Genomic DNA, 72,089 nt, shown 5'->3' on the forward strand with positions numbered 1-72,089 from the left:
GAACCTGGTTCTTATGGGGGACTTCAACTACTCAGATATTTGTTGGAAGAACAATACAGAAGGTCACACATTATCCATCAAGTTCCTGGAATGCACAGAGGACTGCTTCCTCATACAAATGTTAGATGTGCCAACCAGGAATGAGGCACTGTTGGACTTACTACTCACAAACCAAGAAAATCTGCTTTGTAATATCTTGGTTAGCAATAGCCTTGGCTGTAGTGATGACGATATTGTGAGTTTGGGATCCTGATGAGCATGCTGATGGTTAGTACTAAGACAAAGGTTTTAGATTTGAGAAGACCAAACTTCAGCTAGTTTAGAGCTCAGCTGGGAGGGATTCCATGGGAAGCTTCCATGGAGGATAAAGGACCCAGCAAGATCTGAGAGTTTTTCAAAAATGCTCTCCTGGAAGCACAAAAAGAGTTCATCCTCTTTAAAGGTAAAGGAAGTAGGTGGAGCAAGAGACCCTCTGGCTTAACTGTGAACTTCTGAGTCTGCTCAAAACCAGAAGAGAAGCATACTAGAGATGGAAAAACAGACGAATACCCACTGAGAACTACAAAGGCATTACCAGGGCATGCAGTTAGAAAAGCAAAAGTTCAGCTTAAATTGAAATTGGCCAGAGATGTCAAGAACTACAAGAAAGGGTTCTTCAGGCACATAAACAACAAGCAGAAACAGAAGGAAAATACCGGCCAGCTGTTAAACGGGAGAGGTGAATTAGTCACCAACAACGCTGAAAAGGCAGAGGTTCTCAACACTTTATTCACCTTTGTCTTTACCAGTACTCTTGGGCCCCAGGCCTTGGGAACAAAAACCCAGGTCGATACAAACACAGACCCACCATCAGTGAAGGAAGAGTTGGAATGTGAGCTGTTACAGGAGCTTGATCCCTACAAATCAATGGGCCCTGATGTTGTCCAACCAAGGGTGTTGAGAATGCTGGCTGACATCATTACAAGGCCATGCTCCATAATCTTTGAAAAGTTGTGGAGATCAGGGGACATCCCAGAAGACTGGAAGAAGGCTAATGTCACCCCTACCTACAAGAAGGGCTTAAAGGAGATTCCAGGATATTATAAGCCCATCAGTTTTATTTTAGTCGCTGGGGAAGTTATGGAATGAATCCTCCTGGGGGCTACCACAAGTCAAATGAAGCACGTGATTGGGAAAAGCCAGCATGCATCCACCAAGCATAAATTGTGCTTACAAACCTGACACCTTCTACAACAAAGTAACCTGCTCAGTTGATGTGGGACGAGCAGTGGACATTGCCTGGATTTCTCCAAGTCTTTCAATACAGTTCCCCACAGTCTCCTCGTAGACAAGCTGATGTATTACAGTCTAGACAAGTGGTCTGTGCAGTGGGTGGGGAGCTGGCAGACAGGCTGCACCCAGAGCATGGTGGGAAATAGCTTTTACCAACTGGTAACCTGTCACAAGTGGTGTCCCCCAGGGATTGATATTGGGCCCAACGCTGTTTAATCTCTTCATAAGTGACCTGGATCATGGGATCACATGTACCCTGATGAAGTTTGCTGATGATACCAAACTGAGTGGGGAGGTGGACACTGCGGAAGGGAGAGGCACCCTGCAGGAAGACCAGGATAGGCTGGAAGAGGGGGATAACAAGAACCTTATTAAGTTCAACAAGGACATGTGTAAAGTCTTGCACCGGGAATACATAATCCAGAAACACAGCACAGGCTGGGATCTACCCAGCTGGGGAGCAGCTCTGTGAAAAGGACCTGGGGGACAACAAGCTCAATATGAGAGAACAATGTGCTGCTGCAGCAAATAAAGCCAATGGGATGCTGGGCTGCACCAAGAAGGGCATCCCCAGCAGTGATAAAGAAGTCATTGTCCCACTCTATTCAGCGCTCGTCAGGCCACACCTGGAATCCTGTGTTCAGTTTTGGTCCCCACTATACAAAAAAGATGTGGATGGGCTGGAGAGGGCCCAGAGAAGTGCCACAAAGATGATCAAGGGACTGGGCAGCCATGGGAGGAAAGGCTGAGAGAACTGGGTTTGTTCAGCCTTGAGAGGAGAAGGCTTAGGGAGACCTTATCACCATGTTCCAGTATTTAAAGGGTGGCTACAAAGAAGATGGAGACTCCCTTTGTGCAGGGAGTCACATGGAAAAGACGAGGGGTAATGGGTACAGGTTACTCCTGGGGAGATTCTGACTGGACACAAGAGGGAAATTTTTCACAATGAGAACAGTCAACTAGAATAATCTACGCAGGGAAGTGGTGGATTCCCCAACACTGGACACTTTTCAGATTCAGCTGGACAGGGTGCTGGGCTGCCTTGTCTAGGTTGTGCTTTTGCCAAGAAAGGTTGGACCAGATGATCCTTGAGGTCCCTTCCAACCTGGTGTTCTATGATTCTATGATTATTATACACAAGGTAGGGTGGACTATAGAACACCCATTAATCTAGATATAAATTATAGACACTAAAATCTGTTAGAGCTGGGATAGTTTTTCACTTAATTAAATGTGTTATTATTATTTGGTAGGGAAGTGATTTATTCTGTGATACCTAATTATTTCTTTGAAAAAGTTGTATGTTCATCTTTATAACTGTGAAATTAAAAAAAAAAAAAAGACCATAAAGTCTCACTTTGATTGAGATACTCTTCCAGAATACGGAAAGAAATATTAATTCAGTGCCTATTACGTGGATACACTAGCCTGGATACACTGGCTCTTCTGCAACCATATTTAATAAAGTGCAGTTTAAAAACTATTCCTTCTTGCCATAGGGACTAAGACATATTAGATGCTTGCAGTGCTCAAAAATTATCCCAATTCTTCATTTGAGTATGAAACTGGGCTGCACAAATTCAAAGTGGCTAATTTTATCATGACCCCAAAAATGAGTAGCAGTTGGAAAATTATTTCTACACAGCTATAAGGTCCATTGCCCTCATTCAATATCTTTTCTTTTCTGGTTAGATTGGAGATGGAGAGGACTTAAAATTGCTATTCATGATCCTGTCACTGAATCATTTTATAGCAGTGGGTAAGTTGCAGTGGTCAACATTCAAAATTTGGGTATTTCAGTTTATCAACTTAAGTCCTAATTCAGGCACGTTTTCTTTTTTCAAGGCTGCAAAAATGCTCACCAGCATCTATGAAAATCAGATCACTAGAATGAGTTCCTAAAATAGAAGTAAGAACTAGGTAGCTAATTTCAGGTGCCCTCATTTGGAGATGGTCTCACACTTTCAGCTACGTAGAACCAGTTCTAATTGCAGTTCAACAGGAGCTCCTGATTTTATAAGAGAACTGACACATCATAAATATATGGCTTAAAAAAACCTTCTTACCAATTTTTCTGACTTTTTTCTTCCCCCCGGATTTGTTTTAGTCTGACACCTTCCGCTTCATTTGAACTTTCACATTTTTTTTCCCGTCTCTGGCACTTTCTTTCTTGAGATCTCCAAAGCACAAGGAAAAGAAGTAAAAAACTGTCACGGTTGGACTTCCAAGCCTGTGTGGTATAAAGAGAGTCACAATTAGGCAAAACCAATTGAGGGTCTGGTGAATTGATGAATAAAACATGCTTTGATAAAAGAATCTACCTAAGTGCAAAGTATCATTATAACGTAGCTTGGGTGGAAAAACGTTTCTTTCCTCAGTCGAAATTTCTCAGAGCCAGAAGAGCACTTTCAGACTACTATTACTGAAATAACCATCAAGGTGTTCAGCAAAGTAGTTATCCACCTCAAAAATACAGGTTATCAAATAAAACTCCATTTTCAAGTATTTCAAACATGGAATTTTCTCAACTGCAAATTCAAAGGGAAGCGGATGCCTAGGAATCTTATTATCATTCGAGGAGTTATTAAAGAATAGAAATCATAAAGAGAGAGTATGATAGCAGATCAGGTTGAAAAGTACAAACCACTTTTTTTTTTTTCTTGATAAGTCAGGTATCAAAATAAATTCACTTCAGGCACATTCACATCAGTTTTCATCAGCTTTCTCGTAAGACTTTTATTGGCACAAATGATCACAGGAAGCAAACTTCACGCTGAAAGTGCTCTACCCACCTCTGAAGGGTAAGTTCATTAGGAAGGATTAATTGTGTGAAGGCATTACCTCCTTTGAGAGGTCTTTTTCATGTCAGCACTTAATAATGTTCACTCTATTCAAGCTAACTCGGGAGTGCAACTTTCCACTGTCATTCTGAATAGGCAAAACACCAGTCTCTCGTGTCAACTATTTTTATTTCCATTGTAATGAAACAACCACCCTTTACTCAATGATCAAAGGAAGATAGATGCCACAGTAAAGGACAGAAAATGAGGTACCGGAGGTTCAAAGGACACATTATATCTGCTGATGTGACCTCCTTTTGCTCAGTGAACTTATCGATGAGCATCTCGACTCAGACGTACAGGGTAGACTGCAGCCTTGTGCAATGCTTTGTGCCAGAGCCCTGCAGTAGCTGAGACCAACTTCTGCCGTTAACAAAGAGCTTTAGTCACTTTTTGGGCATTGTGAAAGCCCTGTGCACATTCATCACTGAATAATAGACTGCAGGAGAGATGCATTAAATCACATTTTTTATAAGCATCTAAAAGTATTGCCTCCTGTTGAAGTCATCTGACCATCTCTACTTAGGTCTGAGAAGATTTAAAGCATTTGCATTTGTTGTTAAAGGAAAAAGAAAAGAAAGCTTCCAACTCTTTAAAAAATGAAGGGTTTGATGCCAGTGCTGTATTTCTGCTTGTTGTGCAGTTGGTTCTATGAAATTCAGAATTTGCCAAGGGTTGGGTCTTAACATTTTTTACACGAATGACATTGCAAAATGCTTGTTTTGTATTTGTGCAAGAATTTCAAGCAGGATGGTTCTCCTGTACTGTGATGGCAGCATCAGCTAAGGTTTTGTAGATATTGTCATCTCCTTCTCTTTCAGATAAGATTTAACTGACATGCAAAATATTTTAGGAAGAAAATACAATAAAGAGCTCAGGATTTTCTATTGTTATTTAGCAGGCTGCATTTTATACATCTTTTAAGTTATATGATTGTAACAAGAGAAATCTGCCACCTTTAAGATTTTCTGATTGTTCCTATTCTAAATCTTGATTTTCTGTGTTTAAGAACTTTCCCCAGATTCTTATTTCTCCAGCTGAAAGGGGGCTACAGGGGTGGCTTCTGTGAGAAGCTGCTAGAAGCTCCCCCATGTGCGGTGGAGCCAAGGCCAGCCGGCTCCAAGAGGGACCCGCCGCTGGCCAAGGCCGAGCCCATCAGCGACGGTGGTAGCGCCTCTGGGATAACGGGTTTAAGAAGGAGAAAAGCTGCTGCACAACAGCAAGTGCAGCTGGAGAGAGGAGTGAGAATCTGTGAGAGCAACAACTGTGCAGAGCCCAGGGGCAGTGAAGCAGGAGGGGCAGGAGGTGCTCCAGGCCCGGAGCAGAGATTCCCCTGCAGCCGTGGGGCAGCCCATGGTGAGGCAGCTGTGCCCTGCACCCAGGGAGGCCCACGGGGGAGCAGAGACCCACCTGCAGCCCGGGGAGGACCCCACGCCAGAGCAGGGGGATGTGTCCGAAGGAGGCTGTGACCCTGTGGGAAGCCCACGTGGAGCGGGGGAAGAGTGTGAGGAGTCCTCCCCCTGAGGAGGAAGGAGCGGCAGAGACAGCGGGTGATGAACTGACCACAATCTCCATGTTATGGGCAGGTATTTCAGAAGAATCCCCAGGGGAATCAGTGTGGAAATCCTCCTTCAAATGTGCACCCTGGCAGATTGTTCTTGGGAAGACTTTCACTTCACTGAGCCGTAGTCACAGATGAAAGAGGGCTGAAACAAATGTTGGGGGAAAAATAGGAAGCAATTCTGAAAGCACACAAATAGGAAAGCTTACAGGATCACGCTGTTTCCTTCCACCTTTGAACCCCAGCTGGGTCATCTGAGACCCAATAGGAGTGACGGGGACTTGCACGGGTTTCTTGCTGGGTCAGTGCGCTGATGACATTTCATCTGAAGAAAAGCCATTTCTTTCCAAAGTGCAAAAATGTGAGCGAGAGAAAAACCTTTGGTCTGTTCTGCATTCAATCCCAGTCCACACACACTGCAAGTGCTTGAATTGCAATTAATAATGTCAGACCCTTTTACACTTTTACAGAAGTTATTTATTATTACTATTGTATTGGCATGACACCACCTCAGTAATAAAGCCTCTCACTTACAGTAATGGATCTAGCCTCATGACCTTCCTGCAAGGAAAGGAAGATTTTAAAGATGGAAAACTGGGGCCCAGCAAGATGAAGTAATTATGGCCAGACTGAGGAAGCCTGTGGCAGGGCCCCGTGCAAAATGCAGCTCTCCTGGGAACAGGGACAGCCCTTTATTACAAAAATCAACTTCCCTTTGCATGCTCAGATTTAAATGTTTCTCTGTTGAATAGCCAAGTGAGAAGTTTTTAACAGCAGATACTCTCTATGATTTCTAGCCTGATTTTGGAAGCAGAAGATGACAGACCATTTTGCAGTCGGCATGTACATGAATGTTAATGGCAAATTGAGGAGCAGAGTGTCACAACAGGAGGCACAGCCAGCCCTGACAAACTTGGCATATGGGCTTTCGAAGGAGGCACGGATCACCTAGCACAGAAGCAAAGTCCTGCCCAAACCCAGCCCACAAAAAAGTAGCATCCTGCACCACAATGCTAGTGCTCTGCCTTCAGAGCAACTTAAATCTGATAATAAAATTACGATACCCACTGGAAAAAAACGCTGTAAGAAGCCACTGACAGCCAACAGACAACCCACCAGTTCTGCTTTGCCAGCTGTTAACTGTCAGCTGGAAACATACTCGGTGTCACCGTGATGAGCTCATATGTTTCTCCCCAGGGAACTGAAGCATTTGATGGAAAAAATTTTCCTCCATCAATTCCCCTTGTAACGTTAGGGAGCATCTCCTGGCCAGCTCCTGGTGCCCACCTCATGTCTTCCAGGCCATGGGCACTGGGGCTTGTAAGGGTTGTTTCTCCTCCTTGCTGGTTTCCTTCTTCACCCTGCTCTTACTACTTCATGAGACCAAGGAGGTGGTGACTCTATGGTGAAGCAGATGCCATCCAGTCCGTAGCAGCCCTGAAATGAAGAGCAGAGCTGAGCTGTCATGTTTGTGGAGGCCAGATGGTCCTCACATTAGGGGAAATTTTTTTTGAAAAAGAGATGCCTTTCACCAAGATAAAAAGCAACTCTGGAGAGGCACTTGAAATGGATTTATTTGCTGTCCATCTTTGTAAAACATGTGGAAATAAATTAGGCAAATTAATGAGGAAAGACAAGGAGGAGGTATGATTGCCCGGATGCAGCCTTCAGTGCAGGAAATCCCCAATCAAAAGGCAGGGGAGGATTGGGGAAGAAAAAGAAAGGTGTCGTAAAAAATTAACTACTTTCTGTATTTCCTACTTTCCTTCCCTCCCTAGACAGGATGGGATTCTGGTCACAGTGGAGTTTTTATCTGAGTCTAAGTGAAATCTCATATATTCTTACAATTTTCAGGGACCATTGTGACACATAAATAAATAAGATTCCAGTACCAGTATAAATGCTAATTATGTTCAAAAGCAATTTGTTGCTGAGTGATGGAATTGGAAGTTTTCACAAGAGAGAATCTGGGGACTGTATTTGCTGGGGGTGTGTACACGGACCTGAAATACATCTCTCCCGTACAGAAGAGAAAGCAAGAAATTTACTTGCCCATTAATACCTCTACCTGGCTTTGTACTATAGGTTATATTAATGTCCTTCGTTTAAAATCTCAAAAGCATCAGAAATGTTAATAAACATTAAGCAGTGGTTCAGGTATAATTTATACAAAGTGCAGTGAAGGTATGCTCTGGCAGTGCTTGTTATTTTAAAGCGTTTGTAGTCGGGTGAGATGCTCCTTGTAAAACACCCAGACGAGCACCTGTTGTTTGTTTTGTGTCACGTTAGGCTCTGAAGCAAAAAATCTGCATTAACATTGGCAGGAATTGCAAGTGAGTCACTATGGAGGTTGACCAAGACCCCAGTTCCCCTAAGCACAGGAGGAAAAGTTTTCCTTAATTTAGCTGCCTTGAGATAAGGCCATGGAGGGCAGGATGCTCTGCTGGGGAAGGGAGCTGGGAAGTGTGAGACTTTGGAAGGCAAGCCGTAAGAACTAAATAAATTCAGGAAGGACATCTGGGCTGAAATTTGTACTTTTGTCATTGTTATTTTCAAGCATGTATAAAAACAAGTCCCAGCACGAGGGGTTAATTTTGGGTGAATAATTTTTAGACTGAAGGGTATTCACAGTTGAGTTGTTTGTTTCTCCAGCATTAATTACTTTTGCTTTGCATTGAATCATATGAGTCATGGGGATTTCTTTGCATCCCAAAGTAGATAACCAATATGTAAAATTGGAGAATAACTTGATAGTAAATAATGGAGAATGTCTATGAGTTAAATGTATTAAATCTGCAGAACTTTTATCAAAACTTCCTCGAATATCGTCCCCTTTTCCCAAATAACAAATGAGATGATTTGCACAAGCATGACAAACCAAAGTCAACATTTATCTACATGAAAACATCTGCAAATCAAGATCTGATGAACTGTTTGTTCAGCACTGAAAATATATTAGCCCTTCTTCCAGATATAATAAATTCAAAACATTCACCTTCTGGATGATCATTTAGATACCTTATAAAGTAAAACCAATTTGAGTAGGGAAAGCATTGCAAACTGTTTATAAGAGCAAGGGGTTCCGTCTTGTCATAGTGAAGTCAATGGCAAAGGGCCCATAGACTTAAATCCTAAAGAAAACAGCCACTGGAGCAATGAGCTGCAGTCTTCCTGAATCCATAATATCAGCTGTTGACAGATACATACAGAGTGGTTAATAGGATACTAAAAAATGTTAACAAAGCAATGGGGAGTTAGAGACTGCTCTGAAAATTTCTTTATCACATTTCTAAATTCACCAGAGGTACCATCATTACAATGTACAACAAAACATATGTTTTCTCTACAAACTTGCTGGCAGGTGTAATTGAAAATGTCATCAGACTATCGGGAAGTGACTAGTGGAAATGAAACTCCTGTTCTGCTCTTCCCTGTTCCTTCTCAGAGATGAGAAGAAAAGCCCCGCTGGGATCTGGCCACCTCACATGTTCTATGAACTCTCTTCAGACCCAAGATCTTTCCAGCTGTAGCTTGTACTCCAAACATTTATCTTGGAGGGATTTTTTTTCTTTTAACAAGAAATTGAAGGAGAATGGGGGATTAACAACACATTCCCTGCATTCTGTAACAGCTGCTTTAACTAAAACCAGCAGCCTTAAATAACATGCTGCAAGAGGGCTGGCCTACAATCCCCTCTGTGTGTCTAGGCTGCAGCCTCGGCTCCCATACCAGACTGACCACATGAACATATTTGTATTAGAGGGATAAGCTATCAATTTATTTCTTTTCCCATTTTAGGACTGACTGCAAGGAATATTTGCATTGGTAAGGGTGCTCTTTAAGACAGGAAGGAACTTAACACCGGTGGCAGAAGGAGATCTTTGCTTTGTGATTTCTGAAGGGACATGCATCTGAATTTTGTCATTTCCCAGCAGAATTGGGCTGGCTGACAAATGTAGCAGAAGTGGGGGGAACCAGTGTTATTAAGGGTGTCTGTCCAGACCCTGAGATGCTCATCCCCCAGCCAGGAGTCTGGGTGACTGCCCCTGGGTGAGAAGGAGCCAGAAGGAACCTCCTCGAGATGTCTGTCTGTCCGTCCCCAGCCAGCTTGGAGCTACTCTGCTGGGACAGGACAAGTGCACTCACGGCGCTGCCAGCTTGTTTACTAGTACCATCACCCCACTGTGTCCATATCAAAATAAGGAGATTTCCAGGCTTTTGCTGTCTGGTGTCCCAGAAGCTTGGCATGTAGAAGAGTGACCATGCACTGGTCCATAGATGTTTTTGGAGACCTAACCAGGACTCTCACCATCTAGCAAGATTTAAGTTTCTGTTGATACTTAAGTACTGGAGTTGAGTGACTCCAAGGAGAGATGGTTAATAACAAAGATATTTTAGACTTGGTTTAGATATTTCTTCTCAGTCTGGAGGCTCTCACCTTCAAAAAAATAGTGTACTTTAAAAAGTAAGGTGATGAAAAACACCTTCTTAGAGTCATGACCTGAGCCAGAAGTTTATTATTCCCATGAAGGCCTTTGTAAACTCCAGGAACGTTAGTATGATCCTACCACCAGTACATGGAGGTACAACCAGCAGCTTCAGGGAGATTTATCTGGCCTTTTTTGCCTTCTCTGCTGGATACAGAACATGTGGAGTTGGTTCATGTTTTGGGTCATCAAGACTAACTCCATCAAAAGATAAAAGACACTGCATGTTGAGCTTGCAGTTACTCCTGTCCTTCCCATCATAAAGGTCTTTGAGAACAGTCAGTCCCTCAGGAAACACAAATTCTGTGCCTAGCAAGATCTGACAATATTTCCAAGGAAGCAGTTCTCAACTACATATGGTTCGGGGCAGCTGGAAGACTATTTTCTGGGCATAAGCATGCCATGATTTTTCTTCGGATTTTCTAAGTACAATCTTGTGGCAACCTCTCTGACACATCTAGATCCTGCCTCAAGTTTCTTCACCAAAGGGACCTCAAGAACTAGTATCCCAAATCTAAAGACTGCAGGGCAAACCCTGGTGTCTCCATGGAAACTATTAATACAGACAGTCTACAGCTCATGACTATTGGAGATCTCACTTTACAGCCATGCATTTATTTGATGTATTTTTTTTATGAAGAATGCATGGGGTTCCCAAAGATTTTCTACAACCTTGATACAAGCCTCAAAACATTTCTGTGGGCAAATATTGAAGGTGGGGAGGGGGGGGAAGTTCGGCATTTGAATTTTTATATTTTGCTCCCTGGTTGAGGTTAGTTTTAATCTTTTCAATATACGCTCCAGTATTTTACTGAGCTTGTCTTTTAATGGGATTATTCAGAAATAAGATATTAGATTTTCTAGTTCCTATGCTACCTTCATTCCCCTGGTAATGTTCGTGGGTAGAGAAGCCTTAACATTTATTACAAAGGCAAACCATCCAGCCCCCAAGACTGAATACAAGCCCAGTAAAAAAACAAATTAGCCTTGCTTGATATTATAAAGAGCTACTTTCTGTAACTCCCTTTTAGGAGGCTGTAACACACAATCAGAGCAATGCCATGCCATTGAAATGGGCATATTACTAACTTGAAATAATGATAAAATCTGCAAGGGTTCCATTTAAAAATAATGCAGTTCGGGGTTTGTAGGCATTACTTCTGCTCCAGAGTACTCACAGCAGCTTGCTACATGGTTATCCACAAAAGCATTCACTTTGGGCTGGAACAAGCTGTTGTGCTGACGGAATGGCACAGCTCCCTCGAGGAACTACGTACCAGCTCCTCGCTAACCGCAGCGCTGAGAACTGCCATGAAACTCATTGCAGAGTAGGGCTCGTCCTGGACTGAGGTCAGCAAGGTTAATTTGGCTTGAAGCTAAAGCAGAAGCAACCTCTTACTCCTGACATCCCCTTCCTTGTGTTTTCCTCCCCCGGTCAGCCGCGGTGCCTGGTTAGCTGTCTGCAGACCTGCGTTTGCGAGGCAGCCAAGCTGCAGCACTTCAGCCATCGAGTGGGGAAAAAAAACAACAACCCAAGAGTAAATTTCACGCAGCCTTTGTGGGGACCCGTGCTGTTGCAGTTGTGACTTTTTTATAAACCAGAGCCCATCATCAAGAACATGACTCTGCGGTAGAAAAAAGCGTGGTCCCCAACCACTGGAATCAAGATGTGATGACCCAGCAGAGAAAGCTGAGCTCAGGCAGTGCTCCATGCTCCTGCCCGGCTACTTGACCCTGCTTGTTCAGTCCAGCATCTCCAGCGTTTTGGGAGGCAGCTTTAATCTGCTGGCTGCTGCAGCCCTCTCGTGGCCACACAGACCCAACCGCACTCCTGCATGCTGGCTGCTGGGAAAGCACAGACCGAAATTCTGTGTGGGAGGAGAGCATATTTTAAAAAGCACAACAAATAGTTATTAAATAGAATATTCACCCAAGAACAAATATAGAAATAAATGGAACAGACACTTAAGATAGTATTTGTACCAGGTATACAAGCAGAGTCATTCTTAAATGACTTGCTTTTTAAGAATCAAATGAGAAATTGCAGATAGAGCATTAAGCAGTCGTGTTTTTAATGGGGTGCCCTGTTTTATCTCTCTAGGCTGTCACTAAACAGTCTGCTTTGAAGTGCTCCTTTTCTTTTGAGCATTTGCACATTGATTTACAATGGTGTGGGTAAATTTTTTGCTCATGGGTTTTGCTGAGTATTGGTTTATTGGAAATGTGTCTATCTGCTCAGAAAGCTCCAAGGAGGGGGTGAAAACCTCTCAGGTTGGGCAAGACCTGAGGGAACCTGAACTGTTTCAAAGTTCTGCAAAGACTAACAGGTAGATGGTTCTTCGCAGTTTGAAAAGCACGCCTGGTTTTTGGTATATTTTGTTTTTCCTTTTAATCTACAATCTAGTGACAGAGATATCACTAACACTTGGAAATAAACCATGGGAATTAATAACGGAAGGAGAACACTGATGGGAGCAGTGCTGAGAGCCTGTCCAACAGCCCAGCCATACACTCGTTGCCCACTGCTGTAAGCAAGCACAAACAAAGGAGATACCTGTAGAATAAAATATAAAGGATCAAAATTGAAAGCTTGTGCATAGGTATGAGGTACTCTGGAGAAGGTTGACCAGTTTTGATTGATGTTTCTTAAACTGACAGCAATAGTACTTACAGATGAGGGTGCTGCAGTCCTGCCAGAGGGATGATGTTCCGCTAGCGTTTTCCCATTGCTTTTCTCTTTTTTTCCTTTATAGTAGTTTCACAGGAAACATCTGCAGGAGAAATGACTGCATTTCAAAAAGATATGAAAAACCCAAAACAAAACTAAAAAGCAAAGAGAAAAAAGAGAAAAAAACAAAAACAACCGAAGTGGAGCCGTAATGACTTCATGAGCTGACATTACCTTTTCAGATGGGAGCGCTGTTACCTCTGGCAGTAACTGCATCCGGGCAGATAGACGGTGTGTGAGGTGGGGTAGGTTTAGCGGGATCAGCAGGACTCTGGGTGACAGTGACATCTAATATTTTGCAAGCCAATGTGCCAACCCACATGTTTGTGATGCTGGAACAAGCCTTTAGATCAATACCAGGTGTCAATGAGACAGCGGTACCTGAGCCCCTTCAGGTGCACAAGGGCATGTGCTTTCCAGCTTAAGCATGGAAAAATCAATTTATAGAGGTGGGTTCTATTTGCAATGAAGCCAGTGGGACTTCAGGCCCTTTCCTCCCATGTGCCCAGCCCAAGGTCTACACAGAACCATGGCCCTAAATGCAGTGCCCAACCCCACTGGTGTCCTGTGCAGGATCTCCCTTTCCAGCCAGCTGCCCTGGCAGCACCTCCTTTAACCCTCTGAACAACTCAGGACCCTGTGGAAATAGTCTTGGTTTACCTGTATTAACATCTTAACCACATACATTATATTTAAGTAAAGTAGATGCTGTTTTATTGTGCTGTAGCGATGCCGCTTCAAGTGAACCAAGCTGCCTCCCATGGCTGCAGCACAAGAACAAGCTGCAGCTCTCTGCCAGCTCTTCCATGTCCTCAGGCTCCCTTCTCACTTACAAGAAACCCTTAATGCTTCCATAAAATGGTATTTTGCATTTTTTTTTCATGTAACTAAATAACCTCTTAGCTCTTTATTTTCTGTAAGCCCACACATGCAGAACAAGATGTGACTTTTTTGGTTTAAAATTGATTTTATTTTATATGGAGAAAAACAGTAGTAAGAAAGTAACAAAATTAATATCTGCCTGAAAGAGCACAGGGCAAGTATCATCCTGGGATCAAAAAAATTCTCCAAACAAAAAGGCTGATAAATTTTTAAGACATGTCTATATTGTGAGATGCTGGGACGTTTAGGGCAGTAAATACCTACACTGATAAAATCCGTAGGAAATAGCCTAGTGCAGAGCAACTTACAGCTCAGGTCTGGGTGCAGGGAGGTGCGTTACTTGGGTGCAAAGCAGCAGGGACACGTTGCTTTGTCCTGGCACAGCTGGAAGTGGTGGGTCTGTACGCAGGCAGCACAGGGGCTGCAGCCTCCTCCCAGCTACAAAGCAGCGCCTAGTCATATAAACATGTCTTTGGGTATGTAAACATGCTGGCTATATAGAAAAGTGGAAACCCCAGTGTCAAAAGCACAGACAAGATGCACACCATTAAAAAAAAAAAAAAAAAAAAAGTCCATGTAGGTTTTTAGTGAGATGGAGCTCTTTACTTTCTGGAAAACATTCTCCTAGGGTTGGACTAAATAGCCAAAGTGAAATCTTGGCCCCATTGACCTCACTGGGACAAAGAGCTCATCCCTGGTGTTGCAGTCTGCTGACCCTGACTGGGAATGGGATGCTGTGGCTGAGCCCCACTTTTTTACCTTCTTGCCTGCAAGTTGCCTTCTTTCTACGCTATGCCCTTCTGTGACTGCATCACCCCTATACCCACCCTAACTTGTCTTCTGCAGTTGGTCCATACTCTAGGATTCAACCACAATCATACTCAAGTTGTTGCTGAAGATGATCCTCCCATCCTTTTTGCTGCTGCACTCAGGCTGGCAAAGAGCCTCCTGCAGCCGCTGCCGCAGCCCCGGGGGGGCCGTGCCCAGGAAGTTTTTTGTCCCTGTCAGGAAATCCATCATGTGGCCTCCAACCGGATCCCCCTCAATAAAGCACTCGGTGATATCCCAGCCTGACGGGAACTCATAAACATGGTATTCAACACCCAGTCTCTTCAAAACGTCTGTGACGCTGTTGGAGGTGATGTAGTGGCCGCTGTCGGTGGAAGGCAAGCAGTGCCTGTACTTCTTCCATAAGCTGGCCCATCCGCTACTGTCTGCCAGAGCAGAAGGGAAGGTTATGTTTGTAAAGTCAAGGCAGTCAAACACCAGGTGATGCAACTACTAAATGACTTTGAAATGCTCCTTCTCTGCTGGCCTAGACTTTGCCAGGAGCAGTAGAAGGACTTTCCCCTTGAGTGCACTTATAATTGTCAGTGCCTGGAGAGGGGTAAAACTGTGATCGACCTCAGACTTCCTTCTAAAACTCTCCAGTTTAAAGGAAACTCCAAGGACACATTCTCCAGCACTAGATTTGCCCAGAAGGAGGAGTACACACATATATCAGCACACTGAGCCTGCACATGCATGCTACCTATTAACTGTCCCCTTGGTAGACTAGTACAGATGTTTTTTTAAACATTGAACCTCAATTTTACGTATACATCGAAAAATACATACCTGAAAAGCCAGTCCCAGCTAGCAAGGGAAACAGCCTACCAGCAATGTTAAAGGGAGTTTTAATGGCAAACGTGGGAAAGTGTGCTTTGTCCACTGCACCACAAGCTGTGGATCTTTGAATGGTACACTGGAAAAAAACACTTCTTTTCTATAAGTGCGATGATGTTGTAAGTGCCTCTTTTTCCTCTTGGCAGCTCCTGCTGTCCTGCTGGGGTCTGGACCATCGCTGTGCAGTGGGCATAGCCCCAAAGATGGGTCCTCCCAGAGCTCAGGTTGTACAGTGCTCATTTCACCATGGAGAAGGATTGACCCTCATTCGTTAATAGCGACACTGCTCTCTAGCCAGTAATTTCACAGCAGGAGGTCTCCACGAGTTAGAGAGCAATTCATCTACTTCATAAGCAGGGAAGCAAGAGTACGAAGGTTACACCTATGCAGTCCCATCAGACATTGGGGTCCAAGAGGCTAAGCCCAAGATCGCTTGTTCCCTATGAAATACAGCGTTTGTTTTATTTAATTAATAAACACTACTAAAATCCCAAGATGAATATTTGTGGTTCTTATACTTCAAAGCTTTCAAAACACCAACAAAGAAACAAAAAATAAAAGGCCCTTCTTACCTGATAAAATTATGATCAGGAGTTTACCATGATGGTCGAGGCAACTGTGGAAATACTTGATAGTATTGGGAATATCCTCCACACGGTACAGCATCTGGAAACGACAAAAGTTACACACAGCCATTTTTCCTCTTCCAAAATGCAATGGTCCTTCAAAGGCTTAAACTCTTTCTCTATACAGTTATTTTAAATTACTTCCCAGTTGCTTCCCTGCCTGTCCTGACACAGAATGCATGTTTAGGAATGCCCCATAGGACAGAGCATCATCAAATCTCCACTGGCATCAACAGCCTGGGGTCAGACCCACGGACCCTCTGCTCAGCCTTGGCCACCTGCCCATTGCTGCCCTTCAAGCCCAGCACGGTTATGTGGTTGGAAAACACGTGCAGAGGGGAGTCGCCTGGTTTCTGTGGCTGGTCCTTATCACCAGGGGCATTTCTCGGACGTGTCTGGGCCATGGGCAGGTTGAATCTCTTCCAGACACTGAGGAATTTGCACTAAGACAAAGCAAGGCTCATCTCAAAGGCTGTCCCTGGGACTTGTAACTTAGTCCTTGACCCAGCTGTCAACCCCCTGAAGCACTTTCTGGTTGTGAATTCAGCTCTTATGAAATGAAAGCAAAATGAAATAAAAGGCAAATGAAATAAAAGCCACTAAAGTGAGAAAATAACAGATTTTTTACAAAAAATAATTGGCACATACAACATCAGTGTCATCAGTATCAGAGACACAGCAGCATAATTTCTGACCCAAAACCTGACACAGGTGTTCCTACACTAACCTTTCCCTTCGGTGCCATCCAAACTGATAAGGAAAAAAATTCAAGGTTTTTTTGCAGCAGCAAAGCATAATTGTTGGTCTCCGTGTGATGTGTGACAGCCTGAGACTCCTCCTGTTTTATTACCCACCATACACAGTTAAACCAGTACAAACCAGAGACCAAAACCAGGGTGGATAAGGAATGAGGTAGGTGTTTGTAGAGCTGCTACAGAAGTTATTACTCATGGGAGAACTGTGCTAAGCTCTAGCTCTGGTCCCCCTAACTTCATGCATACAGCAGAAATGAAGGGAATAGTTAAAGCTAATACTCCTATATTAAAGCAATACTACATTACCTGGATCATATGGATGAAGTCGAATTTCTTATGTGCACCTTTCTCTTTCATCTGTTGTTCGTACTGTGAGGAAGTGAGCTGATGCCAAATAAAAGAGACGTTCTGCAGGTCTGGAGCTTGATTCACCAACTCTGTTTTAAAATGTAGAAGAAAAAAATGAATTTCACAAAACAGCAGAAAAACTCATCACTCAAATTGACAGTCCTCAGGTAGGTATAGCTTTACCTTTGTAAGCTGCCACATGCTGTGGGTTGGGCTCTATGATTTCATTGTCAATAAGGACCCCTGGGTGCGCAGCCTGCAGTATCCTGATCATTTTCAAATCCTGCTCACCTATTGAATAAACACAAAAGCTTTACTTTAAAAAGTACATAAATGTGGTGAAAGGATGCCGGTGCACCTGTCACCCCTACTGCCAGGAAGAAGTGAGGCACTCTCTAACTTGCAGTTTGCATAGTGGCATCTAATCCAGCCTTACCATATGATATCTTACTGCTTGAGGTAACATATATTTGCAGATAAGACTAAGAACAAGGAGGGGCTAAGCACCAGTGCAGAAACCTGCTAATGGCAATACTCCGGGTGACAGAACAGGCAGGACAAAATAATCAAAGATCAATGTTAAAAAAAACCAAACCTATGAAGTATTAGTTTTCAACAAAAATGCAAAGTTTGAATGGGGGCAAGGAGAGAGTCAGCACAACTGTACAACTTCAGTGTGGCATGGGGTGATCTGTGCCTTCGGCACCACCCCAGGGAGGTGATGGCAGCTCTGCTGCTGGTGTGACATAGCTTGGAGACCCAGCGACCTGCATGGCAAGAGGAAAGACGTGTTCACATGCAGCACCTTGGGTCTTCCCTCTTTGGGGACCAGTCACATGATCTCAGTGCTGGGCATTGACTAACTAGTTGTTATCTTGGAGTTGCAAATAGACACTCACATATCTGTGTGTAGGTGCCCTGCAAATTTAGTTATTGGTGCTTCTCTGTTGCTGTCTAAGCTCTGGAGGAGTAGTGGCAGTCTGTCCTTCCATTCTAGGAAGTTTCCAGCCTCTTTGAGGTGATGCAGGTCACTCTTGTTTTCTCCCAGAATGGCCACGATACACCAACTGTACAAAGTCCATCTGGTTCATCTGGGACTATGGACATAAACAGCAGAGGTTACCACCTTGAGTGGACCTCTGCAAGAATCCTGACTGTAGCTGATGGTGGGGCCTAAAAATAGTCCTGCCCTTGCAAATGTCACACACGGAGGGCTTGATATGAGATACTGCATCTTTCCTAGCCTTTCAGCTGATTGTACCAGCTATGAGAAAAGTTGTCATCTTTGGCAGGTGTTGCAGTAAATAGAATTTAAGGAGGGAAATATCAGCCATGCCAGCACTATAGGAACGTCCAATGAAGGATATGTCTTTTGAAATTGGAGAAAAATATGCAAGACCCCTGAGGAATGCAGTGGCAGTGGTGCAGGCCTGGCCAAAGCCACAAGGAAAGAGGCTGCAGCTGCATCCATTGAAGGTGGGTGCATGGACCAATACTGCTGACAGGAAGGAATATCCCTATAGCAAGCAGCTGAATCATTTTAGACAGTCCTAAATGCCAGTTAGCATGTGCTTGGGGTGGGGAGCACCAGCAATTATAGGTGCTGACGTGGGATCCCCACAGGCTCAGGGCAAGCAGGAGGCAGAGCATTGCTGTCCCATGCCCTGGAGCCACTGATGGTGACAAATGGGTATCTCCACAGCAGATGAGTATTTTAAAAGCTGTTTGGTTGTTTTTTTTTTTTACTCCATCTCTGTAAAATGCCTTAATTCAGTCTTTGCAAGAGCAGGTAATAACATCCTCAACTGGGGTGTCTGCAAAAACAAGTAAAGTAAACAGGTATAATACAATGTTTCAGAGCAGGAATTTCTCTGCTCCAGCTTGCCCTGCCAGCAAGAACCCTTCAGCATAATCACAGTGAGGCTGAAACAGGAGCGAAACCCCTCTGCAAAGAGCAGCCCGTGCTGGCACTCTGTGAGGTCACAGCTGAGATAGTTAAACCAGCCACGGGAAAACATGGGGTGAATGAGAAAACGTGATCTGGGCAGGTCAACAGTCTTTTAGGATGTGGAGTCGGTCACTAACCCCATTAATATTTTTGTCAACTAAACTAATTCTGGGGGCTCTGTGAAATCAGAGTCCAAGCCTGGAAAGGTCAGGGATCAGCTATAACCTTTTGCTCAGTGCCATCCTAGCTCATTCCCCTGCCCAGCTGCAGAAGTTCAGCTCTTGCAGCATGGACAAGCTGAGGGGGGGTGAGTCTGTACCCCTGTCCCATCACCTGTGAGGGGCAGTTACGCAGGAAATTTTAGAGTTTTTACTTTTCCATTAAAACAACTTCTGAAGGGGAAATAAGGAAAAATGAGGACAGTGCAAAAAGTTCATTTTTCCCTTGTGTTTTCTTGGACTCAGAATTTCGGTTTTATATTACTTAATGAAAATAGAGTGTAATTGAGAACTGAATTATTTCTTCCTGCTTGCTTTCTCATATGCTCCAACATATTCCCAACTGGGGAAAACAGTTCAATGCTGTTTTTCTCTTAGTCAGGAAAACAAGCCAAAAATATTGAGAAAAATACCTTCATTTGAAAGTATTAACACTTAAAATTCAGCTGAAAATACTTTTTAAAGCAAAAGCAAACTCTGACAAATCAAACTGTCACTTCTTTTCTCTACTTTTTATTTTCTCCCAGTTTCCCTAAGAGCAAAGCTGGACCACTCTTTTTTTTTTTTTTAAAACACAAATGCATTTACAACAGCTTTAAAGCTATTTTTCCAAAAGATGGGTTTCTCTCTGCAGGGAAACATCATTTGCAGTTAAGCCCTACTTATCACTGGATAAAAACACAGTAGTAACACAGAAGCACATCTTGAAAAAGCTGATGCAGCCCCATGCTAATGGTTGTGTCCAGCTGATTTTGCACCACCTGGAGCAGAGCATTGCCCAGCTTTGGTGGGATCCCTAAAAGCAAAGTAAAAAGAGAGATCTCTTCAAGTGAGATAGTCTAAGACAAGACTTCGGATAGAACGAACCTCCCAGATGTCTCTAATTCTCTGATGAGGTTTGAAGATGCTCTTGTACCTAACCTGGAGCAGGACTCCTTGCTTTGAGACATATAAAGTCAGATGAGAGACATCAAGAGGCAGAGACTAAGCTAAATTCATCACACGCATCTCACTTGGAAAGATTTGAGCAGCAACGTTTCAGAAGGGAGACAGGGAAGAAAGGAAGGGAGATTTGCTCTCATCCCAGCTCCACGCCCCATTTTGCTTTTCTCTGCTTCAATGAGAAACACTGTTATTAATGCCTGAGTAGTTATCCTCATTGCTCAAAATTTCAGTATCACTTTCTGCTGCCCACAGGGACCCTCCACCCCCCAGCATTAGCAGTGCTGCTAAGCTTCTTACCTGTGCCGCTTCCAACTCCCAGAACATTTATAGTCGATTTTCCATTGCCGAGACTGAAATTATAAGTACACATTACTTAACCATACTATGTCACACGACTTCATGTTTTAATTCTAATATCTCGGATGCCACATTGACCCAGAAATTTTCATGTTTTGCCACACGAATTGGGACAGAAATTCGAGCATCCCTTTGGAGCCCAGCTATAACCAGCTGCATGGTGGGAGCCAGCCCCATATTAGCAAGCTCATATTTCAAAGTACAGTAGGCATCAGGATATAGTGTTTCTCATCCTTTGCCAGAGAATTTTCTTCAAGCTATGGCTGGCACCATGGAAAAAGACCTTGGGGAATCCCAGGGCGAAAGGTTCCCTTTGGGGTAGCAGGGCTGTGCCTGGCTGGGATGGACATTGCTGGGGATGCAGGGACAAGGTCAGTCAGGGCAAAACCTCTGCACTCTCAGGAGACAAGTTTGGTTTTCCAATATTGGATATAAATACCCAGAAAAAGTAAAAAATCAGGCTTTCCAGGTGACTGGAAATCCTCTTTTCTCAACATTAATCTTGGTTGGAAATTGTGAGGGAAGGTTAGAATCTTCAATAATTTTCATCTTAGAAAAAATACTTTTGAAAAGACCAAAAAAAACCCCCAATCACGTGTTTCCTAGCAGAATATTTAATAACGGCCTGGCTCGAGGATGAAGAGCCCAGGCTCGAGGCGCCTCGCTGCTCTGACATGCTTTATGGCCTTATTCTGCTCTCAGGCATGGAGAGTGCAGGGGGATTGAGTTTCCCATACACAATCTCAGGAGACACCACAGCAATGACTCAACAAGAGAGGAACGAGTAGTAAATCCTGGAGGGTGTGAGTTAGTCAAGGAGCCTTAGCCTGAATGAAGGTCAAGACCCTTTGACAGACCCACAATCAGCCACAATGTTTTGCATCATTTAAAATTCACATAAGTAAATTTTTCAATTAAAATTTCCCAATAGAAATTCTTTTTTAATTATTATTTTATAGCTTTATATATATATATATATCTGCTCTGGAGAATAAAAATTTGCCTGCCAAATTTTTTTCTCAATGGAGAATGCAGTTTCTATAACATTTAAAAATTACCCAAACTTGAAAGGACTTTCTTGTGGTTTGGATCTAAGCTGTTCTAAAACTATCTGCAGTCATCCATGCTTAATATATTACATTAATACTTCACAAAACTGATTATCATTTGGTACTTAAGCAATGCAAATCGACTTAGGATAGAAATAAGGAGGTCTTAGGGGATTGAGGAAACCAAGAATTAGTCACTAGCAGAGAATTAGAGATGTGTTTCTGTTTGGACTGATGTGTGATGAAGTCCCAAAAGCAGGGAGAGAGCATAAGAGAGCTTTCTTTTGAATAAAACAAACAAACAAAAAAAACCCTTTAATCCTTGGAAAATCAGCTAATGAAAAGAGACGGACATGCAAATGAGGTCTTGATTCTTTCCTTAACATAAGCTGAGAGGCAGCACAGTGTATTAACTGAAATAGCACGTATTCTGGAGTCATTAAACAGAATATACTAAAGGCCGCTATTAAGGGACTTAAAACTGAAAAGCATTAAAAGTTCATTCTTGCTCCAGAAAATCCTTCAACATGTTTGCTGCCCCTTGTATGCAGATTCACCCCCCAGGATAACAGTTAGCTTTCCCACCTCGGTGGAAGCGCTCCTTACCCAGCCATGATGTTGGGCATTTCTTCCTTGTTGAACTGGTCCATGCACTGGTGCTCTGTTGAATGATCCAAAAATGACTTAAAGGCCTCTACATACTCCTCAGCTGTGAGACTTCTCATGGAAGGGATCACATACAGCTCTTGAGAAACAAATACGATTGTGTGTTAGAGGTTTCAAGGTAAGTGAAGGATTAAATCACTTACCTCGTGGAAGAAACCCAACCCAACCCAACAGAGGCCAGAGATTTGGGAAGACGGTATGGAGGACGAATGGCCAGGAGCCGTCCATGCAGGTGGGCTCATACGAACACTTTCCAACCTGTTCACACTCAGAGTTTGAAAATTATTCTTAGATGCCCTTTGACATCAGTGTATTTGTAAAGTGCCTCATTACTACAGGTCAGCCTGAGGAAAATGTCTCCAAAATGCTTAGCCAGATATGAGGTACTCGGTTTGCAGAAAAGGAGGCAACTGGAGTGTTTTTCTGGAAGACTCAAAGCAAGAAGGTGGAGGGAATAACACAGCAGGTCCAAACCTGGAGGGGCCATCACTTGCGCACGTGCTGGATGGTGAAACTGAAGTTGCCAGCTGTTGGTACTCTTGCTATTAGGGGTGACGCAACACAAAAACTGCCACCTGCAGCTAAAGCAAAAATAGTCAACCCTGTGCACCTCATTTCTGACTCTTGCCAGCATGGGACTGCAATGCACTGCCAGAAAAGTGAATTCACCGCTGGGAACTGCACCTCATGGCCAGGAGGGCAACTGATAGCAAAAGCATTTCATTTGAATGGGCTGATGCTCAAATGTGGGTGGCTGAGACCAAGATTTCTAGTTCTGAACTGACACCCAGGGCTACTCAAGGGGCTGCAAGCAATTATTGAAAAACCTTGCTTTCTTGCTGTCTCACCTTAATGACAGTGCTGCTGCCAGGACACGAGCGCTGGCAACTGCTTGGGTCTGAGGAGAAACGATAAGACTAAGACTTGAGGCTCATGAGAAGATGCCATGAAACTCAGTACTGGCTCTGGGGTCTATCTCAGACAGAGGGCTGCAGTGGGAAGGCAGTCACAGTGTCAGCCTCAGTGTGTGAGATCAGCATTGGAAAGGTAGCATTGAACAGGGAAAAAATCAGCTTTTCCTCCTAAACAAAATGAGGATGAAGGACAGGACTCAGCAGGACATCTTCATCCTCATTTTTGCTTATTGAGGAGCTGCTTATTTATCATCTGCTTTTAGTTGCCACTAGTAAGAAAACTATGTATGTCTCATACAGGACTGTGCAATCTTAAATTGAACGCCTGTGCTGTTTCCAAAACCACACGTCATTGTCAGCTGTGGTTTTGGTAGGTGTGTATGGAGACCCTATGTCCAGCCATATTAGAGGTATTAGATATCAGCATCTATCCTCAACACTTTGAACTATACCCTAACATGAACCTGAAATCACCTGAATTGCGGTCAGTTTAGCATCCTGCTTCTTTTTTTTTTTTTTTTTTTTTTTTCCAAACAATCTCTAACTCCAAAAGAATTGAAATATGTTTGTAGTGATAGCAAGCCAAGTGGGCATTTTACTTTAATCTCCTTTTTTTTCCTTTTCTCCCAAATACCTGAATTATCGTGTGGAGCTGTCAGAATCTCTGCTTCAAAGTTCATGCTGGGGAACCTATTCCTGTAAGGAAAGTATAGCACTTCAGTTATTTGAAGAACCTGTACACTTTGTTGAAGCAGAACAAAAGGAAGATGCTCCAGGACAAATTTTCCTTGCCTGATAATCAATGTTATTTGTTATCTTTTACTAGACTAAAGAAAGTCAAAACTTCTTGGTTAACTGATCACCCATAAGCATCTGCAACGGACAGGCCACCTGCACCAGCACTTGGCTGAGATGTGTTGTGGAAGTCCTTCCTACCTCTGAAGAATTGTTAACCAGTCGGTACAGTGGAAGGCATTGGACTGACTGATATTACACACTCTGTGAAAGCTTTAATCATGAATGGAGTAGGAGAAATAGCAGTGGAATTAGGAAAAGGCTCTAGTGAGCTTCAGCATCTGTAGTGCTAAAAGATCTGCTTGGCCCAATGTTTCAGGGACCTTTTTGCTTTGCTTTTTTTAAACTTCAGATTTTTCTGTCTGCAAATGTTACATTGGGTAACATGTAGAAGGTAGAGAACTCAAAGGGCAAAAGACAAAAACGTCATTTGACCATAAATGTTTTCATTCAGTCACATGTTTTCATTCTTAGTTTAGGGTTTTTTTGGTGAAGACTTCCAGCAATGAAGCCACATCTTCACTTTTCTTTGACAATGTGCCTCATCTATAAAATGGGGGTGAGGTGCCACTAGCAAAAGGAAGGGAGGAAATTAAATTGGAGCAAGGACCTCACTTCTGCAAATAAAGTGTTGGGGTAAGGCTATCTATGCAAGGTGAATAATCATGTGGGTAACCGCATTTCTGTATTGATATGCACAGCAAGACTTAGGGATGATATACCTGTATAACCTGGGTTTAGACATGTTGCTGCTCCCAAAGCTTTTCTGTTAGAAAGTGCTTCATGACAAGCAGCCTGCAATAGCAGTAAGCAACCTCTGAGTACCCTCTGCCAGGGAAAAAACTCCTGTGTGAATAAGAAACAAGACAGGAGGTGGAAAAGAAAGAAGGGAGTCTTGTAGTGGGACTTCGAGATACAAATACGTAATGACTGCACTAGCAGGTAGCAAGGAAGTGGCCATGTGTTAATAATGCACCATTTTGGTTGATGAAGGCAAGGAAAGAGTAAGATGTCTCAGAAGTCTTGGAGATGCTGGGGAACTGCCAGAGTCCTGCAAGATGAGTTGATTTCATCTGAGTTCACTGCCAAAGTCATGTACCTGGCTCCCATGAAGTACATCAAAGGTCTCAGTTCCACCACCTTGACCTTGCTTCTCCTCAGAAAAGACATCACAGGTCAGCAGTAACAAGCCTGAACTCAGCCCACTTCCATAAGCTCCAACTTGGCTGCAGGCTAGTCCCTTCAATTTCCACTCAACCCTCTGACCTCTTCCATCTCTGCCTGACAAAACAGAGGACTATTTTGTCCTCTCAGCTGGCTGAACCGAGCAAGATGGTTTTCAGAATAAATCTCTCACTAAAATGCTGAGGGGTAGCATGACTTCCCCTGCTCAGAGAGGAGCAGCTCTTGGGGTCCCAGGACATGAACTCCATTTCTGACCGGTCAAATGTTTCCAGCCATCCCAGGAGACCTGCCAGGTGACCTGGACAGACTGCCGCCCAAGTATTCACCAGGATGGATGATGCCAAGATAACTCTTCCACCAAGACTTTTGCTATTTCTCCCCAGGCAGAGTTTCTAAGATTGATTAACACTTGTTGCTGGGAAGGTGAAACAGGCTTAGTTATTGCTAGGAAAAAATGGACTTCCTCTAAAATCTGGCTTTAAATCTAGCCCAGATCTGAAAACTAAGTGCAATACTTTGCGTTGGTGCTGCCCATCCCAGGACCCCGGTACCCAACAGCAGGACCGAAGCAGTGACTGCCAGGAAGCGGGATGCTTGTGGGCAGCTGGTCCTGCCATGGTTCCTGGCTAAGTTGGAGCTCGCTGTTAGCCAGGTTAGACCTCTTTCCCTCCATGAACTGAGCCAGTTGCATTACAGACTGCAGGCACAGGGCACAGAAGGATTTCACAGTCACTTTAGGTGATGCAGCACCTTCAAGTTGAAAAAATCATTAAATTCAAGATGTTTCTAGCAACAAAATTTGCAAGAACATCTCTATGATTCATAATTTCATTACACTTAAACTTAGGTTGCTAAGGAGCTAAAGGTCTCCTCACAAAAGCTAGCTTAGTCCCCAATCCCGCCCAGGACATGGGCACATCTGTTGTCACTCCCACCTTACACACATCCATCTGTGACACAGGGACAGTGGGGCTGGCTCTGCCTCCCAGCCGGATGGTGGGGAAACGCTCACCCTCACTCCCTTCCAGCACCCACGTACCTCTTCATCTCCGGGGTCAGGTCCATGGTCAGGGCAGGTGCTGTGCCGGGACACGGCAGTTGGGCAAGTGGCTGGGAGTTAGCCAGGTGCCTGGCCCCTATGTTAACATGTCCACTCGCTGCCCCGCTCCTCACCAGCCGCTCAGCTCAGCGCAAGGCTGGCGGTGACCCCGGCGTGTGGCTGCAGCACCTGTCGGGACAGGCAGCGTCACGGGAGCGAGAAAGGGAAACCCGAGCCCCCACGGCAAGAAGAGAGGGGCCGGGTTGGGCGATGCACAAGGCCTGACGTCTGCAGGGCTGTCCTCATCGCAAGGGAGCTGTGCTGTTTTCAAGGGGAGGGAAAAAAAGAAAGGGTCAGATGGAGACTTTCAAACCTTTAAAACCTGAGTGGAAGTGGCAGAGGGATGTCAGCACCAGGCAGACGCGGGGGCCATTTCCATCTGCTTTTTAATCTGCTTTGAACCCTGCCTCTCCTCCGTGCTCGCTGGCCCGAATGGGAAGAGCTGCTTTCCTGCATCCTTGCCATGCTGCTACCTGAGGGACAGACGGGGATTCACTGGGAGATCCCCACTTTCTCCAGAGAGAATAGGGTCTTGCTGGCTGTCCAGCGACCTCAGCAAATGATTTTGACTTCTCTGATTCAGGGGAAAATGGGGCATAACAGCGGTACCTGCCAGCGGACACTGCAGCCTCAAGGGCATCCCGGCACCCCACTGTCCCTGCCCTGTGAGGGGGATGGGCAACCGGGGCGGGGGACAGGGAGCCCAGTCTGCTCCCACTCTGCTTGCTAAACCTCAGGGATTAGAAAGCAAGAAAACATTTTTGGGGGAGAGCTGACCAAGCTGGAGGTGGCTGGCAATCACCCAGAGTGGGAGTAATAGCAGCAGCTATTACAAATATAGGAAATCTTGGGTGCTCCCTGCACCTGATTTTTGCCTTTTCTCCTACCAAGAACTACAGCATCCACAAGACTGATGCTCCTTTTGACTAAAATCTAACAACACAAAGGTAAAAAAGAAAGGATTTAGAGACTTTATATGGCCACGTGAGGTCTGCTGGTGGAAAGCACAGCATTAGGATCCTCTCCCTTCCCATTCCTTGAAGGGAACGGACACAACAGATTTAGCAGATGACAAATAAAACCTCCTCCCTTGCTGAGATCCCTTCCTCAAAACACTGCCTGCCCCACACTGCTTACTGAGGCCAGGGATCACACTCTCAGGTGGGGAAGCTTCACCATCAAGTGACCTGTCTTGGTTTATCCTAGATTTGGTTTCCAAGTGGATTTATCTCCACCCCAATGCAGGTCTGCAGCAGCATGTTAAGCTAGAAATGGCCACATTGCTGCTCTCAACCAAAATATTCAAACCAAAGGTGAGGAAAGACCAGAACCTTTTTGCTAGCTCTAAAATGCAGATTTGGCTCCTGATGCTGTTTGACCACCCAGGCAGTGATTTTACATCAGCCATTTCCACCCCTCACCATTCCCACCAGCGATGCCAGCCCCGCAGACACCAAGCACGCAGCGGTGGATGGCACCTGGCGTTTCTCAGCCGAGCCCCACATGCTGCAGCCGTAGCTCCCTCATGTCCCCCAGTCACCTCCACCTCATTCCAGCTCCACCACACCACCTGCTCTGGCCCAGGCACCCCCCCCACCCCACCATGCCACCTTGAGGGATGGACACCCAGCAGGTCCCAACAGAAAGTCTTACCTCCCCAGAGCAACAGGAGCTACAGAGAAACCTCCAGCATCCAGGAGCTGCACAGCCCTTGGAAACTTCCCTGTACATCCACTGCAGGCAGACACCTCTCCCCAGCCCCCTCAGTGTCCTCTGCTCTGGTTCCAACAGCCCACATAGGCGCATGCCACAACTGAGCTGGCATTAGCCTACAACAACAGCCTTTGTTCCCCCAGTGCTGGAAACAACGGCACATTGTGGGCAGCTGCCTGTGCCAGCAGGAATTGGCGGCAGGGTGGCTTTGGAGGATGTACCCTCTGCACGTTGTGCTTTTGGTTGTTCTGGCAAGCTCGTGACTAAATCCGCTCTAAACTGTGTTTTTCGTACAAATTGAAAAAGCTGTGTTTTTTGATCAGTGAGATGATGGCTAAAGCTAGAGCCAGGCTGCAACGAGAGAAAAACAAAGCAACAGTGTTTTTCCCCACATGCTGCAGCTGTGGAGGTCAGTTTTGGGCTGACCCTGCAGAAATAGATCATTCACTTTTCCCACAGGCGAGCCTGCCCGAGGCTGGTATCGCCCACAGCACCAAGCCCCCTCAATGCTCCATCTCTGTCAGCCCACCACAACAAGCCTTAGACCTGTGCTTTCAGGCAGGAAAGTCTGGGTGTTTGGAAAGCAAACTTCAATGAATTTAACTTCTAAATAGTGGCCAGCTTTTAGGCTGATGAATGTCAGGAAAGTCCTTCACATTTTCACAGAGTTCCTTATGGCATTACTAGTTTATTTTTTGAGATCCTCCCAGCTTCACCTTCAACAACTGATTAAGGCCCAAGTACTTTAATGCTGATTTTCTTGTGAGCAGAGCTCCTTACTTCTGCAGCAGTGTTTCCTTTTTTAATGACAATGTTTTCATCAGCTAGATATTTTCAGTTTCCTAGAAAAAACTTCTAAGGTATAACCAGCAGTTTATAACCACCAGTATAACCAGTCACTCTTCTAAGTAAAATATTTGGTGCAAACATGTTATTCTGCATTAGGCACATTCTGATAGAGAGGAAGATAATCAGCAATTTTGTAGCACGCATTTTCCTGATAGTTAAAGACAAGATTTCTCATTAAAGGAAGAAATTTTGTTATGCATTAATTCTATTAAATATTTAACAGCTCCTGGGCAGCAGTAGATCTTGGAGTTCAAGCACCAGTATTCGTTTTTTATATGTGTATACAGTTGGGTTTTTTCCTATCTGACTTCTGATAAATACTGAAAAAGATGACATCGGAGAAGCAGAACCCATCCCTCCCTAAGATCGCTCACTGTTTCTGAACCTGGCTGCTCCAGCCACGATTTGATTCAACCTCACAAAAAAACAAAGCATCTAGGTCTGGAGATCAATTATTTTTGTTAACACAGCCCTTCTTGCCTTTTTATTAAATCATGGTTGCTGGTGCAATTCTTCCAAACCTTTTAAAATCACCCTTTTCAAACTATTTGACTAGAGGTCATATCTCATGTAGTTGTAATTGTAGAGCTAAGACAAGGGCAGAGGGAGAGTCCAACGCGACCACCTTCGGGAAAGGCTCTTTGATTCAAGGTGAAGACCAGCTTTTGCTCTACAAACCATGGAGTGTTCAAAAAAAAGAAAATCTCTGAGAGCAAAGACAGGTATGGTAAAGTGTGCCTTTTACCCCCCCAAGAGCTCATGGGTCTTCAGCTGGGAAAATATGCTCAGAATTTAAATTTCCCTGGCTGTACCGATGCTGCTGCCAATAGCACGTGCTGGGAGCACAGTGTCAGCAGCATAAACACATCCGACAGGCACAATGCTCCAAAACCAAGGCATTTGCAAACCCCGCTGTACAGAAATGTGGACAAGTGCCAGCAAAAGAGGTTTCGTCCCTAGCTCTAAGTGAGCAGTGCAAACACTAAGGCCATGGAGTCTGGTCCTCAAGAAGTTTTTCTGATTCAAGAGGATGGACTAAGGGAGACAGGAGTTTCTGCCAAGGAACAAGGCTGCAATAAGGGACTCTCACAGGGCTGGGACAGCTGAGGAGGAGATACATCCGGAGGAACTTGGCTCCATGGGAGCTTTGCTTTATGTTAAGGTTTCTCAGAAGTACTGGTGTGCTAAATTGATGCTCCTGTGCTTCAGTGGGGCTCACCACCCAGCCTGTAACACGGAACAAGTAAGTCTGGAGGTGCAGGAGTTACAGCTGAGCAGTTGGGATAAATCACATCATGCCTCAAGGGGATGGAAACTGCTGGCAGACCCAGAGACCCATGGGTGCTGAGCTCCGATAAGGGCCACAAAAAGGTCAGAGAGCAGATAACACAAAAGTAGCATTGAGTTATTAACGTTACTGATTACATTTCAATCGCACCTGAAATGAAGAATCAGAATTAAAATTCTGTTTTACTCACCTCCTCTTAAAGCAAGGCTGAGCCCTGTCACCATTGCATGCATGACATTGCACCACCTCCAAAAGGAAGAGGCCTGAACACTCTGAGCAGCCAAAGTACCCCAGGAGAAGCCACTCTGCTGGGCAAAAATCTGTTACAAAACTGGAATTTCTTTTTATGCCATCAATGGAAACAAGACGACGAGTCACCCTTTTCTGGATAAACAGAGAGAACAAACAGTAGGAGAGCAGGTACGAGTCCAATGGGGGATGCTCATCTTTCACAGAAGCTTTGGCTGATCTTCTGTGAATCTTTCTGGTTTGTCCTGCTCTTAAAAAGAATAACCTTAGCTAAATTAACATTTTTTTGAAAGTTGAGTAAATGTTTCCTTTCCATTCGTGGTAAGTTCTGCCACCTCTCAAACCATACCAGGCAGCGAACATGCCTGTTGGTCCCTTTGGAGCCCAGCAGCTCTCTGCTGCTGCAGCGGCTCCAGCATCAAAGTGAGAAGAGTTGAAGAAAACCACCTTGAAAGCCTGAAAACTGACTGAGGAATATTTATAAAAACTTGAATCTGAAGAAATACAACAAATCAAGCAACTTTGACTAAGTCCAGCACTTCTGATGCAAGTTTAGCAACGTGCTTGTCTATCATTTAGCAGATTGCATTAACAGGTAGAGGAGAAAATGTCCGAACAAAAGGGACTACAGATTTATTTTACCAAAAGCCACTAGATGGAGATGCAAGGACACTTTTCTGCTCTTCCTCTTACACTTGGATCTCCATTTAGTTGTGTTTGAGCTGGTCTTTCCTGCTAACACGGGCTATTGTTGTCTTTGCCTTTTCTTTTTAGGAGCTGACAGAGGTCATTTGGAAACTTATCACTCGCTGACTTTTCATCCTGTACAAACCAGGCCTTAGGCAATGGTTACGATGTGATTACTGCTTGCCGAATATTATTCTCTGCATCAAGGCTCAGCAGAGGGAAGAGTGAAGGACATGGCTTTCAGTTTGCGGATTAGTCTTCTTTTATAAGCTGTGGAAAGGAAAAGTACTTTATATTGAACAGTGGGGAAAAAAAAAAAAAAAGGTATTCAGCAAACGTAATCTCTGAAAATGGCCATACTTTGGAATGGTCACTGTGGAAAAAAGCCAGGAGATTTTTCTCTTGGCTCAATAGTCAAATGTCTGGGCAATCTGTTTTCTCCTTTGAAACCCCTGTTTCTCCTATGAGTAAGAGAGAGAAAATCAGAAAGATTGGTTTGGCGGAGATGTAGGCAGGATCAGCCCTGGTGTCTAGGGCAGAAACACTCCATGGACATATATCATGATCACAGATGGGCTGCAGGAATCCATGCAATGCATAAGTAATGCTACAGGGGGTAAGGAGTGAGGAGGACTCAGACTAATTTGCAGCTCTGACCTCCATTCACCTTGGGCTTCTGCAGTGAGAGCTCACTCTTACTATTTTTATCTTAAGTGTCAGGATATTTGGTGCTCTTATTAATTCCCAGCTCCTGGAGTCAGGTGAATGTGAAACAACTCTCCTAGCATGTTTTCAACAGTAAAATTCCAGCTTCCATAGTATGGTGGGGTACCCAAAATGCACTTCAGGGTTCATAACACAGAAAATGCTTTGAAGGAAGTCCAAAAATGTGTCCATTTAAAGGCAATTTCATAAAAGCTTTCAGTGGTTGACAGGGAGGAGAAGAGGGGGAGTCAGGGTGTCTCAGGCAGAATGAGTAGCTCAGATGGGGAGAAAAATGCTTTGGTAAATACCCTGAAAGCAAACTAATCTTACATTCTAATAATAAATTCAGAAAACTGGGAGAACCATTCAAGTATTTAAGTGATGACATGTACTTCTTACTCAATATGCTTAAAGCAGAGAACTAATGCCACCAGTTTACAGCAATCCATGTTTTAAGGATTGGGGGGGCAGAGGCAGTGGGGGGACTGTTTTGTGTTTTAAATTGCATCTCCAAGAACTGCTAAAAATTGATTGTTAAATTTCATTAAAATGAAACAGAAGTGCAATTGCTTATCCTGGACAAGAGGGTGAACGCGCTGCAGGGGCAAGGGCTGAAGGGGTTCTGAGATGGCAGCAGTGGCCATTCCCCTGTGCTTTCTGGCTGTTGGACACTGCAGGCAGCTGCCTTGAGTCTGTCCTTCAGGTGCTGCCCGCAGTTCCTGCCCACGGTGTTCCCAGCAGCTCAAGCAGGTAGTGAGGCCTCCCTGTATTTTTCTTCTATTTTTTTTTCCCCCACTGCTTAGTAGTCTCTTCATGGTGACAACAAAATGTCTGTTTTCCAGGAAACCATTTGAGCTTTATGGATTAGCCATGGTAGGCACTTGCAGACCTCCATAAAGCACGTTGACATGCTCTCTGGTGTATTACTAACTCGACTGAAAAATTGATCAAAACTGATAGAGTTACAGGGCCCTGAGTCCCTTTACAATCTGCTGTTGCATTGCTCAGCTCTTACAGAGGCAGCAGAGCCAAACCCAATGAAAACTCCGGCCTGGAAAATACACATTCATCCTTGCCCTTGGCTTTGCACCATGGCAAGAGCCGCACACCCAAAGCAGATGATGTGCGGGATGTGCCCCCCCAATTGCTGCTGCTCCTCCTGGGGCCAGGCTCCCCTCAGCATCTGCAGGTATCCCCAAAATGTAGCAGGCAGCACTTGCAGGGTCCTGCCCTGCCACGGGGCCATGATACTGGCTGCAATGTGCTCAGGGCTGGCACATCCTCACCCTGGCATGGGAATGGCCTGGGGTGCCTCCTGCATCTTTGCTACAGCTGTACTTCCCCTGTCCCACCTGATCCAGCAGCAGCTCTGAGGAGAGACTGCTTATATTACAGGAATATTTAACAAACTCATTAAATGTGGACATAGGTTTGCTGGAGAAGATGAGACATCATGAAGTAGAGAAGCTGCTAGTCTACTGCGAGACCTCAGCAAAGTCTTTTTTCTTTCCCCCTGCCTCCCAACAGCTCCTCCTTTTGCTCACTGAGATTGTCAGTCCCTCAGAGCAGTGTCGATGCTTTGCAAGGTATTTGTGCTTTATTTCATCCCAAGATCTCCTAGTCTTTGGGAAGGTAGCGGAGTGTTGGGTGTGTAGCCTCTCCCTAAGCATCCTCTAGTGTCCCAGTCCTAGAAATGCCTCCTGCTTCTGTTCATTATTTACAGTTTGATTTTTGCTGGAATCCCAAATGAAGACTGACTAGCAAAGCCAATACCTGATTCAAAGAGTTTTCAAATGAGGGGTCAAGTGGGATATAAAGGATATTGAGATAACCGACAAGGGATCAGAAGTGGATGAGGTAATGGAGAAGATAAAGCACTCGCTTCCAGTCCTAAATGTGCAACCAGAGCCAAAATGCTCTTCACCATGTGTTAAACCATGCCCACTCTCATATGAGATAGCAACGCTGTGCTCACTGTCAAATTCAGCTCAATAAAGCTGATCAATAAACACACAGAGATGAATGCAATGACATGATACGCACGCAGGGGACGAAGTGCTGCCATGGAAAGGCATCGCTCGCACAAGTCTCTGTGCTGTCTTTGAATCACGCACCACCAACAGGAAAAGGACAGCGGGGGAGATGCTCAGCTTTTCAGCTCTTTGGAGTCATGATACAGTTTATAGCCTCCAACAATGTTATCTCAACATGGCTTTGAAATGGTGTCAAAATATTATTATCATATGGTTTTATTAGACAAAAAATGTACAGTAATGCCTAGTTTCAGCATAGGGAGCAAATAGAGTTAATTTTAATTTTAAAATTTTATATATGCATGTGGATAGATCTACAGGCTATTCAAGAAAAAATTGGGTTATTTTACTCCAAACATCAACCACAGACAACCTTCTATCACCTTGTAAAATGCTGAAAGTTTTCCAGTTTGTAAACAATGTGCCATTGTAGCAACCTGAACTGTTTGTTTATTTTTACCTGAATATACACAAAAATAAAAGGATCTTCTAGGAGCTCTTTGCACCCCTGCCATTCCCTCCAGCTATGAACAATTTCTGATGGGTTCCTCACCGAGTCCTGCACCCCAGCCAGATCCAGCCAGGGTCAACGCCCCATAATGCAGCTCAGAGCAGAGCTGCCCCTGCACCTCCCATGCCACCCTCGTGGGGTGACCCTGGCCAATAGAGGGGTGCGGGATCAGCCCCAGCAACCCTTGGAGGCAGCCCCAGCTACCTGCATGGGTAAAAATGTGCAGCATGAACTCTGGAAAACGTTAAGGTACTTTATAGCTTTTCAGACAATGTTGCCATTCAAATCATCATTACTGCAACTGTAATTCTTATTGAGCATAAGTCCTTCATGGCCATGGAGGTGATGACAGGCCCTGATGGCCCTGCCTCCCTCCTTCTGTCCTTGCTCTCCCATGTGGCCACAAAATCTCATTTTCTTTCCCCCCAGCCAGATTTTAACTACTTACCCCAGAAAGGATCCGATTCCTGAGCCAGGAGGTGACCCACAGCTCCAGGCGGGTGTGAGGAGTCACGAAAGGACCAGCACCAACCTTCTCAGTAAACTCAATGCCATAACTGCCTCAAAAATCCCAGGAAAGAAAAGCAAATGAAGCAGCTCCAGTGTAACCCAGCCATCTCTGCTCTCTGAACTTTGCTGCACTCCACGGCTTGTGCCATCGGGCCCCTGTCCATGCTGCAGGTCTTGTGTTTGCCCCCGTATAGTGGCCATCTGCTTTAAAATGAATGCTCCTGATGACTTCCACTCACAGATTGCCTAAGGAGTATATCCTAAATATGAATAACATTGCAGGGGCTGCTGAAGGTACCTCCTGCAGCTTAATGCTCTTCAAAGAGCACCAAAGGGAAGCAGTTTGGTGTCCTCTGGACACTCCTGGCTGCAGGACTTAACGTGATTCCAGAGCTGTTAGCAAACCTAACCCAGAGCTATGGTTTTCATCTTTTTTCCTTCCCCTCCGTAAATAATAGATACGTGAGTGAGCTTTCCTAAAGCAGTGAAGATGCTTTTGATCTCGATTACTAGTATCAGCTATAGCGAGAAAATTAAAATTCAGGATTTGTTACCAACACTTTAATTATTCAGTGTTATCAAGTTGTCACCAGGCCTTTAATTATTTTTCAGTTTATACCTGATTTCCCACACTATGATTGCTTTAGTAATGTTAAGTTAGATCTGCAACTGTAATAGAAAATGTCCAAGTCCTTTATGATGCTGGGGATTGGAAATGACAATGTTAATAAAATTCACACATCTCCCATGCCACAAGCCATCATCAATATAGTGTTCATCTGCAGTTGGCATGCTATTTAATTATGCTCTTTTGGTACCAATAAACACTTAATAATATATTCAAAATGAGTAAACAGGATATAACACTGACTGTGATTCTGCATCTATTTAAAGATTGGGCACAAGACCATAAAATCTCACTGCCAAAGCCTCTCAGAGGTGGACTTTGCATTTCAGAGGGCCTGTATGGGGTAGGTGCACCCAAGACCCAGTAGCATTCTGGAGATGTGCAGAGGTTTCACAGGTGATTAACACCAATTGTGCAGATAGTTACTGTTGGTTACAGAGGTGGTTTTTTTTAACACACCAGGCAATTTGAATTCGGCAAAACCTTATGCAAACAAGGAAACGGTGGTTACAATGATGGAGCTGATGCAGGAACTCTCACAAACCTCACTAGACCCAGCAAAAAGGCAATTTGCCAAGTAATAGACCCAGCAAAAAGGCAATTTGCCAAGTTTCTTGCCCAGTACCGGGCAGGAAAATGGTGGGATTATTATACCTGCTGCAGATCCCTGCCCCCGAGGAGCTCTTCCCACTGCTATGCACTCAATAACCCTGGATCCAACTGAAGGGAGATACGAAACAGCTATTTTCTGCTTTTTTCCCCTAAAAGGCCATTACCAGTCAGGGCACATTTTGTCTCTGATGTGCAGGCGATGTCTGATGGACACTTGAGGCAGTTCACCTCAGACTGATGGCCAAACACCACTTAACACCCATCCCTGGCTGCCCTTCACCCTAGGCAGTCCCAGGGCTCCCAGCTGGTGTCTGGGAGGGCCACAGGCTGTGCACACAGGTCCCACCAACATCATGCAAGTCAAACACTCTGGAAATAAGCTGGGTTGAGGTTTTCACACTGTTCATGCTAACAACAGCTGGAACAAGGGGAAAAAAATGTCTAGCAGAAGACCTGCCCAAACTGCCTGCAGTGTCACCAGCTGGAGGCGAGCAGGGAGAGTTAGCACAGAATGGAGGCATCAAGGGGGGAAGATGCTGGGCTGGAAAGGCAGAGAAAGGTTTTGGGGAGAGCTGCTGGTGCTGTATGTAGGGGGGAGTCCCTGCAGTCAGCCTTGAGAGAGGAGGGGGCTGCCCCTGCTTGCAAGGAGGTGAAATGGCCAAATGCAGCTAATCACTGTGACGAGGTGGGAGAGCAAACAGGAACAGAAGAGGCACACGAATCTCACCCTACCATTATTCCAGGTGTTGCCCAGTAGTAAAAGCAACCAGCAGCAGCTCATCAGAACACGGGCATGGGGTCACCATTTTCTTTACATGCAATCTTAAAGTCCTTTGGCATATCTCATTACTTTCTGACTTGAAAGACTGCTTGGAATTACTTGGAAGACCCTCCAAGTCTGGAAGCCCTTCCCAGCTGCTCTGCAGACCCCCAGGGCTCTCCCCTGCCACCCCAGCCTCGCTGCTTCCAACTATTAGGACTTGGAAATTTCATCCCACTCATTTCTTTGCAACAGGAAAATGGGCAAAGCCTACTCACTAATGTGCATAAACCTGGTCCATAAACCTGAGGAACAGCAAAATAAGGAACTTGTCTGATGCCACTCCATTTTACACTGTGTTTGAGCACCCTGAAGCTAAAACACAGACAGAAAAGCCTTGAGCAGCTCAGCATCTCCAGACTGGGGTCTCCCAGTCACCACGATAATTTGCTTTTTCAACTGGTAGATAGGTGTGCCTAAGGCTTACAGGTGCCTACCCGCTACATGCCGGCTGCTGCTCAAACACACTCTTTGGCATAATTTTCTTTACTATCTAATGACACTTCTTGCCCAGAATTAATTAGCAGATGTACAAAATAACCTTTCTAACCAGCACCTCCATTTCTAGTCTGCAGCACCTTCTGCAAACAAATTTTACACGTATGAGACTTAAATTCACGTTAAATCATTAGTGCTGATCTTCCAGAGACGGGGAAGCAAAGGTTACTTTACACACTACCCAAGTGCCCGAGATCATTGCATATTTTATACTGTTCCTCTCTCCGCTAATTGACTTACTTAATGCCACACACAGCTGGGAGTGTATTTGCATCCCCGAAAGGACCGCAGCACTCCAAAGATGTGCTTTTTCACGTGCCAATCTGACAGCTTGACTCACAACTGGTTTCCCCCCCCCCCAAAAAAATACCCACACCACACAGATGTGGTTGATTAGTGCCTGAACCAGAACTAACTTCTCAGAAAATTGTACTTATTGCAGGACAAATTGAGTCTGCTATGGCAGAAGCCAGAATAATTGCTCAGGGGAGCACGGGGCTTATCCAGCAGTTATTTCATTATTTGTACCTGCTCTGAGCCAGGACAGAAACAGCAGGCAAGGTGGAAGCAAACAAGGTACAAACTCCAGTATCTCAGGATCAATTTGTTCAGATAAAGGCTTATTGCTGTCACAGCAAGGTTGCAAAACACCTCTACAAGCCCTTATGGGGGGGAAATAAGAGGAGGGAGCTGCTTTACTACAGTCCTTTATTTTTGTGATAAGGTGTATAGACTTGAATGTAATTAATGCTGCATTTTGGGCTTTGCCACACCTTCATATGCACCCCAAAGTCAGAGTCTAGAGGGGACATGCATCTCCGGTTGAGAGGGCAGGTCCCATCTTTGCAACAGTGCCAGGATAAGGCAACCAGCACCCACCAGTGGCAGCTGTGGCTGGTCTTGCCTGTGTCAAGCCTGATGCTTCGGATAGAAATAGCAGCTTGAAAAGAAGTTAACAATCAGCAGCACCAAAAGTGATGCAGACGCTGAGCTCTGCCATCTTTCTAGTGACACATCATACCAGGGCTGACTTCGCTGCCTGTTCCTGATGACACCCGTTTTTGCTGCTCTAAATACACCTCCTCAAGGAACAGGGGCTTCTCCACAGCTGCCCAGGGTGACACCGTGTTGGCCCCTATCTCCACCGCCTGCTCTGCAATCCAACCCCATCTGTGCGTGCGAACCCCAGGCGAAGCTCTCGCCCACCCGTCCCAGCAGTGATCTGCACCCCGAGAAGTGGTGTCCTGTGGCCATACGATGAGACTGGCCATGGTGCCAGGGCTCAACTTCTTGAAGGCTCTCCAGAAGATCTGAGAAGTCAATTTAAAAAAAAAAAACAAAAAAAAAAAAAAAACACAAGCCATTCATCAGGGCATACAAACAAGCTGAGGGGCACAGGCACTGCGTGAAGTCCAGCCTGGCCTCGAGGCAAAGCAAAGCTGCTCCTAACTGCAACATCACTTTTAACAGACTTGATAAATTGGAGCAGGATACGTTTCTATTGAGTGTGGGTGTTTCCCCACCTTTTTTTTTGTAGTCCTGACCAGTGCAGGGAATCACCATGAATCTTCATTTGTTTTGTTGCTTTTGCACTGGGTTTATTGTAGTATATATTTTTTAATACTAAATATGCACTATTTTAGCTAACATTCATCTAGATCTTAATACATCAGCTCTATCAATCAGCTCTATTATTGCTTAATACTTTTACAGAGTTTATTTACTAATGTGGAACATTAAGAATACTGCCAATGGTTTCATTTCCATGAAATGAAATGCAGAACTGCCAAGCGAACATGGCTGGTGGATAGTGAAGATCATGAGGTGGTCTCAGAGCAGAGCAAGACGATGTGGTTGGGGCAGTCACATTTGCTACTGTGGGTGGCCAGGGAGCTTCCCCACATGCTACAGTCATAGGGCAGTTTTTTATTTCAATTGAGAGAATGTGTTATTTAAAATAATCTTGGGTAGACATGCTATTTGTTCTGCATCATTACACAGCTAATTTTGCTAAAGAAAGCAATAATAAATTTGGTTGTCCCCCTTGTATTTGTAAGTAGTGCAGATATAGTCATTTTTCTATTCCTTAAAAATAAATACTTCCCACATGGAAAAGCAGTTATCATAAAACGAACATGTTTGACTCAGTACAGGCACTCATATTGCACCCTATTAGCACAGCCATCTTTCCATCAGTTCCCAAATGGAACAGAAGCAAATGTAATATGAATTCACACAATAAACTGGTTGGAGAAATACCTAGAGAGAAAAGAATCATAAATCAAGTCTGCACCACACTACACAAACCACCCCATCACCTTCATTACCAGCTGCAGCACAGAGAGGCCACTGCAGACATCTGTCGCTCCCTTGAAATGACACCACCATCTTTAGTCATTTAATGATTTGTATCATCACTTGGACTGGTCTTGCATCTGGCTTTGGAAAAAGGGTAACCCAGGGAAGGAAGAGCAACCAGAGCAAGTTAGTAGGTCTGGGAGGCGAGCAGCAAAATCCATCTGTGAGCTAAATGAGGGAGCAAAAGGCTAAAGAATAAAGTGCACTTCCCTTCTGATCCTGCAAACACTCAAAAATATCCTCACAGCTACACATGTAAAATATCCACACTGGACTTACTGACTAGCAGTGTTGGAGGAAAAAAGGAATTAAAGAAACCTGGCAGTCAAGACCTGTGTATGATCTCAGCCTGTGTGCAGCGGTGCGTGCAATCGGGGCTGTGCCGGTACAGCCGCTCGTGCACCGCTTGGGGCTGATGCTGTGCCGGCGGTGCTTATACAAAAAGCATCAGTGCTTTGGTGTACAGCTCCCAGCTCGGGCCCTGCAGAGACTGGGGAGACGCGACCAGCCATGAAACGGGCACAAATAAGTAACACTGATACCTGCACTGCACCAGCACCAGCAATTCTGCCTCATTGTTATGGATTAGCACCTTGTTTTCAGGCCATGCCATACTGCTGAGCACCCAGATGAATTTATCTTGCTGTTTTAACCTTGACGACAAAACTGGGGTTTTTTAAAGTTAAAAATGTCTCATATTTGGGAGGGGAAAAACAATGTAAGTTGTTGGGAGACCTTGTGAATGTGAATGCCGGCACTCCAGTCAACACTAATATGAAGTGCTGCCATGTGTGCAAGGCAGGTTTCTCTGCTTCACCCCCCACACGGAGAGCAGCTGAACTTACCACAAGGGATGCGAACATCCACGTCTCAGTGACAGCTCTGGGCGAGAAGAGTGATTGAATGCATTACAGGTTAGCGAAGGTAACACTTGCAGGACTGTCCTCTGAGTACAGGAATGAGAGAGGAATTGATTTCACTTCCCTCTAATTCTCCTTTACAGTAAGAGAGGGCCAGCTTGTTGTCTGGGTAGTAGGAGAAAAAATCCCAGCCAGCTCCTTTGCTTTCTGGAAGGGGTAATTCCCAGAAGGACGCATGCAACACCGACACGGCCGCTGAGCAAAGGGGAGAGCCCGTGGGTGACGATCTCCAGCTCTGCCTGCAGCCGTCTCACCACCGCTCACCTGCTGCTCGCAGCTCACCCTTGCAGGGATTGTCACAGAGAGGGGCTGAGACATCCACATCGATCCCTCCTCCGCTCATCTGCAGCGTCTTCCCCCGTTCCCCGGCAGGGGCTGGCGAGTGCTGGCATCGCTGTGCCTCAGCCTCTGCATCTCACCGGGGTACTTCGTGCTCCCAAGTTGTTCACTCTGCTGGTCCTCAGCCCTTGCCCCACTCACCTGGAGAAGATGAGTGATTTGGGGAGCTGCTGGCACAGCGAGGGTCTGATCCCTGCTCCCTGGTCATATCAAAACAGCAAAACTATCAGTATCACTAAGAGCAACACATCAACCTCACAAACTAACCCAGATTTTTCACCTTACACCTGCCAGAGGAGCCGCCCTGGGCCAGCACCACTTCACTCAGGCAGCAGCAGAGGAGCAGAAACCAGCTCCATATTTCTGCAGCTAAGTTCTGCTTTCAGCTGGGCAGCAAATGAACTCCTTAGGAAAGCAGGACATACTCTCCGCAGAAGAGATTTCACACCAGCGTCTAGGTCCATTTGTGAAATTGGTCATTTGATGAAGTAATTTGGGAACAGGGCCCCGCATCCATGGCCGGACAACGCTGACATTTCAGTTCTCTCCCAGACACACTGCAATAAATGGAGCTGTCAGGTCAGAGTGTGCCGTTTCATTTTCATTCAAGCACCTATTTAATATTCATCATGCTATAGGAGGACATTTTTATGTCTGGAGAAACACAAGTGCTCTCCCAAAATGACTCAAGGGCAACAAAGAATAAATTGTCTTTAAACCTGTATGAGGGACACCGAAGTCACAAACAAGGCATAAAATAATATGGAGGTGGAAAGTGCTTTTTCCTTATTAGGTTTATCAAACTAAAACTAGGTTGGCAAGCTTGTTCTATCAAGCAAATGGATGTTGTAAAAAAAGAAAATGAAAATTCTGATCCATATTCATCGTTCCAGTGTCAGCAAGGGAGAAAAAAGCTCCACTTCAGATTTTGTTTTTTTGCTTTAGAAAGCTGATCTGAAGTTTTACAGAAAAAAAGTAAGCGAAGCTGATAAGGAAACAAAAGCAAATCAAAGATAATTAATAGAAACAAAGCAAGCAGCAGAAGAGGCCAGACAAAGTGTCTAATATTAAACAAAATGCGAAACGCAGAACATGCTTGACTGCACCAAGCAGCAGCTCCGGGCACTGACAGCATTTTAACAGGGAAATTTCTTTTCCAAAGCTCCCAGCACTGGCCCGGCTAGCGCCGCTGCTGCCCCTGGCCCACAGCTGGCAGCCACCAGTCCCTGCATCAACAGCGGGGTTTATCTCCAAACGCATACCAGATTTTCCTTTTCTGTTTAAATTAGGTTTTAACACAGTCCTGGCAGCAGTACCTGAACAGTCGCATCCACAGACCCACTGCACCCAAGAAATAAAGCCTGTTTCCCAGGTTAAAAAGAGGCTCATGCCTTGAACAGCAGAAGTTTAAGGGAGGACTAGTGACTAAATAGTGAGGTCTTAATGCTGGTGTGGGTACATGTATTTTGCATTTCTACAGCCTTGATAAATCAACACACTTTTATCTGTAGGACAATGACAGGACAAACAAGTTTCACATAAGTCCCACATGCCACGGCCAAGACCTGGTCCTACAGCCAGCGCTGCATCCCCCATGCTCTGGGGTGCAACACTCCCCATTTCATTTCAAATTTCACAGCATTTGACTTTTTTTTTTTTTCCCCCACCTAACATCCACTTCCAAGATGTGCGTGATTAGGGGAGACAGGCAGCATTCTGGTTTTTAGAGTTGTACTTTCCTGACTGTCATGATGACGGAAATAAGATGATGAAGAGTAAAAGCACTAGTATTCTATGGAAAAATACTCAAAATTTTCATTATCTGGGAAAGCCATCCCTCATGATTTGTGAGCAGGGTTGCCAGTTCAGCCAGTTATATGATTTCTGTAAAAGAGAAATCGTAACTGTGTGCAGTGGGGTCTGCAGAGGAGATCCAGCAGACTCCTCTCAGACAGCAGCTCCTCATTTCTAAATCGTGTTCTGCCAGTGTATAAAGAATACTGCACAACTTCGCACACTGAAAAGGGTTTTTTGTTGGTTTTAGGGTTTTTTTTTAGTCAAAGATGATCCATGTTGCACGTACAGGAGTGATAAAGGAATGGGGATTTGATCCCTTTGGTCTTTCTACAGCCCGCTGAGTGCAATGAACAGATTTGTACGCCTTTCCCTTACCTCTGCCTTCGGTCCCACAGGCTCATCAGCACAGATTTTTGTGGACAAAGCTTGATAAGACTGGGAAATCATACCAGCCCCTACTCCTGTAGAAAATACAGAATTACTGGAGAGAAGTGTATGTAAATATACTCTCTTTCCTTAGAATAGGACAGTGGTTTTAATGATAAATTAAGTGAAATCTCACTTGGCATGAAGTATATAAAATAGTAAATATTTCAAGGTACTGCTTTGCAGTAATAGAGACTGCATTTAAAAATAATTGCCTTGGATCTGCCGTATCATACAAAGGAATAGAGTGACAACACAACCATGATGTGACACATCTGCATTACAGCTTTTCATCTCAATTCAGTTTTTAACAGGTTCCATCAGCTGACTGCATTCAGTATATGAAGCGGTGTTTTCTGCCAGCCTCTACTGGAGAAGAAGCAGCAATCTCCTGATGCTTCCCAGCAATGAGAAACTTGCCTGAATGTCATTGCTGCCACCATAGAGTGCAGCTGTCAGTCACGGGGTAGAGTTTATATAGATGTATGTCTCCAATGCTCCTCTGCTGAGCCCATCGTGCACAGCCCATTGCAATAGAAACCAGAGCTAGGACTGGGACTGAGATATTAAACCCCATTTTCTCTGCTCCAAGACTGTCAGACAAGGGGAGATGAAGCATTTTGTCCAGTTAAAAAAGTGGTGTGGGGCCATTAGAGGAAACAACAGCTCGTTATAAGTTGCTCTGGTATGACCTGTCTCCGCTGTGACTTTTCCTGGCAGTCCCTCAGTATGTCTGTCACTGGGAGTGATGGCTCAGTGTCTGGGTTTCAGCGGACGTCCTTCTTACACCTCTCAAAACACACAGTTCACTGGTGCTTCGGCTGGGCTATGTCCTCCACAAGTTCTGCGTAGTGTATGTTGGAAGAGCAAAACCCTGTCATAGAGAAATCTCTTCTCCAAAATCCTGCTTTGGACTATCTGAGGACAAGGCTTTTGTTTCATCAGAGGAAAGACTTAAAACATCCAGTGCAAATAGGAAAAACACTGATGTCGACTGTCACTGTGGACTTTCCGCATTGTTTTTTCTCAAAGCATGGAAAACGATAGATTAAATTTCTGTTCCATCCCATCATTGAAACTATCCTGTATTTTCATCCTCAGGTAGAACCCAACTGCTCCACTTAAATAAATGTGGATACACTTGGTCTACCCAATGCAGACAAGTCAAGAAGTTTAACCCTTCAGCTGCAGAAGAGCAGCCACAGACCACATTTCTCATGGTACACTTGGATCTTTCACTGGTCTGCCCATCAGTTGGTGGGATGTTCTTTAATCCAGTCACTGAACTAAACTGACTAGCAATGTAGAAGGCAAAACCAAACTGTGTAATTAAATCACAGTGATTACTGGGTAATGGCAGCAGCCTGGAAACACCATTTCTGGGCTGCATCCATCCACTCAAACACTTCTGCAGAAAAGCTACTTGAAGCCTGCTCACATGGGGTAGCAGCCAGACTGCACCCGGAAAAAAAAATAAATTACAACTGCTGTCTTCGTCATCTGCAAAATTAATGCTTGGTGCTCCACTTCATCCACATACTGTTGAAAGATTCTTCACTGTTATTATGCTTGAAGAGTTTTTTTTCCAAATGTCATATTGGCATGTAACAACCACAATATTCATAACGTGCAGGTGAACTTTCATAAAGCAGAGGAGAAAATTAACATTCTTCCTTATCAGAGGAAATTGAATCTGATTTTTCATTCCATCAAAACATCTCTTCACAGACAGAATAAATCCCATAAATTGCTTTAACCCATGTATCTGCCTAGAGTCCATTCTATACGCTATTGTAACAAAGCATGTAATCAAAGTAAATGAGCATAATTACCGAGTGCAAATATCTGGATTCTTTTCTCAGACATTTCATATGTGACCATTTTACCATATGTTTACATTGAAAAATAAAAATAAAATACATTAGATTGGAAGATAAAAGGGTATACATTAAAAATTCATGCAGAAAGTGTCTCGTAGCCATGATTACCATTATAACTATTCATTCAAATCTAGTCTTTTCTCCCCAAATGTAAATTTAACCAAATCATAAAGCGTGGCCAAATAATAACCCATTTCAAGGGACAGTGGGGTCCCATGCTATCAGACTTCACAGCAAGACTCTCATTTCTCTCTACCAGGTAGGAACAAGAAACGACTGCACAATTCCATTTATTTAATGGTAGTTCAGGTGAATTTATCTGGTTTTTTTACACTCGTGTTTCTAGTTCTAGCTATCCTGAGGGGTCAGACAGACTTCTTTAAGGGAACCTCACAGCTGTACAACTTTCTTGAGCAGTAACATCCCCCTTAACACATCACATCCCCATCCCCGCAGCTGCACTGGGCAGGGGGGACTGCCGCGACTCGGGAGCTGCCCTTCCCCACAGATGCAGCAAGACCAGGAAAAATTACATGCGCCTTTCTTTATCCTCCACGTCTGACAGAAGCAGAAGGCACGACCCGTCGTAAGTGTTACAAGTCAGGTTGTGTCACATCACAACAGCTTAACAGCATGGCTGGTGGCACAAGTCATGTCAGCAGTTAAATGACAGTAACAGAGTCACCTGTCAGGTCGTGGCTCCCGGAATCAAGTAACACATGCATATTGATGGCACGTAATAGTATGCGCACAGATACATCTTCATAAAGATAATATAAATCAAGCTCCTGTCCAGGACAGGCGCATGTCACAGCTGTAAGATGTGGAAGTTAATTCATTTAAATTACATTTTAAACCAGACAGAACCGTAATCTGTCCCGAGGCACGTTAATACATCAGGTATCCTGATCCATCTTTCAAACGGTCCTGAGTTAGATAATTTTTTTTTCCACATAACTACCTCTCAATTGAAAACAAGCCCTGAAATGATATTTAAACTACATTTCTCCTTCCACTCCAAGTGCAAATTAAGTTACATATTTAGAAAAAATAAGTCTTTCAAGAAACCAGCTATGCAACGTTAGCAGCAAATGACCTGATCTCTAATAATAACTTCATACTTATCAGGACTAATCCAAAATAGAAGTGCTCAACCGATTTTCTTTTCCCCCAAGATAACATTTTCTTCATTTCCTGATGAAACTGGCCATGAATGAAAGTGCACTTAAGCAAAGAAAACTACGCAATTAGACTCTTCTTCGACACATATGAATACAAGCATAAGCTAATTTACAAGTCTTTAGCTACGTTGTCTTGTAGGAATTTTTACACTACTCTGCTTCCAGAGCAAAGAAAATTACAGTCTTTGCTCTTGACTGTAGCACCCGAAGTTCAACTGTTCAGTGACATTTCTGGTGTGGTTGCTGGAGGGTAGAGGAGTACAGCTGAGATACAGTCCTACTAATGTGAGAGTTCCCCAAGACTTCAGGGTATTTCTGCAGGAAAAATATAGTTTGATTTTACATACCTCACACAAAAGCCCAGATGTTTGCAGTGTTTAGGCACAATGAGATGCATAGACATGGTACCCATGTATGCAAATATCCTGCTTCTGAGCATAACCAAAATGATTGCAGAAATGATGCAGATATGCAACACTTCAATACTTCTTGGTAATTTGCTTTCTGTGGTGTCTTCAGTTGCTGATATTTTGTTTTAGTGTTGTGTGTTAGAGAGTCTTTGAATGGAGGAAAATGCCACAGAAGATAGATCTCAGAAAAAAAAAAAAAAAAGAGTTGCACATTTTACAGCTGTAGTATCGAAGTAGGAGACACCTGGTAGCAGACACTGAAATCAATACTGTTGAAACAAAATATGACAAAATGCAGACTCTTTCATTATCTGGTTATTAACTACCAAGACAGACTACCAGGGCTTTTGGCAGACTCTTTATCCTCAGGTGCTTTTAGTCACAATCACATACATGTCTTAACGGGATGCCCTAACTGAGGGTACAGGAATTACATTCCTGAATGGCACCAAGATCTCTCTCCTGTCTTCGGCAGGGGCCAGCACCAGCTACTTCAGCATAAAGTCTAGAAACTCCAAATAGGCAAGAATTGGGAGTAATCCCTCTTCCACATCATGACTTGTTTTGAAGTCTGAAAGGTAGGAATCGACTTTCAGTGCTCCCACGGGAGGCTGGGCATCCCTCCCAGCAAGATATCCAGGGCTCCTGCAAACAGCAATAATCTTGGTATCTGTCTAAACAACCAATTCCTTTTTTTTGCATTATGCTGCATCCTCAGCCTCCTGGGCCCTGTAGGGCCACCACCTCCTCGGTTCAATTTCATAGTTTAACTCAATCCAAAATTACCAAATACATGCAATTACATGGTGGCATTTGCATCACCATGCTGTCCAAGCTGGACCACGAGCAGATGTGGGTTCACGTGCATGCCGGCAGACACGGTGCCTGGCTGGCAGCGGCCGTCTCTAACAGCAGCCTCATGAGCCTTCCCCTCTATCTTATTTTACAAAGTCAAATAGATGCATTTATTCCCTAAAGGGCTTTTCTGAATTGCAGCAGCTCTGCAGAAGTTGTCCACTGGCCCTGTGCACCAGCACCCTGCACAGGCCGCAGCTCTGCAGGCAGCGCCCAGCCTCAGCATGAACCATGGCTGGTCCCTTCGGAGACCCTGTGGGGCTTTGGCCGGAATGTGCTATAGCAGCAGTGGGGGGACACAGGCTATGGGAAGGCCACCAAACTGAAGCACAAACCCGGGTCCAGCTGCTCAGTATCAGCACTCAGTTAATCAGTTATTATTACACCAACTTTCCCACTCCAATGCCTTTCTGAACAACTTGCTTAGTTGAGTTTAATCCTTTGTTATTCAGAGAGCACCATTCTCCTCACGTGATATACCACTGACAAAAAATATTAAGATCTGGTAGTATTCTTCCTAATAGCACTAGATCATTATTTCCCTTGTAACTCTTACTCTATACATGTTACTCAAAGGCTCAGTACAGGGCACCATTAAAGAAACATTTAGGCCCCTGATATTACTGGGGAACACCAGATCCTGCTTTTTACATAGCTTTAGTAAGGCCAGCAGAACATCTTCAGGGCCCGAAATAAGTGAGGCAATTTCAGCTCGCAATTCCATCAGCCTTTTTTTTTAATGTGGGAAGAGGAAAGCACATTCCTGACCCTGCTTTGATGACACAATATCATCTCAATTCAATACTGCAGGAGAAATGCTGGACAGGTGGAATCCTGACCTGGGGAAGGAAACCCATCTACAACACCATCATTTTTTCAATGAAACTGTAATATTCAAATCGCTTTACAAAGCTGTGAATAGCAACAGAACAAGATGAGCATTGCCTTCTGCCCTAGTTATACCCTTCTCTTGTGATGATCTGCTCTGAAGTAACTGGATTGAGAGGGACTGCATAGGTGCTAGGCTGGTAACAAATCTTTTTTTCTCTTCTTTCTAATTGTTGGAATAAGCAGCAGCATTGAGCTAAAAATAAGACCAAGCATTCTCCAGATCTGCAATTATTCTCTCAACTTGTATGTGTCTACAATATTTCTTTCACTAATCACTACAGCACAAAATATGCCAGAATTGTTTGAAATCCGAGTCCAATCTCAGACACAGTAAAAGACTAATAACAAATGTTGTTTACACACATTTAATTCAACATACCAGAAGCAATTTTCTTACTCTCTTTAGCATTTTATTTGCTTATAAATACAAGTCAATACCACAAGATGGCACTTTCTTACTTGCGACACACACTATTATAAACACTTACCCTCTTCAAATGTTCCCAGATGTTTACGACATGTAATTTCTCAGTGGTTTTGAAACATTTAAAAAAGCAAGACCTTCTACAAACTGCATTTGTGTTTGATGTATATTAAATGAGGTCAGGTAATTAAATTCAAAAAAAGAATTTATAAATATTTCTGATAAGAAAATTTAAATACAAAAGCAGAGTTTGTATTAATTAAACTGAATAACAATTTAAACTGGCCATAATGTATCTACATGGTTTAATTTAATTTAAAATACTTTTTAAACAATCAAATCCTCTAGCCATTCATCAAAACACCTATCTACTCAACTCTTTAAAAAATATTATTGGTTAAGAAACCACCTATGCTTTTTCGTAACAATCCTTATTCTGTCCTGTAGGTGGAAATGAAGTAAAATCATATTCCAGACTAGAAAACAGGATAAGAAGGAAAAAACTTTAAAAAACCTGGTAACTTCAGACACTTCAACTCATTCTTCCTTGCATTTCTCAAAATACATGATCCATTTTAAAGTCTTTGAACGAAATGTAAACACTAGAAAACTCATTGTTGAAATATGTGAAGAATAAAGAACCCTGCACTAATATAGTGCATAATGATGCTGTGTCAAACTTGTCATTTACAATAAATGTCACATTTTCCTCAGGATTGTCATGCCTTTTTTTTTACTAATTCCTTTTGATGTCTGTAGATTCTTTTATTTTTTTAATTCCCATTGCTCAACAGGAAGAGATGTATTTTCTGGCCTCTTCAGAAAAGTTTCACAAGATCCAAGTCTTTGACTCCATTTTTTTTAATAAAGTGGCAAAATTTTAAGCTTGCAATACTTCTGTTCTGCCCGGTATATTACACATCAGAAGATTCCTCAAAAAACTGAGAAGTCGGAGAGTTCCAAAAAAGAAAGCAGTTAAGGCAGTCGATGTCTACATTTGGATTTCTTTTTTATGTTACATATCAATGTCTCCATCATAGGCTAAGGTTAGAGGCTTCTGCTGCGGAGGAGTGCTTTGATGCTGCTTTGTTTTTTTGCTGCAAGAAAAATATTTCAGGAGACAAAATTATAAACTGTAATACGCTCAGAAACGCCATCAAAAACCAACCTTCAACAAAAAATCAACTTCCCACAATGGCTATTTAATTTTGCAACCAGGTGACACAGTAGTACAGTCACTACTTTCAAGAAAAACCACATGAACCTGCTTGAGTGCTATTACGTGCGTGGTACGGACATACAGCCTGCCGAAAATGGGCAGCCAACTGTGCTCTTCATCTGGAGAGGAAATAAAGCATATTTGTCTCCCATGTCTTCTCACAGCTGACAAAACAAGGAACACCTCGCAGAAAAATTGAAACATGAACTGTCTAGGAGTGGGATATTCTCATTTTTTCTTTGGCACGGTATTGAAGCAACAATAATTATTATTGAGAAATACACTTCCTGACCAGCCTTTGAGTGATGGAGAACTATGTAACGTTATTTAAAAAATCCTCTGTATGCTCCACTGTGAAGCCATAGAGAAATGGCAGCTACATGGCTTGGAAAATAAGGAAGTTTCTAAGCAGCATCCAAAGGCTGTTACTTAAGCTTTTAACTGAAGATGAAGACTGAGAGAAAGCCTAAGAGAGTGAGAGTGAATAAACTGATTTTGGATGAAAGAGGGCAACAATGCTGTCAGGCCATGGTTGTGACTCTTGGTTGCCTGCCCTGATCTGACAGGGGTTGAGGCAGTTTGCACAATTAATGTTTGTAAAGACCAGGCCAGCTCCATGGTCCCCAGGGACAGCTGTGGGCGTTGCAGGACACACGGACACTGGCCACTGCCCCCTTCGTATCCTCCAAGATGCATCAACGGCAGCACCTTTCCAAATATTCCAACCAGAGAGTGCAACACCAGCTCCGTCAAGCCAGGCCTACCACCCCTGCCTGGGGCGACTGCTGCTCTGGAGAAGGGCAGACAACTCCCTCACCAGTAAAGCCCAGTGATGCACTGGTGTGGACACGAGCTTTGGCATGCCTGGTACCCTATCCCTAACCGTGGCTGGTAACAGCAGCTTTAGACACATGACATGTTTCCACCTGATGTATTCAGTGCAAAAACCTATTTAGGGATTTCCTGAGCTGGAGCGTACATCCAGAAAACCACAATTAACACCAAGAGACCCAATCTCCCGTGAACCATTATGCCATCTTTGAATCCATTTATCTTCCTGGCATGCACAGTCCCTGGCAGCAGTAAGCTCACAAGGTAACAATGCACTGTGTGAAAAATAAAAACTTTTGTTTATTTTAAATGATCATTTCATCAGATGCCTCCTACTTCTTATATGGTGGGAAATAAGAATTCCCTAGTGCCCTTTTCTACTCCATTCATGATTTCATAGATCTCTATTGTATTCCCACATCAAACATAATTTTCCAGCTGAATGCCCCTATTCTATTTAGTCCTTCCTTGAGCGGAAGCCAGCTCCTCAATCCAATCAGCCTCCTTGCCTTTTTTCAGTTTTACTTTATTTTTTTTTTTAAAGAATACAATAAAAAGCCCTTTCTAATCCCAGCAGAAGTCTGAATAAATATAAGCGCCTATTGATAATCAAAGAGAATTCTTTCCCTGCATGGTCACCAGACTTCTTCACAATTACGTCCGTTAACGTTTACAATTTGGGGACTTATAAATTACTCTGAGGTAGAGGCCAAATGAAGGCAGTTAAGTAATCCAAGCTCCATCCTTTCCTAAAGCCTTAAGGATTAAAACTCTGCATCAGAGCACTGTGATATATTTTGGATTGTTGAAATAAAAGCAAGCTAGCTTTTATTTAATGACAAAATACATGCCATACTCACCACATCAGGTAGGATGTAAAAATCAGGAAAACTATGATGAGGAATCCGCCAGCCGATACTCCATATACCCACATCTTCAGTTTACCATCTGTTGGAAAATGAGGAAAAAGGACAGAGGGGGAAAAGGGAAGAATAAAAAACTTTATTCTAAAATACACAAATTCATAAGAGATTAAGTAAAGAGAAAGCACACAAGCAAAATTAGTAGCATCATTGATGGGAATACAGCAAGGACTGGCTGGGAATAATCCAGAAACCCCACATGTTTGATAGAAAAAAAGATTCCTGTAAAAATCAATCATTTTAAAGACAAAATCTTATCTTTGGTAAGGAGTGTAGATTTTCCTCAATGAAAACTGAAAATGAACTCTTCATCTCAGTCTTCCAAAGCAGCATTATTTCATAACCTCCCCTCTGGCTGAGCTCCTGCAGTTCGTTACAGGCAGTCTGGGCTTGTGGTGCAGCACAAGAAATACAGCTTGGCCAGGCTCCTGCCTATGGAAAGGAGCAGGGGCACGAGTGGGGCAGGGACAGGCAGCAACCCTGCCCACAAAAGGTGCTCCCAGGTGTGGGACCTCCTGCAGCAGGTGCTGAGCTGCAGGAGGTGGTGAGAAGACTGCGTAGCATCAGGGAGGCTGAGAAGGAGTTAGATGGCTGGCTCCAAGTGCAGTCTGCAGTGGACCCATGGCCACACAGCCAAAAACTCCCCCACTGGCACACATGGAAGGGAAGGGGGCCAATAGTGTGGAAGAATGGAAGCTTGCAATGGCAAGGACCTGCAGGACGAAGAGACTTCCCCTGAAGCCTGAGGTGCCCTTGCAGAACTGCTTCACTGCTCTGCAGACTTGAAGAGGAAAGACCTGTCACATCAGGAGAGACACTAGAGCTGTGTAAGGCAGCCTGGGCCGCTGCCCGTGTAACAACCAGCACAACTAGGAAAAGGTGATGTAGGTGGCCTCTTCAGGGATCTGTTTGGCAGAGCACCATGGGATAAAGCCCTGGAGGGAAGAGGGGCTCAAGAAAGCTGGTTGATATTCAAGAATCACCTCCTCCAACCTCAGGAGCAATGCATGCCAGCAAAAAGGAAGTCAGGCAAAAATGCCAGGCCTGCATAGATGAACAAGGAGCTTCTGCACAAGCTCAAACACAAAAAGGAAGCCTACAGAGGGTGGAAGCAAGGACAGACAGCCTGGGAGGAATACAGAGAAACTGTCCGAGCAGCCAGGGGTCAGGTTGGGAAAGTCAAAGACCTGATAGAATTAAATCTAAATGTCAAGGGCAACAAGAAAAACTTCTATAGGTATATCTGTGAGAAAAAGAAGACTAGGCAAAATGTGGGCCCTCTCTGGAAGGAAACAAGAGACCTGGTTACCTGGGATATGGAGAAGACTGAGGTACTCAATGACATTTTTGCCTCAGTCTTCACCAACAAGTGCTCCAGTCACACTGTCCAAGTCGCAGAGGCAAAGGCAGGGACTGGGAGAATGAAGAACCACCCACTGTAGGGGAAGATGAGGTCAAGACCATCTGAAGCTGCACAAATCCATGGAATCTGAGGAGATGCATCCATGGGTCCTGAGGGAACTGGCAGATGATGTGGCTCAGCCACTATCCATCGTATTTGAGAAGTCGTGGCAGACCAGTGAAGTTCCTGCTGACTGGAAAATGGGAAACATAACCCCCATTTTTAAAAAGCAAAAAAAGGAAGACCCAGGGAACTGCAGGCCAGTCAGTCTCACCTCTGTGCCTGGCAAGATGGAGTGGATCCTCCTGGAAACTATGCTGGGGCACATGGAAATAAGGAGGTGATTGGTGACAGCCAACATGGCTTCACTAAGGGCAAATTGTGCCTGACAAATTTGGTGGCCTTCTACAACCAGGTTACAGCATTGGTGGATAAGGGAAGAGCAACTGACGTCCTCTATCTAGACTGTGCAAAGCATTTGACACTGTCCCACACAACATCCTTGTCTCTAAATTGGAGAGATGTGGATTTGAGGGATGGACCACTCGGGAGATAAGGAATTGGCTGGATGGTCACACTTAAAGAGTTGTGGTCAATGGCTCAGTGTCCACGTCAAGAGCAGCGATGAGTGGTGTTCCTCAGGGGTCGGTGTTGGGACTGGCATTGTTTAATATCTTTGCTGGTGACATGACAAGCTGTGTGGTGCGGTGGACAGGCTGGAGGGAAGGGATGTGCCATCCAGAGGGACCTGGACAGGCTGGAGAGGTGGGACCGTGCTAACTTCATGGAGTTCAACAAGGCCAAGTGCAAGGTCCTGCACATGGGTCGGGGCAATCCCAAGCACAAATACAGTCTGGGCCATGAGTGGATTGAGAGCAGCCCTGCGGAGAAGGACTTGAGGGTGTTGGTTGACAAGAAGCTCAACATGACCTGGTAATGTGCGCTCGTAGCCCAGAAAGCCAACCACATCCTCAGCTACAGCAAGAGAAGTGTGGCCAGCAGGTCGAGGGAGGGGATTCTCACCTCTACTCTGCTCTTGTGAGACCCCACCTGCAGTGCTGTGTCCAGCTCTGGGACCCCCCAACAGAAGAAGAACATGGACCTGCTCGAGCAGGTCCAGAGGAGGCCACAAAGATGCTCAGGGGTCTGGAGCACCCCCCCTGTGAGGATAGGCTGAGAGAGTTGGGGGTGTTCAGCCTGGAGAAGAGAAGGCTCCAAGGAGACCTTAGAGAGGCCTCCCAGTACTCCAAGAGGGCTACAGGAAAGCTGGGGAGGGACTCTTGATCAGGGGGTGTAGGGATAGGATGAGGGGTAAAGGTTTTAAACTGAAAGAGGGGAGATTTAGATGAGATATTAGGAAGAAATTCTTCACTGTGAGGGCAGTAAGACACTGGCACAGGTTGCCCAGAGAAGCTGTGGCTGCCCCCTTCCTGGCAGTGTTCAAGGCCAGGTTGGACGGGGCTTTGAGCAACCTGGGCTAGTGGAAGGTGTCCCTGTCCATGGCAGGGGGTTGGGACTGGATGATCTTTAAGGTCCCTTCCAACCCAAACCATTCTATGATTCTATGATAAGTACAGGACCCCAGTGGCTGCTCTGGGAAAGGCAGTTCAATGTTTAGCTGACCCAGACAGAAATGCAGGTAACACCTGATATGTTTAGCCTAAAGAAAAGAGAACTAAGAAGGGATGGGATTGTTCTCCATAAATACTTGGGGGTCAACTGGGGTAATCACTAGCAAGAGCAAGTGAACAAGCTACTTAGAGCTGAAAAACGCTTGGGCAACAAATGGGAATAAATTTGGCTTAGAATAATAACAAGCATATGCTTTGTAATAGAAAGAGGGATAAAGTTGTACAAGAGCCTTCTAGTTGGGCCACAGGAATAGGGGACATAACTGGCTTTAAGACAAGGTAAGGCTCTTGATAGGACTGTTTGGGTTGCAACGACAGGGGACCTACTCTGTGACCCTTGCAGGAACCCCTCCATACACATGAGCTTGAGCTTGTTGAAACATTTCCTTCTGATAGAAAGTCTCAAAACACATTATTTGGACAGGTCCTTAATTATAAGCTATGCATTAATAATAATAATTTTTAAAAGATCAATATTTCTGTTTCTTGCTCTGTTCTGGCTGTACAGCTTTCCTTGTGGGCAGAAGCAATGGTAGTTTTTTCATGCAGCAGTAGTCTGAACTGATTCAAATCAACAGAGCTGTTAATACATACTGGAGGCAGGAATAGGAACCTGTGCCATGCCCACAGACATGGTTTGACAGCGGCCATTTCAAACTCAGTCATGCGAGTGAGGAGTTACTTCACAGACAATCACTGAGCCTGTTTTACATTTTATGTTTGAATGATGAAATTTTTCAAAGGGAAACATATTTAATCAGATCCCATTCTTTCTCTTTTTTCTTCCAGGCTCTGTGGAAAGGCCGAGTACCTCTCACAGATTTTCTCTTCTCCTTGAAACACTTACAGCCTATCTCCCATGTGAGAAGTGAGAGAACTGACTTCTCCCATGGGAGTTCGTCAGGACTGGGTAGGTTGTTGGGGTTTTTTTTTCTGAAGTCTGGGTATGAAATTTGTCACACTCTCAACTTGAGAGGGCCAAAAAACATTTAGCAGTTCTGCAAAGGGACTGTCATAGCCACAAAAAGGTATCCCACCATGTCTGCTATGAAGGAAGCTATGCTCTCCGTCCCCACATAAAGGCATTAGACCATGTCATCCTACAATTTAAACAGTGCTATTTAAATTGCCTCTCAACTTGAAAAAAGTTTCTGTACCTGAACTCTGGCCTCCCAGAGTGTGGTAAAGAAAGGAAAAACACAGCCTGATTCGAAATCAGTTCTGTGCACTCCTGCAGAGCATTTAAAAGAACAAAAACATCAGCCTCATTAAATCATAATAAAATTTGTGTTCCAAACTGTACATAGGAAGGAAAACCACAAATCAACTGCAGAAAGGCACGTATAGTTTTACTGACAGATATAAGTCCTTAGACGTACACAAATGTCAAGGACTATGGTACTGCAGGGCGGTAAATGCCAGCCATACAGGGAGCATTCACCATCGACCTGTTATCAAGAGCATAACTGGTAGGTAACAGCGGTTTCCTGGCTCAGCTAGCAGTAATTATTGCAAACCCCCAGACTAGTAAGCCTGAGAGCCTGTTTAACAGGAGTAATTACATATTTTGTGAAGAAGTTACACAAAGGGGAGTGATTTGAAGAGCACCAGACTTCAGCTAGGGTCGAAAGGGCACATACAGACTGAAGAGTTACCTGCAGGATGCCATGGGGTTGGTGATACACTCAGCACACACAGAGCACATTTATTCCTTTCCCATATATTGTTTCTATAACATTTCTGCTCTAAAATTAAATAACACCATGTTCTGTAACCTTCTTAAGTCCCTATGTCTGTCTTGTAGTCCCTGGGGGAGAGCTGGCTCACAGACGTTGCACTGTGGTCAAACCCACCAAAAGCTTTCAAGGCTGCAGCCTTGAATGCTGATTTAAAAAGAGAGGATTGCAGCATCCACCTACACCTCTCTCCCTTTTTCTAACTCCGTAAAGGTACCATCCAAAGAGATGACACCTAAGTAAGACAGCCTACAGAGGTCCACGGATGCTGACAAAAAGGCAATTAACCCCAAACCTGTGACTCAAACTGCTGGTGATCTGCGTGGGCTTCTGGATGATGGGTTTGATTGAAAACCGGCCAACTTTAAAAGGCTTTGGACTGAGCTGCTCTACGAGCTCAGAGACTGTCAACGCAAAGGTTAACTACTGTATGCAAATCAAATATGTAAATGTAACATTCAAAGTGTGATCACACATATCAGACAGAATTATGGCTCCCTGAATCCCGTAACAGAACCTTTCATTACATGTTTTCTAAAGTCTCATGTTCATTACAAACTAAGAGGAAACAAATGCAATGTCAGGTAACGGAAGAGGAGGAAGACTGCACTGCCAGTATTTTAGAATATGGGGAGAATTAATGTGTTTCAGTAAAACTTGATGCAGCTGACACCTCTGTCTCCCATTTTAAAGTCCCATTTGCATTTTAGAAATTTATTTTGAATAAATTCATCTAACAAAATAACAGTCAAAATGGTAATCAGCTATTGCACCTACAGCACTAGTCCTGTGGACCAGTCTGGACACATCCACTACGCGGTTCTAAACTGGGAAGCATTTTATGGTGTGGAAGTCAAAGATCTGCTTGGGATGCACTGCTTGGGCACAGCAGTTTGCCTGCTTTTCATGGGGCATTTTTTAATGTCTTAACTTCAACACTTAAAACTCTAAACTCTATGCTTTCTACCCTGTTTTTTTCCATATACTTTTGAAATATGGCAAGAAACAACCAATGTTTTCTTTAATGAAATCTTAAGTACTTTCTGCTCTGAATCTTCTGAAGCGCTTGTGATCAATATCTTTCTTGGACCAAACATATTACTTCTAGAAACATCATCAGATAATAGTTCTAAGCATGCCCCCAAATCACATATGAGTATACTTTTGCAAAATATTATTGCTTCATTCTGTCTTTGCTATCTCTCAACATAAGAGATTGTGATTACTCTGCAGAGGCACAAAGGAATGAAAGATGGCATGCGAGTTAGAAACTGGGAGGCTGCTCTGCAGCTCCCAGACACAATCTCTGATGTTATGATCTACAAAGCTTGTACCTTTCTTCTACAGAAACGTTGTAAAGACAATTTATTCCATTCATATTTAAGTTTTTCACCTGGATTAAAAGGTTGAATAGACCATCCTTTGAAAATGTCATGCATTTTTGAGTTGACAGGTTTATTTTTTCCAGCAATGGTCTTAACATCAGCTTTCTTATCTTCTAAACCTGGTACCTTCATGCAGTAATCCAGGAAACCATTTGATCTCATTATTTCTGTATATCCTCGCTCACAACCGCAGACTCCTCTCTAGGCGATAAAAGGGAATTCAGTATTAAACCAGATAGCATCCTCTCCCAGAACAGTGAAAATCGTAGGCAATTTATGAAGAAACTGCAAGGTATATCCTGCACATGCACCACTGAACCAAACATGCTAGGAACTGGTGCCCATAAACCTATTTCAGTTCAAAAAGCCAAAATACATTTGAGGTTGAAAAAGAATCAGTAATTATAGAGAAGCCCAACATAACAAACATTTTCATCCTAACAGGCTTAATAACAGGTATCCAAACTCCTCTTGTCAGAAACAATTTTCCCACTGACCCTGCTGGGCACTAGAAGAGATGAACAAGAAACAATCCCCCTTCAGACCTAAACCCTCCTCATGTCTTTCCACTCTGGTATTTCGCAGGACTATCTGAAATGCTTTCTTTCTTACGGTCAAATATCCACTGCCCTGGATCAGTCTAAGTAGTTTCTTGAAGAGGTTTCTTAGAAGTCTGTGGTTTGTTAAATAGATGCTCCATTTTCTGTCTACTTTAAAATAGCTTTTTTAGATTTTTTTTCTTTGCTAATTATCTTATAATTACAATGCCTGTCTGAGGGTCTGATACCCTCAGTTATGATCCAAACAGGAGATTGATTTACAATCTGTGATAAGGATTTAACTGACATCAGTTTTGTTGCTACAACATCCCCCACTTGTTGACAGACAGAATCTTGAGCTTTTTAAGACAAAAGGTAAAGTCCTAAGAGCTTTTATAGCTAGTAAATTCATGCTTACACATGATTTTTATGTCCCTGTAGGCTCTGAGCACTCTCATGACCACCCTCACATTCAATTGCCCATGAGCTAGTTTCCAATGGTAATTCCTCCCACCAGATATTCATCTGAAGCTGAGAGCTGTGGAAGCTATTTTCAAAACATAAATATGAAAACCCCAACTGTCCCTGGCTACTTTAAGAGTTCTGGGTTTTATACTCCACAGCAGTATTGACACAGACAAGGCATTTTGGGAAGCTCTTACTCTGGATTTCGGTACTGCAGGAAAGCACATCTGTAACCTCTGGGCTCATGTTTGCTCATAGGCAAAGAAGTGGCAGTGGCTTAAATATTTAGCAGGTGTTACTCAACATTTCAGCAAAAAAGGTCACTTCCAGGTTTTGTTTTAGAAGGCAGTATGGGGATGGTGGGATCACACACTACAGCTTCCCTACACTCACGAGGGCTTTCTGTGTCCATGGAGGTGCAGGATAGAATGTACTCTTTTGTGTCCTCTTTTACAGAAGTTTTAAACAGTCCATTTTCTACAGGACAGTACAATAACATTCAATGAAAGTTAAACCAAGATGATCCAAAACCTCTCCATGAAACAAAGCCCATCTTGTAACACCACATAAATACTCCATCACTCGTTTGTGCAGATTTATGGTTTCCTTTCAGACTGAAATTCCCACAACTTCCTCGAGGTGGTACCATGTACACACTAAACTATTTTCTAGATCCTGGAACGCCTTTAAGATACAGAAGCTAATTGAATAGATTTTGTGATGTTAATTTCTCAACCCTATTCTGCAGCGAGCAATTACCTGTGTGCAGTAGGAGAAGGGCTTTCTGCACGGTGGGCTGCAGTGCCGAACTTCTGCAGGTTTCGTCCGAAGAGCACACCCTCCTGTAAAAGAAAATACTGAGTGAGTTCAAGGGCATGTTTTAAAATGTTTTTGACTTGGATCACCATAGTGTAAGAAGTACTTGCTTATTTCATATAGTTAAATACTATTCTATTGAGCACATTAGCATAATATCTGTAGGCATTGCAGTAATTAATTTGCCTTAACAAGGCAGGGAATTATTATCATACCCATCTTGTTAATGGAGAACAGAGATATACAGATTTAAGCAATTTGCCACAGGCCACATAGGAAGTTGGGGACAGAATTGGGAATTAGATGCAGATCTTCTGTGTCCTCATTAACGTCTTATCTACATAAGAAGACATAATCCACATAACACCTTTGCCCATCCTCACTTGGGGAAGTCTCTGCTTCTATAGGAATGAAAACATGTTAATGAGTTCTTAATTACTTGGCAACCTTTGCACATAAAACTTTTGTTGTTATCTTAACTAGTCATTATAAATAGCACTAGATAAGAACACCTGCATTTTCATTTCTACTCTCTTCTCATTCACCCTGTGCTTATTGAGAGAGATCCTATGGATGTGCAAGCCCTCCTGCCTTTGCCAATCTCTCGTGAAGCTTCAAAGTGCTGACCGTGAATCTTCCTTTTCATCCTGCACAGGCAGAATTTGTAGGTCATGGCAACAGCAGGAATCTCACAGTTTGAGTGATCTGAGATTCCTGTGTGTTGAATAGAAGATGTACAGAAACTGGGCTCTCTACCACATGTGTGATGTTCTCTTCTGTTCTCCACAGTTACAGGAAAGTTGCACTAATGGCTGTGCAAGGCAGCCCAGGGAGCCCTTTTAGTATATGTACACTCATTTCTTCCCATGACCAACCCAACAGTATGGGCAACTCGCCCAAATATTCTCATGTAATGACATGTGTGATGTTGACCTGACAGCAAGGCTGGTGAGCTCCCATCTGTCTTTCCTACAACAAATCTGAACTGAAATTCTGAAGGCGTTCGGAAGGATGTCCAACTTCCCTCTGAGCAACTGATGCAGAAGAAGACAGACCTGGAGGGAGGCTTTTCATTCACAATTGTGCATGGCCATTTTTGGATATACCTGTGACATTCATTCCATCCGAGCGCTGACACCACACTGTGCGTACATTGTCTCGCCAAAGGCTGGTTTTCCACAGGTAGTCATAACACTTCCCTCCTGCAATATCAGTATAAATTAGTCTTCACCTTGCAACAAAACCAGACTAAATTCTTGAACGGGAGGAAACAGTGCTGTGGCCACGTTACCTGAGCAAGGCCGTGTCTCCATCGCTTGTCCGGAGCAGCTCTCTTGGTTCTCAGGAGACTGAACAATAAATGCCCTGGATCGAGACTGGCGCCCCGTTGTCTCGAAGCTCCTGCCATTGATGCAGGTGAGCTCGCAGGAGCTCCACTCTGACCACTCTGTCAGGTGGCAATCACCTGCATGTTGAAAGAATAAATTGCAGGTTTTCAAAAGGAATCAGCCTTAAAGGATAAACAACAGTTTTAATAGTGAAATACCCCCCGTTTATCTCCCAGTGGTATGCAATATTCAGATTTTCTGCTTCACGGGGAATCTTATTTTCTCAAAAAACAAAACCAGTCTTTTTCAGGTGATCTAGAAACAGCAGACTGAGCATTTACCTGATCTGCTGAAGTACAAATTCTTACTATGACAGCTGACAGTAGTCAGAACTATGGAAGCATCTCTATCTCAGACAGCTATCACAGGCAGAAATTCACTGTGACTTTCCAAAGACTTTACCTGGGCAAGGCACAGAGCATGGTAACTGCAGCACACTCTCTTTCGATGGCAGCTGACCACATAATGCATTTTCTACTGGTTTAGATGTAGCAGAATCAGATGCATCATGCACTACACACGTGAGGTTGCGGACTTGCAATCCATCTCCACACTGTCCACCCTACGAAATGACAGAAGGGGAGAGACACACACATCACTGACGATAGATGACAGAAGAAATACAGTTGGTTCCACCTAAGAAGACTTCAAAGATACAAATTTGGTCTTTCAACTGCAATAATATCCCCACTTATGAGAAGACAGATGGAGATGTTCTCTGTACACATCTCTGCAGAAGCTCAGAAGCAGGGGCTAAGCCACACAGAAAAGTGTGTTGTAACCAAAGCTGGAGATGAGGTGGGTACCATAAGAGATAAATACCATGTTTGGAGTCAGCCCTTCATGCCTTTTACTACAGCTAGTGAATTTACTGATCCTTAATTAGTGGCCAGTTACATGAACACAGAAATTTCTGGCTTCTCTAAAGAGGCCAAGAGCAGAGCTTGCCCATAAGGAACTGACATTTTCACTCACTTCCTTTGACAATACAGCCCAATAGTAGCACTTACATGGTTTAAACACTGCAACAGCAAAAATCCTCCAGCACGCTTAATTAGACTGCAAGGGTTATTGCTCACTAGGCTGTTTGTGTAATTTATTAAAGGGGTTCTGGAGTACACAGAGATCACCAACTCAGGTCATATACTCTACCAAAATATCACCCAACATCAGCCATCACCTGTTAGCACTGAACCCCACTAGAACAAGCAATAGGAGGCTCCATCTGAGCCACTTCACACTTATCATCCCAGTTCTGAAATACTTAGTTATACACCAAACTGCTTGCTGAAGAAGATGTCCTTTACCAGAAAATCAATATTGTTTGGCTAAGGTGATAATCAAGGGCTGAGGATGCTGTAAGAGCTGAAGCACCACGGGTATTTCTAGAGGCTGGAATTGTTTCATTCTCATGTGAAAAAAAGTGCTGCAATGATGTTTGAGGTGTACACCTTAAACCTGCATGATGCTTTACGAATGGGCGCCTGAAGCCCGGAAAATGGCACTTTACAAAATTCAGTAAATAAAACTCAAGAAGGATGAAATATTGCTTTTATATAACCAAGGGAAGTGCTCCTTTGGATCACTTGGCAGTGGATTCTTTTAAAATAATGAACTTCATCTGCAGAACAGAATGGCTCCTACCGAGTGCATTCATTCAGCAGCGGGTTTGCTAGCAGGGATCTCAAGAATGGCTCTCCTGCACACACCTGGTAGCTTTTTCATTTTCTCCATCCCTTCTGTTGCAGACCCATAATGAAATGGAAATAAGAGCATAACTAGCTGGATTTAGAGCAGATGCTAATCAAAAGCATCTTAGAGAATACTAGTGTAGATTTACTATATGCAGCCAGATTTCAAGTTTTTAACAACATGTTTCACTTTAGTCAGTATGTAACTCACTGTTCTAAATTACTGTTTCACTGCTGAAACCTCTATTGCGGTCTGAGATTAATGGTGTGTGAATAACTCACGCAGCTGTCAATTGGGTTAGAGCTCTTAGAAATGGCTGGTGGAAATAGAAGACGATGTGGAGAAAATTCTCGGGGGAAATGGGCACTAATCAAACTGCAGTGTATTTCCAGCTCAAAGTAGCTCAAGGAATGACTAAATGACTGGAGAGGACAAAAAAAGTTTTTAAGAGACAGTTATTCTTCTATAAACAATATATAAGTATTTACATACATAGCAATACATAAATAGTTATATGAATACTGAGATATTAATATAAATAGGTGAAAACAATACATTTTTTTGGTACAGCAGTCTCCACTGTAAAAGTCCATGTGCAAGATTCTTTGTTCTTCTAACATGCAATATTGGAAATACATTCATATTTTCCCATGTTTAGAATAAAAAATAAATAGAAACCATGAACTCTCAAACAATACCAAAGATAAAAGTTTGTTTTTTAACAGTGGCTTTCATTTACTTACTTTCTTTCAAAGACCAGCAATGTGTTTTTACAATCAACTGAACACACTTAGAAGATACAAAGTCATCCTGTCATTTACAGTAAGAGGTGGTTTTTGGTACATTTGGTAAGGTCATAAGCAATGCAGGAGCACTGCATTAACTTCCTTATCATCTTCAAAATTATTCATGTCCCCAAAATTATACATTTGAAGATCTAATTAATAGGTGTGGAATCCGTGGAAGTTCGCTGCACACTGAGGATGCAGGGAATAGCTGCTAATCAGAGAAGAACTGCCAAAGAAATGCTCACATATTCAAAACTCGGAGGATCAGATTTGTATTGTAAATGCTCTTCCCTGGAAGATGTGATCATCTGAGGTTTGCCTAGAACCAGGATTTGCCTCTTGAGTCAAAAGCTCCTCACAGAAAATATGTGGGGATTTGACTTTCAGAGGGGATTCCCCCCATTTGGCTGCAAAAATTTCTACACTGACCCTATGGAGGATGCAGAACTCACCCTGGGCTCCCTGAATACAGCCTGGAGGAGGTACAGGCCCCTCCACGAGCACCCGCATGGAGCCTCAGCCCCTGACCCCCCTCACTCCAACTGACCACCCATAAAATAAGGAGAAGGTTTACACCAGGGCCGTGTTTTGACAGCCATTTGAACTGACCAACACGCTAACATAAGGCAGCATCTGTGCAAACCTTCTCTGACATCACCCTCTGATACTTTCCACATATAACACACTAATAAGACAAGAGATAACAGTCCTAATGAGATGCTTTGCCCAGACATGCCTTTAAGAAAAGTTTTCCCTTTTCAGCTTTTACTGGCGCTATGTGTGTTCACAATTCTTTAGGCAAAGAGTTGACTGGGCCATGCTTTCACAGGTTGATGAGCATTTAATCAGGTAAAAGTTTTCTCTAATGAGGAAGAGTTCCATGATCACATTTAAGGGAGTGCTTTTCAAACATGTTAGAAAGGAAGGGTTCTTAGTCTTCTTATGAATGTTAGGCAGCTAGTGCTTGATAATGTCTTGCTACTCCACTTACATTCCTTTAATGGAAAAATTATGAACAGTGTCAGCCACTGCTATTTTTTTTTTTTTTAAAGCTAATCAGGGTAAACCACTTCAACTCCAGTAGGAAAATGATTAATGTAATGTAACCCTTTAAGATTAGGTGGACTGACCGTTTCCCAAGTTCTGCATCCCTCTGAATGCAGCAGAAATGCCCCACGCCCGCTGGAGGTGTGCCTGTGACATGTGTAATTACCTGGAGAGCAATGCACTGATTTCCATACTGTGAAAATCAGCAATACAGAACACTTAGCAGGCTCTATTCCTAAACATGCAGACACCTCTAATTATTCACATGAAGTCAGTTTAGCATAAAATAGTCCTTCTACAATTAAGAAATGCAGTCTCAGTTATCTCATAATACAAGGAAAAAATATTTTAGCCTTATAATTAATTGTCCTGTTTACATTATTACAGGAAGACACTTTCACAACATGCATTTTGGTCTCACCGTAGGATGCATTTACTTTGTTTCACAAAGCATCCTTGAAAACAGGACTTCTAAAAGCTTTCTTTAGAAAGTAAGCTTAAGCTTCTTTTCCAGTAAAGCACAGGAATAAATCACCCTGTATTTATGAACTACATTTAATTCCTAAGCACCTCATTAAAGAGAACTGAACACGAATAAAATGGCTCCTCTCCAAAACAAAGCAAAGGGTAGAGGAACTACATCGCAGTAATTTAAGGAGAGAAGCAGGCTCTATCTCACTGAAAGCGCAGGATGATATCTGGGTTAGGGAAGGCTGTGATTACTTGCTCTGAGCTGAAATTTAGCTGAGTTCTGGATGCACACATTTTTAATCTGCACAATGCGTTATTTATCTGGAGTATGCCAGGGCGTTAATTCAGCTTCCCCACTAATTCTTTTATCAGCTGTGGTAGCTCCTATGGTTGAGGGTCTCTTCCTTAATATTTCACAGAATTTGCTCACGTTAGCTAGACAAAATATCAGCTGATGCTGTCATTTTGTTGTATTTATGTCATACATAAATAAATACTGAGTGCAGTACATACAAAGACCATATTCACATCCCTAGTTGCAATGAGATGTTAATTATATAAAACATAAAGCTATTTCTAAAGATACAAAGATATTTTATAAAGATATAAAGAAGTATAAAGACAGTCCAAAGACTGTCACGCTCCAGCTTTCTTTTGTGAAAACCTGGGAAAATTCTGGGTATCTATTCTGCCACCTGCAGTATTCACTACACGTCCACCTACCTCATCTAGAAACCACGTAGGTATTCAAGGCATTTGCAGCATGGTAGAGGGCAGAGCAGAAAACACACGGGATGTGTCTTTATGTGCATTATTGGCTTCAATCTCCTACATGGTATAATGTGGAGAAGCAGCTGCAGATCCGTGCACAGGTCCTGTCCCCTGGGACCAGGGCAGGCTCTCTTCCACCCCAACCACAATTCACCCACCACCACCTCAGCAAAGCCGGCTTTAAGCAGCCCGAGGGGACTTCACTCTGCCCGAGAAACCTCACTGTGAAAGATTCACCTCTGCTTGAGATGGGTTACCAGCTAATATGTTTTAATATTGGAAATGTGATCTAACAGATAAGGAGAGAAGAAAAAGCATAGAGGGAGGAAAAAAGTCAATTCAAGCCTGATGCGAGTCACTGGCAGTGAAGAAATGATGGCTCCAGTGCCAAGCAGAGGTGCCGAGCATAGGTACAGCACATTGCAACCGAATCCAGCCATTTTTAGATCATTAAAAATATAGCCAGTCTAAGGAGAAAGTAGAAAACAGCACTTCATACAATAACTCACACTATTGTACTGGAGACCTTGTGGAGAAAGACCTGCTATACAGTACTTTAAAAAAAAAAAAGGAAAAAAACCAGGAAAGAAAAAGATAAAAAAGTCTAAGCTCTCTTGAAATCTAGCAGACCTACCTTCTTGTTAGAGTTATTTCATATAATTAAATTATAGGTCACCATGACTATGCCCACTCAAGCACATTTACTCTGTAAATCTCCTTTAATACCTCTATAAGCTTGCGGTACTCGAACCTATATATAAATTGCTGCTGATGGCTGGAAGATGAGGTGCAGAGGTCTACCGCTCCTGAACTTCCCCTGCTTTCCTACGGACCTTACCAGCACCTTCGAAGGCCATAGAGACACCTCTGACCCGTGAACAGTGGCCTCAATCAATTCTGCCATGTAATGATGAGTTTTGTTGTTGACCCCAGCGTGGGGAGCCCGAGGAGCCCTTGGGGAGCGCTGAAAAAAGCCATACCTGGAGTCTGCAGGGAGACCACGGGCCCAGCAGCCAGCTGTAGCAGGGCTTCACTGGGCAGCTCCTGTGCTGGGTGAGCTGCTCCGGGCAGGGTCTGCCCTCGCCCGCTGCCCGCAGGACCACCGAGCGCCCACGCACCATCTGGCCTAGGCAAGGGGAGAAGACAGGACACGGTGAAGGAGACCCGGAGGAAGAAAAAAAGAGAGATTTTGTGATTTATCAGGATCCCTAGTTCATTTTCCACCACTAAAATCTGTTAAAAAGCAATTGATTGGGAAGACCACTTGGATAATATAGATGCAATTGCTAAGCCTAGGTGATGCAATCACTGATATTTTCAAACACAGTTTTTAAATACAGCTTTGTATGTTTTCCAAATACATTATTTGTTTATGCAACACATTTAAATACTTGACTAAATCCTGATTATTAAATATGACAAGAAAATAATTCCTATGGCAGCATCATTTCTAACATTACACATTCAATATGTTTCCAGTGATTTTTAACAAATGAAATTTTATTTTTATGAGCAATTATGTGCATCTAATTTGAAAACTGCAAACACTCTAGTGGCTATTACCGTCCATAACCACTTCTGCCATTTCCATTAAAATCCTATTTATTATTGGTAAAAACTTCTTCAGCCACTGAATGGAAAAAGCAATTATATTACTACTTTTGAAATAACAAAACTGAATATATTCATTAAAGTTACAGCAATCCCGTTTCCATCTCCTTTGCTGTCCATTTACGTCCAGGAATGTTTTCACTCAAAATGTTTCAATTAGAATCCCAGCTCCAATTAAAAAGAAAAGTGGGGGAAAATAAAGCCCTCACGCAAAGGGATGCAGAAGATTGTGCCGGGGATAAAATTTCTGCCTTGACTTTCAACAGGCGTGGATTTGAGAGGCAGTTAAAAAAATAAAAGGTCTGGGCAATACGGGCACACACATGCAACAAGACAGATGCAAGCGGTAATTGCTAACTCACTGAAAAGGAAAGACACAACGTGTTGTGGTAGAGCTCTCCCATTTGGATTGCAGCCGTTTAGCTGCAATCATGAGTAGAGGGGAGTCGGGGAGGGGGGGGGGAGCAAACACCCCTGCGAAGTGGGGAGGCTGGATATCCAGCCAGATCCTTCTCCTAGCTATTTATGCATGCACTTTTTAATTAAAGGTACTGCAGCTGGGTTTAAGGTACATCTCTAATAACTGTCATCGTGACTGTCTATGGAGTAGGATTTCCAAAAACATTTTAGTAAATAAAAATTAAAAGCAGGCACACCTGAAAAAGCTACTGATGGATACCTTAGCAAGCTCTCTTACCTTTACAATGCTATTCCCTTGCTCTGACCCATTGAATTCCATTTTTCAACCCATTTAAACCAATTTTAAGACTTCTTCCTTTTCCAATTCTAATCCCCTGGACCTGGGGAGTTTGTAACAGAAGTGATGATAAAAGCTCTTATCCACATGACTGTGCATTCAGCCATCACGGAATCAGATACATTAGGAGGTGGGAAAAAATCCTACCAGCTGAGAGGAAAGGAAAGGTAAGAAACTCCTGCAGTTCATCAGGGTCACAGCAAGGGAAGAGAAACCCCTCAGCCTGCTGCCGACAAACCCCACAGCAGCCCTCCCCTGCCCAACAGGCCAAAATTAGCTTTCTTCCTCACCAGCAACGGACCAAATTTGATGGGTTCTTCTTAATTCTGAATGCTGAGGACTGGTAAGCAATGGAAAAGGGAAACCATGGGGAGCCCATGGCTGTGGGGTTTTGGGGATGCCCTGAGGCAGGTGGCTGACCCGGGCCGGGGAGCTCCGCAGCCCCACCAGTCATGGGCTCCCAAAACAGCAGCTACAGAAAAGGTCTCCTAAGTTTAAAAGATTGATTTCATCAGGAGGGACCTGAAAGCCTGAAGCATTCATCAAGATATTTTAATTAAAGATATAATTTCCTTTCGTACACTCTATTTAACATCTTTCTAGCAAAATGTATATGGGAAGATCTTTGAATAGAAAACACAATTTTCATTTTAAGAGGAATTAAAGGAATTAACAACCATTCTGTATTTATTTATATTTTATTTTCCTACAGTTGGTTATCCAAACCATTTAAACTCACTATATTCACAGTGGTCAGCTGGTGCTTGACTCATTTAGTCTATCACTTTCTTTTTATACTGTGAATAAATCATCAAAGAAAGAAATTTGACTGAAATCTTTCTTTGCACAACCACTGCAGTGTGTTACTTAAAGCTCTGATTTTTTTTTCTCACTCCACAAACATTATCTAGGTGCTTGGTTACCATTCAAGTAGCAGAAAAATGCCCCATTTTTATTCTTTAAATATCTTACCTTTTCCTGCCTATGGAGAACAGAATGTCACTGCATCTGAAATTAATTTGCTTCCAGTACAAATTCTGGAAGAGTCAGTGCAATCCTAGTTATTTCTTTAATGTCTCAGTGAATTTTGCTTTCATTTCCTAATGAATTGGCCACATCTCTGATTCCTCTGCTCTGCAGAGTTAAATGATACAAAACTTAAGACAGAAAGTGTGCTGAAAATTGAAAATAACTATTGCTTCATATCCTCAAATTTGTCATTAGTTTCGAAATGGGAAGAAAAGAGGGGCTAGTCTTGTTAATGCTGGTCACTTAAAATTCTAGTTTCATCAGCAGCTAAAATTTCATCTCAGAAGCATAGGATGATATTTTCAAATCAGAAGAGTAAGATTTTTTAGCCCCAAAACCCAACTTGCCATTCCTTGCATTTTATCCCCACAAAGTGATGCATCGCAGCTGAAACCAAGATGATTAAAATTCCTGCTAGAGTTCATCACAGTCAAAATTACTGACACATCATTATCTGTTTGATGAGCGTGAGCAGAGCATATAAAACACAGCCCTATCAGGCAACCGCAAGACTAGAGTGGGGATCAAGTTACTTAAATACAGCCCTGGAGATCAGGTTAGGTCAAGTCAGAAGCAGATGGGACTGGTGATAAATGGGGCTTTTCGTCTACTTCCCACTGCTGGTCCCTCCAGCACCATCAGGCTGGAGCTTGTCAAGTTTGAGTTGCAATCAAGAAAAAGTCATGAAAGTTTCTTCTTCAGAAGGCAAAACCAAAAATATCTTCCCAAATCGGTGATGAATCAGTGAAAAATGTAACCACCAAATTTTTCCAGTCATACATATCCTTGTCTCCCTCATTTCTGTCCCACGGGCCAGTCTGGTGTTGGGGTGCACGCCTCCATGACTCACTACAGTCTCTTCTGGGCTCTGAACACCGAGCAAGGCATGGCAGCGTGTTCTACCCTGGGTAACTCAGGTAAATCCCATAATTTATCTGATCAAGTCAGTTTTGTAAGTGGTAAACCATGGGTTTAGTTGGGTTTACACTATTTAGCACTCCTGTTAGATAACTTGGGAGAAATCATACGGGAATGGAAAATATTTACGTAGAAAAATTCAGCATCCTCACGTATTCATTTGCCTTAACAAAGTAAATAAAATTTGCTGGGGATTATCCTTACCAAACACCTTTCCAGTAACTTTGATTCAGACCGTGGAAGCATCATCCATTAACGCAGTACTATACATCTTTTCATAGCAGTACAGCAACTAATATGAGGAACCCTAATATATAACCCCATGTCAGCCTAAAGCCCTAGCCAGCATCCTGAACAGATGCTGCCCAGAACTACAGCTGCAACAGGCAAATATCAGTTACACATCTCCGTAGGCTCAGCGCAGGCAGGAAGGAGAGATCTACTTTACTCATCATCATTTATAAAAATCAATATATTCGCCTTTGGCTGCTGTGTACCAGAACCATATTAGCTGTCAGTGCCACATACACAGCAGCACCACTTCATGTTTAAATGCATTGTTCGATAAAATAAAACCTGAGCAAGAGAAAGGTACCATCCATTAAAATATATCACAGCAAACCGTTACTGGAAGAGATGGACAGAATAAAAATGTTAGCAACACTGCTTGAGTTAAGAAACACATGAAAGCATAAATCCAGCAACACTAAATTTTGATCTGAATTATATTTAAATTATGTTTCTCTTTGAAGCTGTTTATGGTACTTCAGCAGACCCTTCACACGCTCTCCAAGAAAAGCCAGAAAAGCAGAATATTATTGTGAGCGAAGCCAGTAACAATGCGTGCAAGCGATCTGCAGTGAATTATTTCTCAGAAGTGTGCATCTAAGTCCTACATTTTAGCTTTATCAAATAGTGGGCAAAGGGAAGCCGAATCAGTGTTTACTACAGCCAATTCCCACAGCTCGTTTATTGTCATTCTTTGGTTTTCCCTGTCTAATTTGAGGCTTCTCACAAATGCCTGTAAGAAACTCATGATGATTTCAAAGGTATTGCAGTCTATGAACCTTCGGGTAGGAAACCCTCACTGTATTCATCTGTGAAGTACCACCTGCAGATGAGTACATAATTAATATCTTCTCTGTTAATACCATCATCAAGTAGTGTTTATAACCAGCTGGAACTCAGTGAAGAAGCTGAAATGATGGTGTTTCTGCTGTTGGAACCACAGAAAGGCCACAGGACTGGTGCCAAGGTCCCTCCATCACAGACGTGTGGTATCAGTGTAGCTCCATGCTTGATGGTTGCTGCAGCAAAACTCAGATCAGGATTGGGGCTGCAGTAAAATGAACCATGCACTTGGAATAACTTGGATGCAAAGTACTTTTGTTTCATTGATGCTCCTGCTTTGGGATGAGATTCAGAAGACCCTTGGGTCCCTGCAAAGTTTTTCAAATGATAGAGAAGGACTGAGCAAAACTTGGCTTCTGTATGATACAATTTTTAAGATGGCTTTCCCAGCTGCTTAGCTGCTGTAGGTTCACAAAACAGTACCTCCAGCTTTTAAACCATACATGTCTATGGCCGGAACTGTACCAGCCAGCTTTCTAGCTAGCAGTATAACAGAGTTATGACCTTTGAGGATCGGAAGACAATCCATAGACTGAGCTGAGCTTGGGCTTGACTGTGTGGTTCAAGTAGCCCTAATGAGGTTTGGCACCTACAGCCAGGGCACCCTCTGGAAGG

General features: G+C 43.6%; 2 protein-coding genes across 8 annotated transcripts in view; both read right to left on the bottom strand.

The window, feature by feature from the left end:
• Positions 1-13,835: 13,835 nt before the first annotated feature.
• LOC141925069 (carnosine N-methyltransferase 2) lies at positions 13,836-28,137 on the bottom strand. Of its 2 annotated transcripts, XM_074828554.1 has the most exons (9): positions 27,994-28,137; positions 26,281-26,601; positions 23,896-23,957; positions 22,288-22,426; positions 20,573-20,625; positions 17,348-17,455; positions 17,123-17,253; positions 16,008-16,101; positions 13,836-14,984 (listed from the first exon to the last, which is right to left on the bottom strand). In XM_074828554.1, exons 2-9 carry the CDS (start codon positions 26,304-26,306, stop codon positions 14,629-14,631), a joined length of 969 nt encoding a protein of 322 aa, XP_074684655.1. In that variant the 5' UTR covers positions 26,307-26,601; positions 27,994-28,137; the 3' UTR covers positions 13,836-14,628. The 2 variants fall into 2 exon arrangements, with proteins under 2 accessions (XP_074684655.1, XP_074684656.1); XM_074828555.1 differs by lacking the exon at positions 23,896-23,957.
• A 20,751-nt stretch (positions 28,138-48,888) lies between these two features.
• THSD7B (thrombospondin type 1 domain containing 7B) overlaps positions 48,889-72,089 on the bottom strand; it is a 332,338-nt gene continuing 309,137 nt past the window's right edge. For 5 of the 6 annotated variants that reach the window (XM_074828561.1, XM_074828560.1, XM_074828557.1 and 2 more), the window contains 8 exons: positions 67,009-67,154; positions 61,662-61,821; positions 61,163-61,336; positions 60,978-61,073; positions 59,815-59,897; positions 58,060-58,252; positions 51,835-51,922; positions 48,889-50,021 (listed from right to left, as the gene is read on the bottom strand). In XM_074828561.1, the coding sequence (XP_074684662.1) occupies positions 49,940-50,021; positions 51,835-51,922; positions 58,060-58,252; positions 59,815-59,897; positions 60,978-61,073; positions 61,163-61,336; positions 61,662-61,821; positions 67,009-67,154 (1,022 nt within the window). In that variant the 3' untranslated portion in view covers positions 48,889-49,939. The remainder of the gene's footprint in view (positions 50,022-51,834; positions 51,923-58,059; positions 58,253-59,814; positions 59,898-60,977; positions 61,074-61,162; positions 61,337-61,661; positions 61,822-67,008; positions 67,155-72,089) is intronic. The other variant, XR_012623747.1, reaches the window with a different exon arrangement.

This window comes from Strix aluco, chromosome 6 (genome assembly GCF_031877795.1).
Source record: "Strix aluco isolate bStrAlu1 chromosome 6, bStrAlu1.hap1, whole genome shotgun sequence".
In the NCBI taxonomy this organism is placed as follows: domain Eukaryota; kingdom Metazoa; phylum Chordata; class Aves; order Strigiformes; family Strigidae; genus Strix; species Strix aluco.

What these genes read in the sequence shown, in the direction of transcription:
- LOC141925069 (XM_074828554.1), bottom strand. Translation starts at nt 26,306, where the DNA reads ATGGACCTGACCCCGGAGATGAAGAG. An exon ending in CTGACCCCGGAGATGAAGAG is followed by an intron (nt 23,958 to 26,280) that starts GTACGTGGGTGC and finishes CTTTCCTTACAG; the next exon opens with GAATAGGTTCCCCAGCATGA. An exon ending in AGCTCCACACGATAATTCAG is followed by an intron (nt 22,427 to 23,895) that starts GTATTTGGGAGA and finishes TTGTTTCTCAAG; the next exon opens with AGCTGTATGTGATCCCTTCC.